Source organism: Cryptomeria japonica, chromosome 10, assembly GCF_030272615.1.
Source record: "Cryptomeria japonica chromosome 10, Sugi_1.0, whole genome shotgun sequence".
NCBI classification, from domain to species: domain Eukaryota; kingdom Viridiplantae; phylum Streptophyta; class Pinopsida; order Cupressales; family Cupressaceae; genus Cryptomeria; species Cryptomeria japonica.
The window spans coordinates 445654042-445726130 of record NC_081414.1 but is presented as its reverse complement, the minus strand read 5'-3'; the positions used below and the strand labels follow the sequence as shown (position 1 = coordinate 445726130).

At 37.3% G+C, this 72089-nt stretch overlaps 1 long non-coding RNA gene across 1 annotated transcript; it reads left to right on the top strand.

Moving 5' to 3' along the window:
* The first annotated feature begins 67357 nt into the window (after positions 1-67357).
* LOC131067490 (uncharacterized) lies at positions 67358-71060 on the top strand. Its single transcript, XR_009359192.1, has 3 exons — positions 67358-67531; positions 70189-70334; positions 70426-71060. It is a non-coding gene; the product is annotated as an uncharacterized LOC131067490 (long non-coding RNA).
* The last annotated feature ends 1029 nt before the right edge of the window (positions 71061-72089 follow it).

Genomic DNA, 72089 nt, shown 5'->3' with positions numbered 1-72089 from the left:
TAGTAAGTATTGTTTCAAGATATCAAAGTAATCCTAAAGAAAATCATGAATGTGCAGTAAAGAGGATATTTTGGTATTTGCAAGGAACAATAGAATATGGCTTATGGTATTCTAGAGATGATAACTTCACTTTATGTGCATATACAGATTCAAATTGGGTAGGAGATACCGATGACAGGAAGAACACTTCTGGTGGAGCTTTCTTTCTTGGAAAGAAATTAGTTTCATGGATCAGCAAAAAAAAGTCATGCATTTCTTTATCTACTACAGAAGCTGAATATGTTGCAGCAGCAACTAATTGCACTCAAGTCTTGTGGATGAAGCAAATTTTGAAGGATATCAAGGTAAATTACAGTGAACCAGTAGTTATCTATTGTGATAACTCTGCAGCTATTGACATATCTAAGAATCTGGTATTTCACTCTAAGACTAAACACATTTCAATAAAATATAACTTTCTAAAGGAAAAGGAAGTCAAATTAGTTTATGTGAACACTAAAGAGCAGATTGCAGATATATTTACTAAACCGTTGTCTAGGGAATCATTTGAATATTTGAGAGACAAGTTAGGGGTATCTACCCCTCTAGCAGAAACTTAACTGTGCATCAGTTTGGTATGCATCATCAGCTTTATCCTTTGCTCTGGGTTGATGTAGTGGTGCTACTACTAAGGGGGAGTAGTTAGCTTTGAGATTCACAGGATTTTGATATCTATGTCATATCTTTGGCATTGATGTCAAAGGGGGACAATTATATGTGAAAAATTCAGATCAGTTTCAGATTGGACTACACTCCTCAGGGGGAGTTGCTAGGATTTTTCAGTTTTTCATTGTTATATATTCTATGAGAAATGTTTGGCACTTCTTGGCACTTAGATGTTTTCTTTTTCACATCTAGTGTTGACATCAATGCCAAAGGGGGAGATTGTTGGAAATATGAAGGAATTGATTATGTGTTGCATTGATGTTTTGTCATTGATGTCAACACTAGCTGTTATGGTTGGTTACCAGCAGATAAGTTTTGGTTACCGGTAAAAGAACTAGTGTTACCGGTAAGGGTTTAAGGTTTTACCGACATAGCTTTTACTAAGAATCTTTGATAGGATGCATATGTGGTGTTGGTGTTGCTTCTAGATGGAATTCAGGATGCAGAAGGTGATCTTTGTTCATGCCTCGACTGATTGGAGACATCGCTTTGGTGTGGTAAATCTATTTGGGTCCAGGTTATGGACCGATATCATGTTAACGTGTTCTCTACACGTTACCGAGATGATTTATGGATTGGTTAATGTTGTTTTGGTCTTAAGCCGACATGGCATATCATTGTAATATGGATGTATGCAATGATCTTATTGTAATATCTTTTAGGTGGCTGACCTAATTGGTTTAGGCCTTAGGGTTTGTATAAATTGATGTAAGATCTTATTGTAGATCATGTCGTGGTCATGGAATGAAATATCATATGTGAAGGAGATTTGGTCGATCGTAGGTGATCGAATTGGGTTTATGTAAGAGGTCAAAGGCCTCCGGTATTGAGCTTAACCAGGACTGTAATCAGGCATGGTAGATGCTATCACTAGTAGTTCATTCTTCTAGATTGTTGTCCAATTATCTTGAGGTGGTTATAACCTCTCTGTAGTCAGTGAGATTCCTTTGTAATGAGAAGTACGCTCTAGGAAGTGTGCCTTCCTACATGTGCAGGCCCCTCATTGTAACACATACTTTCTGCAGAAGTATCATTTGATTGTGGGTAGGCTTCCCACCATGGTTTTTCCCTTTATTGGGTTTTCCACGTACAAATCATGGTGTTATGTGGTATGGTTGCATAGTGTTAATTCTCTACTTCACTCTTAAGTTTTATTGCTTAGCGGTATCTGTTTTTGCTATTCTGGTATTTAATGTTTCATTAATATAATCTGTTGACAACTAATTCACCCCCCCTCTCAACTGTCCACCGGTTATTATAACAATTGGTATCAAAGCTTTGGTCATCTTTTGTAGAAGCTTAACTACTTTAGGTAGATCCTATGTCAACTAATACTTCAAATCCACCGACAACTATTTTAAGATGAGAAATCCCTAAGCTTGATGGAACAAACTATGAGATATGGAAAATCCGAATGGAGACTCATCTTAGATGCCTTGGCAAGGATATTTGGGAGATCACTAAGAAAGTATATACACCTTATGATCTGGCATCTAGAAATACTGCTCCTACAAACTTGGACAATAATATTGAAAATGATTGCAAAGCAAGAGAAGCCCTCTTGTGTGCACTCACTAATCAGCAAATCATGGCATTGACTAATAAATCATCTGCAAGGGTTATGCCGTATAAATTGCAAACTCTGAATGAAGGTGATCCTACTGTCAAAATTGCTAAACTTGATAGTTACCGGGTAAGATATGAGAACTTGAAGATGAAAGATAATGAAAGAATTGCTAGAAATATGGAAAGAGTAAATGAGATTGTAATGGGAATTCAATGTTGTGGAGGATCTCTGAGTGAAGATGAAATAGTTTCCAAAGTCTTGAGAGCCCTTCCATTGCCTTACAAGATGAAGGCTACTGCAATTAATGAATTGAGAACAATGGCAAACACTTCAGCTAATAGAGACATTCTGATTGGTAAATTATCTACTTTTGAGCTTGAAGAATTTGGACCCTCTGGAGATGCAAAGTTTGAATCTGCTTTTCATGCATCATCATCTACTACAAAAAATGATTGGAAAGCCCTATATAAAAAAGAACTAGAAGATATGAGGAAAGCGGATGAATAATTTAAGCAACTTGAAGCCCTATTTGCTAGAAGTGTACCTAAAGGATCGACATGAAGTAAGTATGAAGGAAAAACACCTTTTAAATGTTTTGCATGTAATAAGATTGGTCATTTTCCATCTAGATGTCCTAAAAGGAATGCAAGATTTGAAGAAAGAGTTAAGAAATCATTTAAGCCTAATTAGAACAAATATAGATTCAAGAAAAACAAACTATGCTACATAGTGGATGAGGAAGGAGTAAGTGATGACTCAAAGAATGAACCAGTAGTAGACTCTGCTAGTAGATCCGGCAATGGAAAGGAATGGGTGTTCTATGCTTTAAAGGAAGATGAATCGGAACTACCTATCAAGAATGAAGAAAAGGCCCTGATAGCAAAAGTTGAAGACAAGGATGAATGCGTAATTGATAGTGGATGCTCAAATCATATAACTGGAGATAAAAAAAATGAACTACCAGTGATAGCATCTACCATGCTTGATTACAGTCCCAGTTAAGCTCAATACTAGAGGCATTTGACCTCTTAAATAAACCCAATTCAGTCATCTATGATCGACCAACTCTCCTTCCCATATGATATTTCATTCCACGACCACAACATGATCTACAATGAGATCTTACATCAATTTATACAAACCCTAAGGCCTAAACCAATTAGGTCAGCCACCTAAAAGATATTACAATAAGATCATTACATACATCCATATTACAATGATATGCCATGTCGGCTTAAGACCAAAACAACATTAACCAATCCATAAATCATCTCGGTAACGTGTAGAGAACACGTTAACATGATACCGGTCCATAACCTAGACCCAAATAGATTCACCACACCAAAGCAATGTCTCCAAACAGTCGAGGTGTGAGGCCTCACCTCGACTCAGTCTGACATTTCAGTGGATTTTATATTTAGACTATTATGGATACTTTATTTTGATGCATTTTGAAACTTAGAACTTATATGATTTGAGGATTTGGATAACATTGCTATATTTTGATGATTTACTTATATGCTTTATGAGATAGAACACTACACGATTGTTAGATAAGATGATATTGCGATGATAGATGTCGTTATTGAATTTGCAGGACTTTACTATGATAATAGAACTATGATGTATGGTTTAGTTTATGTGAATTAGGATGAAATTGCTTATGAGAAATTGCTTGATAAAAGATGTATTTAATTTGTTCAGATGTAAATTGTATGCAAGTGATGATGTGTATTGTTATTCCTTTGAATTATATTATATGTCGATATTTGAAAGTACTAATGTGTAAATTGAGATGCGCAGGAAATTAACCATGTGACCATGGAAAATTTACGGAGAACCAAACCTAGACTTATGTATGTTCGTAAGCCAGGGGTTGTCTGTTTGGAGAGACAACACCCCATTTGTGTTGTATTTTATTCGTAATAGTATATGCTGCATGTGTGTTAAGTGTTATTTAAATTTATTGTGTAAAATCCACAAGAGATGATTTCATGTTTTAAATTGTAAAAGTGTTTCATTTGTGTCACTTGACACGTGTGGATTTAAGTTTAAATGTTTTATTTATGTCTCTTGGTGGGAAAGTGTTCAACTATAGTTTTTTTTTATTAATATAACGTGATGTCATAAATACCTTGGGAAAAGAATCTTTGGAGAGGTCAACATATGTTTGACCCGAAAATAAACTTCAGAGGGGTTTAAAATGGGTTAAATGAACACCTAGGGATAGTTTAATAGGGTTTTCTAAAGCCCATAAGGTATACCTAAGGGTTAGGGGTAATTTTAGGCAAGTTTCTACTCCTAAGTGACCTTTTAGACACTCTAAAATTTGGCTTTTCTGAGTTGTGCGAAAATTGAAATTAGAAGTTTGAACCTAGTTGTAAACTTTCCTATTCGAATGAGAGTTCTCTTTCCCATTCTGTCTTACCTTCCTTTTTAGTTTTTAAAAACTTGTGAGAACTAAGAGAGTGAGCTTCTTAAGCAAGAATTTGAAATTTTGAGGGTAATCACCCACTCTCCATTTTTGGAGACAAGAGAATTTTTTTTGAAAAAGAATAGAATAGATTTGAATAGTAAAAATTTGGCTAAGGGTAGAAGAAAAAGATCCGTGGAATTGGGCAGCTCTTCCTCAAATACTATCCTACCTTTGGCCAGATTAAGGTTGGTTTCATTATTCTTAAAATGACTTCTTTTTCTGCACGTGTTCGAAAGTATGCTAGTGTAAGAAATCTATATTCTTGTATGCCCTTTTTGGAAATTTCACTTAATATTTTTTGTATATTGTTTTGTATGTGTTTTTGGGAGTTTTCAAGACCTCTAACTCTTGGGAAAGAGGAGGATCTTGTGGGTGGTAGCAGTGACAACCCTCGAGTGAGAGACTCTGGTTTTGAGAGTGATCACAAGGAATTTTTTTTGTGACCCTTGCTGCATGGCCTATTTGTGCAATGGGGGTCATAAGGAGGGATATAAGGCTAGAATGCCTTGGGGGGCATAAGGAATAAGGGGTTGAAATTCTTGATGTATTTGTTGTGCCATGAGGTGGCTACATGTTTCCATACTTGCAGTTATCCTCAGGGTATTGGTCCACTACCACCTTTGAAAAGGTCATCACCAAAGTGTGGTGCAGTGTAGCCAAGTTGGGAGTGTGTTTGAAATCTGTGTGTTTTTGTCTTCTATGTGTTTGCATGTTTGTTACCCGTCTAGGGCTTGGTTCTCCGAGCTCGGGGGTGGCTACCAGTTAGCCTAGGCTGGGAGGTGAGCACTCCATGGTCATATTTGTGATTTATTATGCAGGATTGTCGAGAGAAAAGTATAGGACAAGTGAAAAGTTGCAGGAGATTATTGTGCAGAAATTTAATTTGCAGGTGTATTTATTAGTTTAAATATATATATATATATATATATATATATATATATATATATATATATATATATACCCTCATTCGTTGAAATGAGAGGCAAATTGTAAATTTGAAATATAGACATGAGATTAGTTATTGTATTTTAATAAAGAAACATCTTGTAAACTTTGCAGAATATCTTTAATATTGTAAAAATTTAGATTTATTCCTATTTTCTGTTTGAAAAGAATTACTTTTGAATTGCATGCAATAGTCATTGAAATATGAAAAAAATCAGTTTTATTTAATTCTGTGTTTTTCTTTTATCTGTGAATTTGTATTCATTTTAATTACAAAAAGTTGAGTTGAAGTTGTTAGATTTTAAATAAAAATATCTTTTCAGTTGCAGTAGAAATTGTAGAATCAGTAAATGTATTTATTGCAGAAAAGAATAATGTATTCCTAAATTAGTATTCCCTAAGTTAAAAAAATATATATATATCCGATATGTTAAGATAAATACTTTAGCAGGAAATTTATTCTATTCTTAGGCATTTAAAATGAAATTAAATAGGAAAGGCAATAAATAGATTTGCATACATATTGTAGATTAAAAATAAATTTTATAATTCTGTTTTCTGTAAAAAAATAAAGTACATTATAGCTCTGGAAAATATCCTTCCATTGAACAGACTTATTACTATACTTCCTTTCCTACAACTGTAAATCAGAATCTTCCATGATTTCGGTGTTATTTTAGAAAAGAAATAATAATATAAGTTATAAATAAATATATATATTTATATACATGTAGAATTCATGTATATATTTATATATACTTATATATAAAACATATTATAAAATTACCCTACAAAACAAATGAAGATGTAAACCTAAATATATATATACCATTATATATATATATGTATATGAATATACACATATGCATTTGTATATATAAATATATATATATATATATTTAACTTAATGAACCACCTTTGTTTTTTTTTAAGGAAAAAAAAAATGCATGTAAAATATATTTGAAAATATATATATATATTATAAAAAAAAAAATATAAAAAAAAAAAAAAAGAGAAAGGCTTTTTGGGAAGGGTCGTGCAAGGCACGCGGACCCTGTGCGGGCCGCGACCAACACAGAGGTCGCAGCCTCTGTGTGGGCCGCGGAATGCACAGAGGTCGCAGCCTCTGTGTGGGCCGCAGAACGCACAGGGCCTGCGCTCCCTATGTGGGCCGCGGAACGCACCAGTGGCCGCAGCCACTGTGCGGGCCGTGACACACACAACAGCCAAGGCCGCTATGTGGGCCGCGACCCTCACAGTGGGTCATCCCATTGGCAGCGCCGCTCCCAATCCCCCGCCTCCACCATTTCGGTCGCTCTTCCCCAATCTGCCGAACTCAAAAAATGGTCGCCGCTCCACCATGGTAATTCGGCCCTTGCATAACAGTCAAAAACAATAACAATAAAATATAAAACCCTAGCCCGGGTAGGGTTAGGGTAGAAAAGAGAAGAGTGATTATTAAAAAAAAAAGGGATTAAATTTATAGATTAATAAAAGGGTTAGGGTTTGCATGGGTAAACCCATTTATGTTTTTTTTAAAATATATTAATATTTTATTTATGTAATATTATTTATATTTATATATATGTATGGTGGGATTTTTTTTATTTTAACTTTCCAAAGGAGATTTGAAATCCTATGAATCCAATTAAAACAAATTAATATTAGACTTTAAATTTAAATGAGTTGGCTTGTTTTATTTTACATTTAAATTAATTGAGAAGATTATGAACTGTATATTAATGAAATTAGTATTTATTTTTAATTTAAATAGATTTAGTTATTCATGAAATATTTATTAATAAAGTTATGATTTATTTTAAATTTGTATAGCTGGAATACTTAAGAGCTGTATATTATGAAGTTGATATTTAATTATAAAATTAAATAGATTAAGCGACAATAAGCTAGTCTATTTGGATCCGTAGTTAATCTTAAATTTATTACCTGTTATTTAAGTTAGTAGATGAAGGTTATTTTAAACATAGTTAAAACAAAAACCGCTTAGTGCATTCGTGTCAGTGAACTTAATGTTAACTAATTAGTATTTAAAATAAAAATAAAAAATTATCCCGTTCTTGCCCTAAATTTTGGGCATGACATTTTGGTATCAGAGCAAGGTTTCCACACTAGGAACCTTACTGCACTTACGTTTCGCCTTAGATTATTTAAATTATTTTGTTAAATTGATTTTATCAGACTTTTAAATTTAATTGAATTAATATTATTCTAAAAGAAATTAATTAATTATTTTGCCTTATTTTCCTCTTAGGATGCCTCCGACAACGCGACAGGCTCACAAGCACGGATGGGGTCCTAGACCTGTGCGCATAGCACGCGAAGAGGTAGTGAGGGAGGCATCGGTTCCAGAAGAGAACCCAGGAGCACCTCTCGAACAGCCAAATGAACCTAACCGAGACCTCTTAGCAGCAATACAGAATCTTATTGGCATAGTTCAGGAAAGGATCCTAGTAGAGAACCCTCAGGTTAGAAGTCATGACTCTGGGAGTCATAGATCTGTTGATAGGGAACGAAGCAGGAGCCCAACTCCTATTCCTGTAGAGAGTCAAGGTGGAAATGAGCCAGAGTTTGTGCATATGCCAGGACCACCTCCAGCGGTGGATCCAGTTTATTTTGAGAGAGCTCGTCGGGATCCAGGGGATCTTATTAGGGAGGTCATGCACCTCCAGCCACCGTCCTTCGGAGGTTCTACCGACGGGGTAGAGGTTGAGGCATGGCTTTTGAGTCTTGAGAGGTGCTTTGCGTTGCGTTCTTACAAGAGCAACCTAAAAGCATGTGTCACAGTTCATCTGTTGAGAGGGTTGGCCTCCACTTGGTCGAGACAGGAAGAGTACAAATGCCGATTAGTTCCTGATACTCTCACTTGGGAGATATTCACAGAGAGGTTCCGTGAGAGGTACCTATCAAAACACTTCAGACAGCATCGCATAGATGAATTTCACGATCTCCAACAAAAAGGCTTGTCAGTAACTCAATATGAAAGCAAATTCTTTGAGTTGTTGCCTTATGTAGATTATCTAAAGGATGAGAAACTTCTTGTAAACTGCTTCATCAGAGGGTTAAATGTTGGTATAGCCGGGCCTGTTAGGATGTCCGCTCCAGAGAGCTTTCGGGTTGCTGTGGAGAAGGCACTGATTGCCGAGGAAATTCAGGTCAGACCACAGGACAATAGGGATCAGTTTCAGAACCGAAATCCCACACCTCAGACTTATGGATTCCAGAAACCACATTGGAAAGGAAACAACCGAAACTCTCAGGGGTTCTCCAAACCCCCTCCTCCGCAACAGACACCACAGAACCAGAGGCAGAAGCCTCCACAGTATCAGCAGGGCTCCAAGCCCAAACAGTGGCAGACTCAGGGACATAGACGTGATCAGAGAGCACAGGGGCAGTACACACAGCCGGCGAGGACTCAGCAGTCCTCCAAGGGTGGGTATAGCGGATCCAGTAGGATAGGAGGTCAGGCTTTCTCTAGGCCTCAAGGCACCCAGTTCCAGGCACGGGGTGCTTGCTTTACGTGTGGAGCCATGGGGCATATGGCAAGGGATTGCCCTAAGGGTCAGGTGGCAGGGAATCAGCGGATGGCCGCTTCAGAGTCGACAGTTGGTGATATGGGCAGGTCCCATAGAGTATTCACAGCAGTTGACAACCACCAGGCTGAGCATTAGGCCACGGTTATCGAATCTACAGGTATGATCAAAAGTAACAATGTATCTATTTTGTTTGATTCAGGAGCTACTGACTCCTTTATATCTCCATTGGTTGTGGAGCGTTGTGGGCTAGTGGCAACTAGATAGGGTGTCAGTTGGGAAGTGGAATTAGCTTCAGGGGCTAGAGTGTCAGTGGAATCAGAGGTTAGGGCATGTCAGCTACAGATTGGCAAGACCACCACTTTAGTAGACCTTAGAGTGACGCCACTTGGATCTTACGGAATCGTACTTGGCATGGATTGGCTTTATGCCCACAGAGCCAAGATGGATTGCCGCCTGAAAAAGATCGAGTGTGAGGATGATCATGGTTCACCCATAGTTATTATCGGGATTCAAAGGCCCGTGTCTCTTCGTATGATCTCCGCAATGCAGCTTAAGCGGAGCATGTGAAAGGGATGTCAGCTTTTTGCTATCACTATCAGTGACAGAGGAGAAAAGGAAGAAAAAAAACCATCACTTGACGACCATCCTATCCTTAAGGGATATTCAAATGTATTTCCTTCAGAGTTACCGGGAATGCCGCCCCGTAGAGAGATTGATTTTCATATAGACCTAGTACCAAGAGCCGAGCCAATTTCCAGAGCACCTTATAGGATGACCACAAATGAGCTAAATGAACTCAAAATACTCCTTGAGAAGGGTCATATTCGTCCTAGTGTATCCCCTTGGGGTGCACTAGTCATCTTCGTTAAGAAGAAGGACGGATCTCTCCGATTATGTATGGATTATCGGCAGCTAAATAAAGTAACCATCAAGAACCGATATCCTTTGCCCAGAATTGATGATTTATTCGAGCAGGGTGCCAAAGTCTTATCCAAAATAGATCTGAAGTCAAGATACCATTAGCTGGGAATAGTGGAGAGTGATATCCACAAGACCGCATTTTGCACTAGATATGGTCATTATGAGTTCACCGTAGTCCCATTCGGACTTATGAATGCCCCAGCAGTTTTTATGAACCTCGTGAATGGGGTGTTCCGTACATTTCTGGACCGTTTTGTTATTGTGTTTTTCGATGATATACTGATATATTCTCATAATGAGAAGGAGCATGAGGAGTACCTGAAACAGGTATTGTAGTGTTTGCGGGATAACCAGTTGTTTGGCAGTTTGTCGAAGTGTGCTTTCTTTCGGTCAGAGGTCAAGTACCTTGAGCATGTTATTTCTGGTGATGGGATCTCGATTGACCCGTCAAAGATTAGGGCTATTATGGATTGGCTAGCACCAACCAGTGTGACAGAGGTCAGGAGTTTCATGGGCTTAGCAGGGTATTACCGACATTTTGTCGAGGGATTCTTCAGAGTCGCACACCCTATTACTTCTCTTCAGCGTAAAGGGAAGAAATTTGAGTGGACAGAGAAGTGTGACAAGGCCTTTCAGGAACTCAAGAAGGCACTTACTAGCGCTCCTATCCTTGTTGTACCAAATCCCATAGCTGATTTCATGGTTTGTACAGATGCTTCACTAGAGGGTTTAGGAGCAGTTCTTATGCAGGATGGTAGGGCCATAGCTTTTGAGTCTAGGAAACTTAAGACTCATGAACTTAATTATCCCACTCACGACCTTGAGCTCGCAATAGTAGTGCATGCACTTGCGAGGTGGAGACACTTCCTTTTAGGGCATCACTTTGAGTTGCATTCAAATCATCAGAGTCTTCTCTTCACTCAGCCGAACCTTATTGTACATCAGAGGAGATGGATGGAGTTCTTGTGCGAATATGATTTTGACGTTCACTACATCAAAGGAAAGGAAAATGTAGTTGCAGATGCCTTGAGTAGGAGACGTCATGAGGTTTACACCATATATATGGACATGGATTTGAGAGACCGTATACTACAGCACTTGCCAAAGGATGGATGGTATGCTGAGGTTGGTCAGGTAATACGATCTCAGGTTACTTTAGAAGGGAAATATGTGGATTATTCCTTGGAGTCCGATGGACTGTTATGCCATAGAGGGCGCATTTATGTACCTTCCTCTGGAGGGTTGCGAGAGTTCATTGTCACGGAGGCTCATAGAGCTCCTTATGCAGCGCATCTCGGAGTTAAAAAGTTGCATGCTGACTTGAGGCAGTTATATCATTGGCCAGGAATGTGGCAGCTCATTGCTGAGATAGTAGCTCGATGCCTCGAGTGTTAGAGAGTAAAGGCGGAGCACCGCCATCCAAGTGGGTTGCTCCAGTCTCATGCTATACCAGAGTGGAAGTGGGATACTATATCCATGGATTTCATCATTGGTCTTCCTATGTCTTCTCGTCGCCATGATGCTATCTTGGTGACAGTTGACAAGTTGACCAAAGTAGCTCACTTTTCACCAGTCCGTACTACATTCACAGCTCCAGCAGTAGCACAGGTGTTCTTGCGAGACATTGTTAGACTTCATGGCGTGCCCCGCAAGATTATTTCTAATAGGGATTCTCTTTTCACTTCTTCCTTTTGGAAGTCATTACAGGCAGCTATGGGCACTAAGCTCAATTTCAATACAGCCTATCACCCAGAAACAGATGGTCAGACAGAGAGGGTCAATCAGGTGTTAGAGGATATGCTTCGCATGTACGTCATGGATCATCAGACCTGGTGGGAAGAGTATCTTCCCTCAGTGGAGTTTGCCTATAACAATGGGCATCACACTTCTTTGGGGATGCCACCCTATCAGGCATTATACGGCAGGCCTTGCAGGACGCCCTTGAGTTGGGATCGCATAGAGGACAGAGTTGCTATTGGTCCTGAGATAGTTCGGGATATGGAATAGCAGGTGGATTTGATTAGGCAGCGTCTCAGAAAGGCTCAGGATAGACAGAAGAAATATGCTGATGCAAAGAGGATAGATCGTAGCTACTTGGTTGGAGACAGAGTTTTCTTGAGAGTGCGACCGCATAAGAGTCCAATCCGTTACGGAAAGGGTTCTAAGCTCGCACCTCACTTTGTAGGACCTTTTGAGATTCTTGAGAGGATAGGCCCAGTTGCCTACCGTTTAGCATTGCCACCTAGCCTGTCAAGCATCCACGATGTGTTTCATGTATCAGTTTTGAGAAAATATATCTATGATGAGTCTCACATTTTAGATTGGGATTCCTTGCAGGTGGAGTCAGACGGGCAGCTAGCTTTGGATCCCATTCGCATTTTGGCACGCCGGATGCTAGCCCTTCGAGATCGAGAGCTGGACTAGGTTAGGGTCCAGTGGGATTGTTATGATGAGGTTACGGGTTCATGGGAGGACGCAGCACGTATAAGATCAGAGTACCCCCACCTCTTTGATGAACTCCAGGAGGAAGTTCATGCCTAGAGGGGGAGGGTGTGAGGCCTCACCTCGACTCAGTCTGACATTTCAGTGGATTTTATATTTAGACTATTATGGATATTTTATTTTGATGCATTTTGAAACTTAGAACTTATATGATTTCAGGATTTGGATAACATTGCTCTATTTTGATGATTTACTTATATGCTTTATGAGATAGAACACTACACGATTGTTAGATAAGATGATATTGTGATGATAGATGTCGTTATTGAATTTGCAGGACTTTACTATGATAATAGAACTATGATGTATGGTTTAGTTTATGTGAATTAGGATGAAATTGCTTGATAAAAGATGTATTTAATTTGTTCAGATGTAAATTGTATGCAAGTGATGATGTGTATTGTTATTCTTTTGAATTATATTATATGTCGATATTTGAAAGTACTAATGTGTAAATTGAGATGCGCAGGAAATTAACCATGTGACCATGAAAAATTTACGGAGAACCAAACGTAGACTTATGTATGTTCGTAAGTCAAGGGTTGTCTATTTGGAGAGACAACACCCCGTTTGTGTTGTATTTTATTCATAACAGTATATGTTGCATGTGTGTTAAGTGTTATTTAAACTTATTGTGTAAAATCCACAAGAGACGATTTCATGTTTTAAATTGTAAAAGTGTTTTATTTGTGTCACTTGACACATGTGTGGATTTAAGTTTAAATGTTTTATTTATGTCTCTTGGTGGGAAAGTGTTCAACTATAGTTTTTTTTTATTAATATAATGTGATGTCATAAATACCTTGGGAAAAAAATCTTTGGAGAGGTCAACATATGTTTGACCCGAAAATAAACTTCAGAGGGGTTTAAAATGGGTTAAATGAACACCTAGGGGTAGTTTAATAGGGTTTCCTAAAGCCCATAAGGTATACCTAAGGGTTAGGGGTAATTATAGGCAAGTTTCTAGTCCTAAGTGACCTTTTAGACACTCTAAAATTTGGCTTTTCTGAGTTGTGCGAAAATTGAAATTAGAAGTTTGAACCTAGTTGTAAACTTTCCTATTCAAATGAGAGTTTTCTTTCCCATTCTATCTTACCTTCCTCTTTAGTTTTTAGAAACTTGTGAGAACTGAGAGAGTGAGCTTCTTAAGCAAGAATTTGAAAATTCGAGGGTAATCACCCACTCTCCATTTTTGGAGACGAGAATTTTTTTTGAAAAAGAATAGAATAGATTTGAATAGTAAAAATTTGGCTAAGGGTAGAAGAAAAAGATCCGTGGAATTGGGCAGCTCTTCCTCAAATACTATCCTACCTTTGGCCAGATTAAGGTTGGTTTCATTATTCTTAAAATGACTTCTTTTTCTGCACGTGTTCGAAAGTATGCTAGTGTAAGAAATCTGTATTCTTGTATACCCTTTTTGGAAATTTCACTTGATATTTTTTGTATATTGTTTTGTATGTGTTTTTGGGAGTTTTCAAGACCTCTGACTCTTGGGAGAGAGGAGGATCTTGTGGGTGATAGTAGTAACAACCCTCGAGTGAGAGACTCTCATTTTGAGAGCGATCACAAGGGATTTTTTTTGTGACCCTTGCTGCATGGCCTATTTGTGCAATGGGGGTCATAAGGAGGGATATAAGGCTAGAATGCCTTGGGGGGCATAAGGAATAAGGGGTTGAAATTCTTGATGTATTTGTTGTGCCATGAGGTGGCTAAATGTTTCCATACTTGCAGTTATCCTCAGGGTACTGGTCCACTACCACCCTTGAAAAGGTCATCACCAAAGTGTGGTGCAGTGTAGCCAAGTTGGGAGTGTGTTTGAAATCTATGTGTTTTTGTCTTCTATGTGTTTGCATGTTTGTTACCCGTCTAGGGCTTGGTTCTCTGAGCTCGGGGGTGGCTACCAGTTAACCTAGGCTGGGAGGTGAGCACTCCATGGTCATATTTGTGATTTATTATGCAAGATTGTCGGGAGAAAAGTATAGGACAAGTGAAAAGTTGCAGGAGATTATTGTGCAGAAATTTAATTTGCAGTTGTATTTATTAGTTTAAATATATATATATATATACCCTCATTCGTTGAAATGAGAGGCAAATTGTAAATTTGAAATATAGACATGAGATTAGTTATTGTATTTTAATAAAGAAACATCTTGTAAACTTTGCAGAATATCTTTAATATTGTTAAAAGCTAGATTTATTCCTATTTTCTGTTTGAAAAGAATTACTTTTGAATTGCATGCAATAGTCATTGAAATATGAAAAAAATTAGTTTTATTTAATTCTGTGTTTTTCTTTTATCTATGAATTTGTATTCATTTTAATTGTAGAAAGTTGAGTTGAAGTTGTTGTTAGATTTTAAATAAAAATATCTTTTCAGTTGCAGTAGAAATTGCAGAATCAGTAAATGTATTTATTGCAGAAAAGAATAATGTATTCCTAAATTAGTATTCCCTAAGTTATATATATATATATATATATATATATATATATATATATATATATATATATATATATATATATATATATATATATATCCGATGTGTTAAGATAAATACTTTAGCAGGAAATTTATTCTATTCTTAGGCATTTAAAATGAAATTAAATAAATAGATTTGCATGCATATTGTAGATTAAAAATAAATTTTATAATTCTATTTTCTGTAAAAAAATAAAGTACATTATAGTTCTGGAAAATATCCTTCCATTGAACAGACTTATTACTATACTTCCTTTCCTACAACTGTAAATCAGAATCTTCCATGATTTCGGTGTTATTTTAGAAAAGAAATAATAATATAAGTTATAAATAAATATATATATTTATATACATGTAGAATTCATTTATATATTTATATATACTTATATATAAAACATATTATAAAATTACCCTGCAAAACAAATGAAGATGTAAACCTAAATATATATATACCATTATATATATGTATATGAATATATACATATGCATTTGTATATATATATATATAGATTTATTTAACTTAATGAACTACCTTTGATTTTTTTAAGGAAAAAAAAAATGCATGTAAAATATATTTGAATATATATATATATATATATATATATATATATATATATATATATATATATATATATATATATATATCAAAAAAAAGAGAAAGGCTTTTTGGGAAGGGCCGCACAGGGTGCGGGCTGCGACCAACACAGAGGTCGCAGCCTCTGTGCAGGCCACGGAATGCATAGGGCCTGCGCTCCCTGTGTGGGCCGCGGAACACACCAATGGCCGCAGCCACTGTGCGGGCCGCGACACACACAGCGGCCAAGGCCGCTGTGTGGGCTGCGACCCTCATAGTGGGTCATCCCACTGGCGGCGCCACTCCCAATCCCCCGCCTCCACCATTTCGGCCACTCTTCCCCAATCTGTCGAACTCAAAAAATGGCCACCACTCCACCATGGTAATTCGGCCCCTACATAACAGTCAAAAACAATAACAATAAAATATAAAACCCTAGCCTGGGTAGGGTTAGGGTAGAAAAGAGAAGAGTGATTATTAAAAAAAAAAAAGGGATTAAATTTATAGATTAATAAAAGGGTTAGGGTTTGCATGGGTAAACCCATTTATGTTTTTTTTTAAATATATTAATATTTTATTTATATAATATTATTTATATTTATATATATGTATGGTGGGATTTTTTTTATTTTAACTTTCCAAAGGAAATTTGAAATGCTATGAATCCAATTAAAACAAATTAATATTAGACTTTAAATTTAAATGAGTTGGCTTGTTTTATTTTACATTTAAATTAATTGAGAAGATTATGAACTGTATACTAATGAAATTAGTATTTATTTTTAATTTAAATAGATTTAGTTATTCATGAAATATTTATTAATAAAGTTATGATTTATTTTAAATTTGTATAGCTAGAATACTTAAGCGTTGTATATTATGAAGTTGATATTTAATTATAAAATTAAATAGATTAAGCGACAATAAGCTAGTCTATTTGGATCCGTAGTGAATCTTAAATTTATTACCTGTTATTTAAGTTAGTAGATGAAGGTTATTTTAAACATAGTTAAAACCAAAACTGCTTAGTGCATTCGTGTCAGCGAACTTAATGTTAACTAATTAGTATTTAAAATAAAAATAAAAAATTATCCCGTTATTGCCCTAAATTTTGGGCATGACACAAGGCACAAACAAATATCACCTTCTACATCCCGAATTCCATCTAGAAGCCGCACTAACACCACTTATGCATCCTGTCAAAGATTCTCAGTAAAATCTCTCCTGGTAAAACCTTAAACCCTTACCGATAACACTAGTTCTTTTACCGGTAACCAAAACATGTCTGTCGATAACCAACCATAATAGCTAGTGTTGACATCAATGAAAAAACATCAATGCAACACATAATCAATTCCTTCATATTGTCAACAAAGATAACTCCACATGACAACTCCAGAGGACTTACAAATTGCAACACAAGAGTAGGACACTAGTGCACACAAGGGGAGTGTCATCACATAGCTTGATATGGGTTGTCTTGGTAGGCTCCATAAGACCCCGTCCCCCATCTTGGGTTGTCTTGGCAATCTCTCCCGACCCCCACCCCCTAGACAAGATTAGTGTGGAACCAACATAACTTTCGTGAAGACGAGGCAGTTGATCTTGTCATTCCAAGCCTTCCCAATCTCATCTTGAGCCTAAACAGGCACTCCACGCCATGAGTGGGGCATCACCATTATCTTGTTTAATATGTAATACTACCCAAATCCCCTATGATCATTAATTAAGGTTATCACTTATTAGAACAACTATCCCAATAGGTTATCCTGGCAATCACTTAGGATCCCGACCCCCATGGAGAGCCACTCTCCCTTATGACACTATGCCTACTTAATCCCAAATCAAAGCATAAGATGAAACATGAATTGTAATCAAATGTACAACATAATATTATTCCATTAAGTCTCGCAGCTGAGATCTAAAATATTATCACATCCATAAAGCATCAAATATAATATCTTCCATCAAAGAGAACAGTAGGACTCAATCCCATAAGGAAATAAAGGAGATAATAAAAAAAAACTAGAAGATATGAGGAAAGAGGATGAAGAATTTGAGCAACTTGAAGCCCTATTTCCTAGAAGTGTACCTAAAGGACTAACAGGAAGTAAGTATGAAGGAAAAACACCTTTTAAATATTTTTCATGTAATAAGATTGGTCATTTTCCATCTAGATGTCCTGAAAGGAATGCAAGATTTGAAGAAAGAGTTAAGAAATATTTTAAGCCTAATCAAAACAAATATAGATTCAAGAAAAACAAACAATGCTACATAGCGGATGAGGAAGGAGTAAGTGATGACTCAAAGGATGAACCGGCAACAAACTCTGCTAGTGGATCCAGCAATGGAAAGGAATGGGTGTTCTATGCTTTAAAGGAAGATGAACCGGAACTACCTATCAAGAATGAAGAAAAGGCCCTGACAGAAAAAGTTGAAGACAAGGATGAATGGGTAATTGATAGTGGATGCTCACATAATATGACTTGAGATAAAAGAATGAACTGCCAGTGATAGCATCTACCATGCCCGATTACAATCCCGATGAAGCTCAATACCAGAGGCATTTGACCTCTTACATAAACCCAATTCGGCCACCTATGATCGACTAAATATCCTTCGCATATGATATTTCATTCCATGACCACGACATGATCTACAATGAGATCTTACATCAATTTATACAAACCCTAAGGCCTAAACCAATTAGGTCGGCCACCTAAAAGATATTACAATAAGATCATTACATACATCCATATTACAATGATATGCCATGTCGGCTTAAGACCAAAACAACATTAACCAATCCATAAATCATCCCAGTAACGTGTAGAGAACACGTTAACATGATAATGGTCCATAACCTAGACCCAAATAGATTCACCACGCCAAAGCAACGTCTCCAAACAGTCGAGGCACAAACAAATATCGCCTTTTGCATCCCGAATTCCATCTAGAAGCCGCACTAACACCACATATGCATCTTGTCAAAGATTCTCCGTAAAAGATCTCCTGGTAAAACCTTAAACCCTTACCAATAACATTAGTTCTTTTACCGATAACCAAAACATGTATGTCGGTAACCAACCATAACAGCTAGTAATGACATCAATGACAAAACATCAATGCAACACATAATCAATTCCTTCATATTGCCAACATAGATAACTCCACATGACAACTCCAGAGGACTTACAAATTGCAACACAAGAGTAGGACACTAGTGCACATAAGGGGAGTGTCATCACATAAATTGATATGGGTTGTCTTGGTAGGCTCCATAAGACCCCATCCCCCATCTTGGGTTGTCCTGGCAATCTCTCCTGACCCCCACCCCACAGACAAGATTCGTGTAGAACCAACATAACTTTCATGAAGATGAGGCAGTTGATCTTGTCATTCCAAGCCATCCCAATCTCATCTTGAGCCTAAATAGGCACTCCACGCCATGAGTGGGGCATCACCATTATCTTGTTTACTATGTAATACTACCCAAATCCCCTATGCTCATTAATGAAGGTTATCACTTATTAGAACAACTATCCCAATGGGTTATCCTGGCAATCACTTAGGATCCCGACCCCCATGGAGAGCCACTCTCCCTTATGACACTATGCCTACTTAATCCCAAATCAAAGCATAAGATGAAACATGAATTGTAATCAAATGAACAACTTAATATTATTCCATTAAGTCTCGTACCTGAGATCTGACATATTATCACATCCATAAAGCATCAAATACAATATCTTCCATCAAAGAGAACAGTAGGACTCAATCCCATAAGGATATAAAGGAGATAATAAAAAAGAACTAGAAGATATAAGGAAAGAGGATGAAGAATTTCAGCAACTTGAAGCCCTATTTGCTAGAAGTGTACCTAAAGGACCGACAGGAAGTAAGTATGAAGGAAAAACACCTTTTAAATATTTTGCATGTAATAAGATTGGTCATTTGCCATCTAGATGTCCTGAAAGGAATGCAAGATTTGAAGAGAGAGTTAATAAATCATTTAAGCCTAATCAGAACAAATATAGATTCAAGAAAAATAAACTATGCTACATAGTGTATGAGGAAGGAGTAAGTGATGACTCAAAGGATGAACTGGCAGCAGACTCTGCTAGTGGATCCGACAATGGAAAGGAATGGGTGTTCTATGCTTTAAAGGAAGATGAACCGGAACTACCTATCAAGAATGAAGAAAAGGCCTTGACAGCAAAAGTTGAAGACAAGGATGAATGGGTAATTGATAGTGGATGCTCACATAATATGACTTGAGATAAAAGAATGAACTGCCAGTGATAGCATCTACCATGCCTAATTACAATCCCAGTTAAGCTCGATACTAGAGGCATTTGACCTCTTACATAAACCCAATTCGGTCACCTATGATTGACTAAATCTCCTTCACATATGATATTTCATTCCACGACCACGACATGATCTACAATGAGATCTTACATCAATTTATATAAACCCTAAGGCCTAAACCAATTAGGTCGGCCACCTAAAAGATATTACAATAAGATCATTACATACATCCATATTACAATGATATGCCATGTCGGCTTAAGACCAAAACAACATTAACCAATCCATAAATCATCCCGGTAATGTGTAGAGAACATGTTAACATGATACTGGTCCATAACCTAGACCCAAATAGATTCACCACACCAAAGCAATGTCTCCAAACAGTCGAGGCACAAAAAAATATCACCTTCTGCATCCTGAATTCCATCTAGAAGCCGCACTAACACCACTTATGCATCTTGTCAAAGATTCTCAGTAAAAGCTCTCCTTGTAAAACCTTAAACCCTTATCAGTAACACTAGTTCTTTTACCGATAACCAAAACATGTCTATTGGTAACCAACCATAACAGCTAGTGTTGACATCAATGACAAAACATCAATGCAACACATAATCAATTCCTTCATATTGCCAACAAAGATAACTCCACATGACAACTCCAGAGGACTTACAAATTGCAACACAAGAGTAGGACACTAGTGCACACAAGGGGAGTGTCATCACATAGATTGATATGGGTTGTCTTGGTAGGCTCCATAAGACCTCGTCCCCCATCTTGGGTTGTCCTGACAATCTCTTCTGACCCCCACCCCCCAGACAAGATTCGTGTAGAACCAACATAACTTTCGTGAAGAAAAGACAATTGATCTTGTCATTCCAAGCCTTCCCAATCTCATCTTGAGCCTAAACAGTCACTCCACGCCATGAGTGGGGCATCACCATTATCTTGTTTAATATGTAATACTACCCAAATCCCCTATGCTCATTAATGAAGGTTATCACTTATTAGAACAACTATCCCAATGGGTTATCCTGGCAATCACTTAAGATCCCGACCCCCATGGAGAGCCACTCTCCCTTATGACACTATGCCTACTTAATCCCAAATCAAAGCATAAGATGAGACATGAATTGTAATCAAATGAACAACATAATATTATTCCATTAAGTCTCGCAGCTGAGATCTGAAATATTATCACATCCATAAAGCATCAAATACAATATCTTCCATCAAAGAGAACAGTAGGACTCAATCCCATAAGGAAATAAAGGAGATAATACCAAGAAACAGATAAGTCAACATAGACATCCATAATTCAAGCCCATATAGAAAGTTTGAACATGATAACACTGAAAAACAAGACCTAAGATCAAAACTCAACTTTTGGAGTCCACGTAAGGAACTCGGACTAAAGCATCTGAAAAGAGCAAAACCCTAACACCTATTGGTTCAAATTACTATTAACATTATTGGTCAAAAGTTTATTTTTAATTATTAAAAATAAAGACACAATTTCAATAACACCCACATTGACCTTAAAAAATCAAGGACATGCTTTAATAACAATGATAAGGAACAATTAAAATAATAATCACTTTCAAATTATAAAAGATTAAAATTACATAAATACATTTAATTTCTATTCTTCAACGTTTTTTAAATTATATCAAAACAACCTATATTAATAATATACATTAGCATTATTATTTACATAATAATAATAATAATAAATTTTATTTCATTAAATTTCCATTCCACATAACTATATATATAATTACACAAATAAATTATTTTATATAAAAATTTCTACTTCAAACCTAACAAAACTATACAAAATAATAAATATTTTAGTAAACTTATATCCATTTTCATTCTCGCCAAAACATAATATAGAGGTTTGTTAGGTAAATCTACAATAAATTACTTATTCAAAGTATGATATGTTTCCAAAATTCAAAAAGAAACATAAAACATGATAAATATTAAACAACTCCAAACATTACTATATATATACTCCAATATCAAATTGATCCCTTCCAGAGACATTATGATATATTCACAAATACACAAGGGCCCTAAATATCAAAGCATCCAAAACTTAATAAATATCAACTTGTTGCACAGAAAAATCTCAATGAAAATAATACATAATAAATTAAACCCTATTATTTTTTATGCACAACCAAAACAATATATCACAATGAAATAATAACCAAAAAGACTTAGGTGCAGATAGGTATATTCTGGGGATGGAAACCAGTAGGGATATGAAAATTAGAAAGCTTTGGCTCACTCAAAGCAAGTACATTAATATTGTCCTGGAGAGATTTAACATGTCAGAATGCAAGCAGTTAGTTGTTCCAGTGTTGCAGGGAACAAAGATTTCTATTGAAGATTGTCCAAAATCTCCTTCTGATATGGAGGACATGGCCAAGGTGCCCTATGCAAGTGCATTTGACAGCCTGATGTATGCAATGGTTTGGACTAGGCTAGATATTGCCCAAGCATTGGGAGTACTAAGTCGGTTTATGGCAAATCCAAGAAGGCCGCATTGGGATGTTGTGAAGAGGGTGTTTAGATATCTAAGAGGTAATTCTCATAATGCTCTATGTTACCATGGTAACTGCTACAAGGTGTGCGCCCTTGGTCTCATTGTGTTGTGCAGCGCAATGCTCGGGTTCGTGACATGGCTTAACTACCTCCTGTGGATTCTATAAGTCTAGTGGTTGTATCGGGCACTAACAGGTAATGACAACCACACTTGTAACAAGTGGTATCAAAGCTTGGTCACAAGTTCAAACTCCTCACTTGCGCTGGGGGGGGTTGTTGCAAGGTGTGCGCCCTTGGTCTTCTTGTGTTGTGCAGCACATCACTTGGGTTTGTGACATGGCTTAACCGCCTCCTGTGGATTCTATAAGTCTAGTGGTTGTATCGACAATTAACAGGTTGATCTTTTGGTGCAATGACAACCACACTTGTAACAGTAACTTGGTTGGATCAAATAGGACTATTAGCATTTAGGGATATGTGGATTTTGATTGGGTAGGGGACATTAACAACAAAAGATCCACTAGTGGATATGTTTTCACATTGAATGGTGGTGCAATAATTTGGATGAGCAAGAGACAAGATATAGTCACTTTGTCCACTACAGAGGCATAGTACATGGTAGCCACTCGTGCTTGTCAAGAGGTTGTTTGGCTTAAGCGGTTGTTTTATGATGTTGGGTTTAATGTAGGGTATATTTATATCTATTGTGACACCCAAAGTGCCATTTGTTTAGCCAAAACTTAATAAATATCAACTTGTTGCAAAGAAAAATCTCAATGAAAATAACACATAATAAATTAAACCGTATTATTAAATATGCACAACCAAAACAACATATCACAATGAAATAATAACCAAAAAGACTTAGGTGCAGCTAGGTATATTCTGGGGATGGAAACTAATAGGGATATGAAAAATAAAAATCTTTGGCTCACTCAAAGCAAGTACATTAGTATTATCCTGGAGAGATTTAACATGTTAGAATGCAAGTAGTTAGTTGTTCCAGTGTTGCAGGGAACAAAAATTTCTATTGAAGATTGTCCAAAATCTCCTTCTGATATGGAGGACATGGCCAAGGTGCCCTATGCAAGTGCAGTTGGTAGCCTAATGTATGCAATGGTCTGGACTAGGCTAGATATTGCCCAAGTATTGGGAGTACTAAGTCAGTTTATGACAAATCTAGGAAGGCCGCATTGGGATGTTTTGAAGAGGGTGTTTAGATATCTAAGAGGTAATTCTCATAATGCTTTGTGTTACCATGGTAACTGCTGCAAGGTGTGCGCCCTTGGTCTCATTGTGTTGTGCAACGCGACGCTCAGATTTGTGACATGACTTAATCGTCTCCTGTGGATTCTATAAGTCTAGTGGTTGTATCAGGCACTAACAGGTAACGACAACCACACTTGTAACAAGTAGTATCAGAGATTGGTCACAAGTTCAAACCCCTCACTTGCGCTGGGGGGGGATTGTTGCAAGGTGTGCGCCCTTGGTCTCCTTGTGTTGTGCAGCACATCGCTTGGGTTTGTGACATGGCTTAACCGCCTCCTGTGGATTCTATAAGTCTAGTGGTTGTATCGAGAATTAATAGGTCGATCTTTTGGTGCAACGATAACCATACTTGTAACAGTAACTTGGTTGGATCAAAGAGGACTGTTAGCATTCAGGGATATGTGGATTTTGATTGGGTAGGGGAAATTAACAACAGAAGATCCACTAGTGGATATGTTTTCACATTGAATGGTGGTGAAATAAGCTAGATGAGAAAGAGACAAGCTATAGTCACTTTGTCCACTACAGAGGCATAGTACATGGTAGCCACTCGTGCTTGTCGAGAGGTTGTTTGGCTTAAGCGGTTGTGTTCTAATGTTGGGTTTAATGTAGGGTATATTTCTATCTGTTGTGACACCCAGAGTGCCATTTATTTAGAAAAAAATCCCACTTTCCATGCCAAGATGAAACATATTGATGTCCAGTATCATTTTTTTGTGACATGATGGAAGATGGAAAGGTTAATCTGAAAAAGGTGGATACTCTAAATAATGTTGCAGATGTGTTGACAAAACTTGTGAGCACAACTAAGTTAAAATGGTGTGCTAACTCTATGGGCCTTGGAGCCCATTATTCTATTTAGTCTCATATTTTATGGAGATACCAGTAAGTTCTTTATCAAGTGGGATAATGTTGAGAATGGGTGTCTCAAACTTACTGGTTGAAATCTTGATTAGATGGCATTTGGTTTCTGCAATGAGCAGTTCGGTATGGGAAACATTCATGTTATTGATCAACTCCAATGGTGACTGAATAAATTTTCGTGTTATATGTTAGCCGAAGTTATGGTCATGTGGGATGGCGAGAAAGAAAGGAATTACCTCATTTTGTACCCCACACAAACTAAAGACTAAGGTGACTGAGGTCACGAGATAGCGGAAGGAAAGAAGACTCAGTCCTCCCCGCTAGCCTATGAAGCACTGAGAACCACAAATGAAGTGGCATGTAATAGTGGGAGATATGAGACTTTGTCTTTCTCACCAACCCATGACTTTGAGAAGCGCATGGGAAGAGTGTCGCGGTCTAGTAGGGTATTGGGCTTCCCCACCACCCCACGTGGTAAACAATGACCTAACGATGGTGTTGCGGGATAGAGAGAGAGAGAGAGAAGCAAGGAGGCTTTTTCTCCCTACTACCCCACAAGGTATCTGAGGGTTCTAAACAAGTCTTGCGCGCTAATGTGGAGAAAAGGAGACTTTCTCTCCACACCACCTTGCAACTTAAAGAAGATCATATAGGAAGTCCTGTGGGGTAGTAGGGAAGTGATAAGTTGAGACTTTGTCATGTTTTTATCATCAAAACTCTTAGGTTTTTGACATCTTTTGGTTTTCATAGTAGTAGTGAAGTATTGTAAATTGACTATATGTATTCCATGTGTTAAACCTGAACTTATGAAATCATGTTTGAACTTTGCCGGTCTATTCCTGCAGCCAAGTGATTTGTTCCTATTGCTATGTGGATTATTTAGGGTAATATCATATGTGAATTAATGAATGTATTAATTAAATAAAACACGTATGCATGTCCTTGTATGTTGTTTTTGTTGTAGTGCAGATAATAAATGATGTCACAGTGGATATTCTCCTTTCTCGCCTGAAGAAGGAAGAATCACATAAGAAATAACTGGAGATCAAACTAAAGAGGAGCCGAGCAAGCGCAAGACATGACATGAGCAGAGCAGCCAAATAGCACTACGTAAGTTTAACTCTAGTGGGAATTGAATTCGCAAAATATCGCTACGGCATGCAAAGACTATGGTTCAGTCTAGATCCACATTTCCTGCAGCCAAGCTCTAGTTATCTTCATCAGTCAATCATCCACCTCTTCTTCTAGGTGTGATTTGAGTTGTCCATTGTAGTTGATCTTTTCTTTTTAATAAGCTCTTCTTTTTTCTTAGAGGTTAGACAAAATAGAAAGGAATAGAGCAGAGAATTTTAATAAGCATTATGGAGTTTTTCTTTTAAAGCATGTAATCATTTTTAGGAAGCGATGAATAAAAGATATGTTGTTCTGATCTGCTAAAAGTATTTTTCTGAAAGCTTAATATCACTCATCCAAGGGGGCCCACTTGGTGAGTGATCCTGTGTTTATGCTCATTGAAATTATTTCTTATTTAGTTGTAGTAGAAGTTTGTGCCTTGACTATTCCTGCGACCACTAGAAATAGATCCACTAACTGTTCCTGCAGCCAAGCCAGAACAAAGTGATTTCTGTTATTTATATTAGATCATTCCAGCATTGTTTTTATAATTTTTCCTGTAGCCTTCTATAATTTCCATGCTTGCCTTTCCTTTCTGCATAATGTTATTTACTACAACAATGCAAAATAGCCATTGAAGGAGCTTAGTGCATACATAGTGCAGACCCATTTCAAGTTTTACGTCCCTGGGTTGATAACTAAATGAACACTAGCCATGGAAATAGTAACTTTACCAGATGAATGTCCAAACTTCGAGTTGAGATTTCAAGTAGAGTTATTATTATTATAGTTGGAGTAGACATTTTTGGCATCGTTGCCGGGGATGGTGTCAAACTAAGAACCTTTCATGGTTATTAATGTTTCCAGTTAATTATTTTTGAGATTCTTTATTGTTTGAAAATTTCATGAATCTGCATGCATAGAAGAAGAAGAGACCCCAGAGGTAGATTTATGCCCACTCATCCTAATCATACAGAAGATAATTTCCCAGATATAAATCCTTTTGTTGAACTTTACCAAGCCCCACAGAATTTGAATCACCCTGAATCTGAATTTCTGGAAGGTAGTCTTCAGTTCCTTTTTGGTCTTCAAGAAGAAGAATTTCCTATAGTAACAACCCCCACAAGTCTAATGCAAGGGAACCCTCCTCCTAGTGGGAATAATCCACCACCACCACCAGGTCCAACGTTTGAGTTTCCCATCTCTGATCAGCATGATAATGCTAATCTCAAGAACATTCCAGCATCTTCACTCCCTAAATTCTATGGATTGGTGACAGAGGGTCCAGACACATTTCTGTTTGAGTTTGATGTTCTCTATAGGAGTTTTGACTATACTACAGATGCCCATAGACTCAAAATTTTTCCTACCACTTTGAAGGAGTCATCCTTGAGATGGTTTATGAGCTTGGGTAGTAGCACAATCAATACATGGGATGAAATGAAACGGTTGTTTCTTGCAAAATACAAAGATTATTGTAGAGGTATTGATCATCATGGGGATGATATCTTTAGAATGACACAAACTGAAGATGAGAGTCTTGAAGATTACTTGGAAAGGTTTCTGTTTAGTGTCAAAAAGTCCAAGCATAACACTCTCAATGAAGATTCCCTCAAATTGATATTTTTGAGGGGAATCAGTGATGAATGCATTGATTCCTTGGATCTTATGGGAGGAGGTGACATTACACAATCCACTTGGGCTGAAATAGGGCAAATTTGCAAGAAGTATTCCAGATCTACTTCTAAGAAGAATAGGAGATTTAAACCAAGGGCACCATTATCAACATCTGGAACTGGAGTTTCTAGAATGGAACTTAGTCATCTGTTAAATGATTTCAAGGAGGACATTATAAACAATATGGCTACCTAGTTGGATACACTGGCAGCTAAGAAGAAGCATGAGGAAGCTAATGCATTCCTTGCAGAATTTTGTCCTCATTGTAAATAGCGAAAGAAAGATTGCAGATGTAAGATGGTTGCAAATGTGGAGGTACCTGACTTCAAGCCAATTCAAGGTGAGGATGAGCAATTCTTCTATGTTGCTCAAAGAAGACCAAATTTTCAAAGATAAGGTATGCCACCCAATCCACTTTCTTTTTCTGGTTATAGTGGAAATTCTTATGCACCAAATAACCAATGGCAACCACAATATTCTCAAAATCTTGGTAACTATCAAAATTAGTATGGTTCACAAGGCCAAGGGCAGCATTTTGCTAGTCAAATGCCACAGTGGCAGCAGCCACAAGGGAACTGGTACCCACCTCAGGGCCAAGGAAACCAGTTTCAAGGGAATTGGCAACCTACTTCTCAATGGAGGGGAAACCAACCATGGCCAACTCAATCTTCTAGTTATCAGCCGCCTATTCAGCAGCCACAACCTCCTGCTTTAATGCCTCCTCTCGCAGCTACTGCTGCATCGCCTAAACCAACACAATTGCCTACTCAACTATTACCAAATCCAAATATCAAGTCTCAGCAACAACAACAAGCTTATTCAGCTAATGTTAATTAGTACCCATCCTATTCTTTATCACTAGATGACATTCACCTCCGATCTGGAACAACTTTACCTAATCCCTCTCATCCAGTTATCACTGAGGTACAGGAGGAGCAAGAAATCTCTAATCCAATAGATAGAACACCCCAGAATCAAATATTGCCACCATTTCCCCATAGATTGCAAGAAAGAGAAGTCCCCACTGAACAACATCAAAGCTTTGATATTATTGATCAATTGAAGCACATTTGTGTTAAAATTCCATTGTTGCAAGTAATAAAGGATGTTCCCATATATGGTAAGGCATTGGGAGAAGCATGTCTAAAAAAACCTGGCAGGAAGAAAAAGGATCCACAAACAGTGCATGTTAAGGGTCAACTGGCTGATATTATGCTAGGTAAGATTGTCATTCCAAAATATTCTGATCCAGGTAGTCCTGTTGTGAGTATAGTCATTAATGGCAGTCCAATAAAAAATGTTTTGATTGATTTAGGGGCAGCCATTAATGTAATGACAAGGGAAGTAATGAAACATCTTGAGATAAATAGTTTAAGGCCTACACCCACAGTTCTACAGCTTGTTGATGGCTCTACAATGAGACCTGATGATATCATAGAGGATGTAGTGATTATTCTAGATTCCTGGGAATATCCTGCAGACTTTATGATTTTATCTCCAAAGGCAACATTGGGAGGATATCCGGTCATTTTGGGTAGACCTTGGCTTGCTATAGCTGATGCATATATTGGGTGTAGATTAGGGGATATGACTATTTCAGATGGGAGTTCTACAAAAACATTAGCCTTGTATTCTCCAGCACAACCCAGCTTGAATAGCAACAAGCCGTTTGACCTATCTTGGGAGAAGAATCTGGAGAAATTGACTCTATTAATCACCTTATGATGATTAATTGAGGACCACTCATGCAGTTATATGATGAGGAATCAATTCTTTATAAAATCCTGATAAATGAATTTATAGAAGAGCAAAAATTGCAGGAATTGGTTCCGAATATTGCAGGTTTGGACTTTCCTGTAGCCACTGATATATTGCATACTCTGTTGCCGCAGGAATTATCTTCTCATTTTTCTGATATAAACTAGATTGATCTTACTATTAAGATAGAGGTGGAATGGAATAAATATTTGAATATCAATAGAGATCTATTAGATACTCAAAAAGAGGGCCTTATGGACTTGCTGAAACTTCATAAAAATGTTTTTGCATGGGATTACAAGGATATGAATGGGATTGATCCAGCAGTTTGTACCCACCGTATTTATATAAAGGATGAGTGTTTCCCACTCAGACAACCTCAAAGAAGAGTTAATCCTGCTTTGAAGGAGATAGTTAAAGAAGAATTACAGAAATTGTTAAAAGCTGGGTTTATCTATCCTATCTCTGATAGTTAATGGGTATCACCTCTGGTGATAGTCCCTAAAAAAGGAGGAAAATGGAGGGTATGTGTTGATTATAGAGCTCTAAACTTAGCAAACAGAAAAGATCATTTTCTATTGCCATTTGTGGATCAGGTATTGGATTCTCTAGCTGGTAAGAGATATTTTTCATTCCTTGATGGATTTAGTGGCTACAATCAGATCCAAATAGCCCCCGAGGATCAAGAGAAGACAATATTTACTTGCCCATGGGGCACATATGCATATTTTGTTCTTCCTTTTGGGTTGCTTAATGCTCCAGCCACTTTTCAAAGAGAAGTGATCAGTATCTTTTCTGATATTTCTCAAGATATTATGGAAATTTACATGGATGACTTTACAACTTATGGTTCTGAATTTGATCAAGCATTGGGTAATCTGAAGAAAGTTTTGCAGCGATGTGAAGACTACAATTTGTCTTTAAATAGTGAGAAGTGTTTCATCATGATGGAAGAAGGAATAGTCCTTGGTCGTTATATATATCTGTACAAGGCATCCAGGTGGGTCCAACAAAGATTGAGGTCATTCAACATATTAATGACCCTGTGAAGCAAAAAGATGTAAGAAGTTTTCTTGGTCATGTTGGATACTACAGACAGTTTATCAAAGATTTCAGTAAAATTGCAAGTCCCTTATATTCACTGCTTACTAAAGATGCAGAATTTAAATGGACCCAACATGCAATGAAGCTTTCTTAAAGCTTAAGCATGCTTTGACTCAAGCACCAGTTCTTAAAGGGCCAAATTGGTCTCTACCATTCCAAATCCATACAGATGCATCTAATTATGCAATAGGAGCAATGCTAGGATAGAGAATTGATAAATTGGAAAATGCAATATATTATATTAGCAAGAATTTGCAGGGACCTAAATTAAATTACACAATTACTAAAAAGGAAATGCTAGCTATCATATATGCACTTAACAAATTTAGACACTATATCACAAGATATCTCATATTTGTGCATACAGATCATACTGCAATTAGATATCTCATGAATAAGCCATCAATCACTGGTAGATTAGCTCGCTGGTTATTGTTGATGCAGGAATTTGATATCACAGTTGTTGATAAACTAGGGAAGTCTAATGTGGTTACAGATTATCTTTCACATCTTCAATTGCAAGAAGATTCTACAATAATAGATGACACTTTTCTAGATGAACATTTGTTTCTCATTCAAGTTCACACTCCTTGGTATGCTGATATTGTCAACTATTTAGCTGCAGCTAAGATGCCAATTTATTTCTCTCCTAAGGAAAGAAGGTTGCTAGTTGAAAGAAGTTTTAACTTCTCATGGATTGTTGACTGTCTATTTTATACTGGACCTGACCAATTCATGCGAAGATGTGTCAGAGAAAATGAAACATATGACATCCTGCATGCATGTCATGATGAGCCATGTGGAGGTCATTTTGCTGCCAAAAGAACAACACTGAAAATACTCAATACAGGATACTATTGGCCCACATTACATAAGGATGTAGGTCAGTACACACAAAAATGTGACAATGTCAGCAAATGGGAAGACCTACAAAATTTGATGAGATGCCACTATATCCTCAAATATCAGTTGCACCATTTGACAAGTGGGGATTAGATTTTGTTGGCCCAATTGATCCACCTTCTAATGGCAGATCTTATATCTTGGTATGTACAGACTATGTAACAAAATGGGTAGAAACTCATGCCATGACACATGCAAGAGATAATAAGGTAGCTGAGTTTCTTTATGAAGAGATATTTACAAGATATGGAGTACCAAGGGAAATTGTCTCAGATCAGGGACCTCAATTTACTTCAACATTGATAAAAGCTTTGGTCAATGAATACAATATAAGGCACAAAAAATCTACTCCATATCATCTACAGGCTAATGGACAAGTAGAAGTTACAAATAGAGAGATTGAGGCTATTCTTACAAAAACAGTGTCTGTTCACAAGAAAGATTGGTCTCACCGGCTTTCAGAAGCAATTTGGGCATATAGAACAACTTGGAAAACACCAATTGGTTTCACACCTTTTGAGATGGTTTATGGAAAAACAACAATGATGCCTATTGAATTTGAGCATAAAACCCTGAACTAAATATGACATTGTCTGAAGCACAGAAAGAACGCATTCAGCAATTAAATGCTCTAGATGAATGGAGAAAGATAGTTGTTCAACAGACAGAGTTGATTCAAAATCAAAGAGCAAAATGGCATGATAAATATATCAGGGAAAATAAATTCAAAGTTGGTGACTGGGCATTACTGTATGATTCTAGATATAAAGATGCTATGGGAAAGCTTCAAACCAGGTGGTTAGGTCTGTATGAGATAGAAGAAGTTTTCCAGAATGGAGCTATTCGTTTGTCCACAATTGATCCTGTTCGATTTAAACTCTTAGTAAATGGTCACCGACTACGTCTATATCATAAACCAGCTACTAAATAAGAGTTCCTGCAGCAGTTTACTCCACAAAGTGACATAGAGGTTCCTGCAGCAACTGACAAGGTTCCTACAACAACTGACAATGAGCCTGCAACAACTCATGAGCTTTCTGTTGCAATTGAGAAAGGTAATAAAGGTAAAGTTCTTGCAGCCTCTGCAGTGAACATATTTGCCGCTTAATAATAAAATATTTCCATATTATATGGGAATATTCTTCTTCGTACATAAAATCCCATCCACGACATTCCATCCCATGTTCTTACCTGTCATTTCATTTCATTTTGCCATCATTTTCGTACAATTGCAGGTACGTGTATATTGTGTTTTATTTTAATTATGCATTTATTAGCTCATTATGATTATATCCTATTTAAATCCGCTCCACTACCCAAAATCTTGTCAGCTTGTGTGAACACGTGCTAGGTTAAGTTGGGGGGGGGTGCTTTATGGTTCGGTTTCCAAAGTGATTAATTATCAGTCCTTTTTGGTACTCCGAATTGATTTTTTCCCTGTCATTACTTATTATGTTATTATTTCACTCAAGTGAATAATAAATTATGCCACCAGAATTGAGATATGTAAGGGAATTTCAATTTAGCAAGACTATCAGATATTTTGGTTCAACTACAGAGAGAGAAAAATAGCAGAGTAAGAGATGGGTGGTGATCCAATTTGTCATGAGCCAATGGTTCATGAAGTGTTGTTGCAGGATGCTCTTTGTGAGAATTATTTCAAACACGATGACTAGTTGGATTACTTCTTAAAAATCAAGGATTATAACGAAGAAATTGCTACAGAATTTATGCATTCCTTTAATGAAGGAGAAGCTACAGTTAAAGGTTTGAGGGTTATTGCTACGGAGCAGCGAATAGCAGAAGTAACGGGGTTGCCGCAGGAAGGAGAACTCTTTCCAAAATCAAAAGATGCAAGGAGTGCCAGGGCAGAGTTCACAATTCCCACGGATGAACCCTTAATGGTGGACAAACAAGGAACTAGAAGGGTTTCTCTACTAGCACATTGGCCTCAAGTAGCTTTGTATGTTATGAAATACATTACATGTGAAGGGTGATATTCAAATCTACATTCACCTCATTTTAAATTCTTAGTCATCTGCGGCATGGCCGGCAAGTGAATGTTCCTAATTTCTTATACCACCTCATTTCTACAAGTGCTAAGGAGACGCGGAAAAATGGAAATTGCTCCGTTAGCCATCATGGATTGGTTAAGCTACTTGTACAACGGTCCCTGAGAGATGTTTCACAAATGGAATGGGGTGTATTTGAGGATATACAACAATTTAGGGTTGAAGATGCCCCTATTGCAGATAACCCACTGGTTGAAGAAGAAAATGTTGCAGAACCCTCTTCCCTCATAGTTGCTACAGATGAGGATTTGCTTGTTGTTGAAGGAGTCGTAGTTATTATGGAAGAAAAGACAGCGGAATCAAGTGAAGAACAACCCTCTACTTCTCTTTGAAGAGATCACCAGTTCTGCGAAGGAAAAGAAAATAGTTGGAAAGGGATGAAACAGATGAAGAACTTATGACCCAGTCACAGGTAACTTAGATTCCTCCTGTAGCCAAGAGGCATAGGCCAAAAATAAAAAATCCTGCAGCAACTGAAGCAACTCCTGCAACCATTCCAAAAGTTTATGTAAGAAGAACACGTAGCAAGACACAGAAGACTTATCTTGTGGGTAATCCAGCAAAGGTTATTATAGTGGAAACTTCAGAAGAAGGAAGCCCTGCAGAGGATGAAATCCAAGAAAATATTGCTGAGAATAAACTAGCAAATCTTGCTTTTGTGGCACAGCAATTTGAAGAAACTGTTGAAGATATTCTACAACACCCTGATGAAAATATTGGAGAGATGCCAGCTCATATTGAGGAGTTTATTGAGGAAATCTCGCGGTCTAAGGTAGTACCTATTAGACCTCCTTCATCCCTAAGTAGTTTATCTATTGCTTTAACATTTTATAGACAATGGAAAATAGAGAAGGCTAGGTTGCAGGGGATTATTGATAAACAACAAAAATAAATTGAAAAAGAGAGATAACAGAATTGAGGAATTAGAGGCTAAGGTAGAAATAATTTCTAGCATGGTTGATGCAGTGTAGGGCACCTCCAAGAGTTTATGCAGTACATTTGAAAGAGCGGTATCTGAACTTCAAACTAAACCACATTGTTAGGGACCTTAACCCCTCTTTAGAAACACCTGAAGAATTATTTTATGCTTACCAAACCTCTCCACCTACTGTGAAGAATTTTCTATGTGAATTATACTTACATAACGATGTTGTACCCTCAGACAGGGAGTGGAACCCTTTATTATATATTGGGGATATCCATATCAAAACTTTAATGTCATGGATCCAAAATGAGATTATCATGGGGGCACAAGCCAAGGAGTATGAAAAATTAGAGCTTGACTGTCCATTACCATTAAGAAGGGAATCAAAAGCACCAAGAGTTCTTTATTATGATTGGCAGAAGTTACTGGTAAGAGATGATGTTAGAAAATTAGTGCTTCCAATGAGAGAAGAAGTCTATCAAGCATATGAGCATTTGATTCAGACTAACAAGATAGCTGCAATAAAAGGGTTAACTCAGCGCTGGAATAATCTACCAGAACAGTTAAAACAGGGAGAACCTTATTCACTACAAAATTTTCATGCAGCCATGCAAAGAGCCCCCAGATACATACAGTTAGGCAGGGAGAAATCCAACAGCTGGCTACCATTGATCTTTCAACCCCCAATCCTTATGTGGCCGCTTTTGGCATGTCAGCCTACAGAGCAGAACTATGATGCAGTCACAGAAGAAACAACTAGATGGTCCAGGATGGAAAAAATGAAAGGATTTTATTGGAACTTGGCTTCAGGGGGGACAGGTCAGGGCACCGTTGGTTATTTAAGAGTTACAGCAAGAGTCAGAAATTTTCCTTTTGCTGTAGGATCAACAAACTCTTAAAGTTGGGGGGCATGATAAGTTGAGACTTTGTCATGTTTTTATCATCAAAACTCTTAGGTTTTTGACATCTTTTGGTTTGCATAGTAGTAGTGAAGTATTGTAAATTGACTATATGTATTCCATGTGTTAAACTTGAACTTGTGAAATCATGTTTGAACTTTGCCGGTCTATTCCTGCAGCCAAGTGATTTGTTCCTGTTGCTATTCGGATTATTTAGGGTAATATCATATGTGAATTAATGAATGTATTAATTAAATAAAATACGTATGCATGTCCTTGTATGTTGTTTTTGTTGTAGTGTAGATAATAAATGATGTCGCAGTGGATATTCTCCTTTCTCACCTGAAGAAGGAAGAATCACGTAATAAATAACTGGAGATCAAACTGAAGAGGAGTCGAGCGAGCGCAAGGCACGGCATGAGCAGAGCAGCCAAGTAGCACTATGGAAGTTTAACTCTAGTGGGCATTGAATTCGCAAAATATCGCTATGGCATGCAAAGACTATGGTTCGGTCTAGATCCACGTTTCCTACAGCTAAGCTCTAGTTATCTTCTTCATCAGTCAATCATTTGCCTCTTCTTTTGGGCGTGATTTGAGTTGTCCATTGTAGTTGATCTTTTCTTTTTAATAAGCTCTTCTTTTTTCTTAGAGGTTAGACAGAATAGAAAGGAATAGAGAAGAGAATTTTGATAAGCATTCTGGAGTTTTTCTTTTAAAGCATGTAATCATTTTCAGGAAGCAATGAATAAAAGATATGTTGTTCTGATCTGCTAAAAGTATTTTTCTGGAAGCTTGATATCACTCATCCAAGGGGGCCCACTTGGTGAGTGATCCTGTGTTTATGCTCATTAAAATTAGTTCTTCTTTAGTTGCAGTAGAAGTTCGTGCCTTGACTGTTCCTGCAGCCACTGGAAATAAATCCAGTGACTGTTCCTGCAGCCAAGCCAGAACATAGTGATTTCTGTTATTTATATTAGATCATTCCAGCATTGTTTTTATAAGTTTTCCTGTAGCTTTCTATAATTTCCATTCTTGCCTTTCCTTTCCGCATAATGTTAGTTACTGCAGTAATGCAAAATAGCCATTGAAGGAGCTTAGTGCAGACCCATTTCAAGTTTTACGTCCTTGGGTTGATAACTAAATGAACACTAGCTATGAAAATAGTAACTTTACCAGATGAATGTCCAAACTTCAGGTTGAGATTTCAATTAGAGTTATTATTATTATAGTTGGAGTAGACAGGAAGAAAGGAGACTTACTCTCCCTGCCATCCCGCGAGGTATCAAAGTGACTATTGTCGATAAGTTAAGAGAGATAGATGTGGAGACCATGGTCAAATATGAAACAACTTACAGAGTTGTATGTCGATGATTGGTCCAAACTGGAATGACTCAAAGGATGTGATGTAGAAAACACATGTTATCGATAGCCTGAAGAATTTTGACAGTTAGAGCTATGAAAACTGAAATGAACCATTTTTTGAGAAGAGATATAAAACGTCAGAAGAAACAGTTGCAAAATGGTTGGAAGGAGTTCAATTAGTTGTTGAAGAAGATCAATTGGATATTCAGTCGAATTCTAAGTTGCATAACTATTGTAACTGTGAGTTATGTAGATTGATTTCAATCTCATGATTGTAATGCTACCTGAACAGAGACCAGATTAGAGAAATTAATTATGTATCTTGTATGTAATTTGTTTTACTATAATTTAAGAAGACATTGCTTTGGTGTGTGGGTGTTTTACCCATAAGGGTTTTCCCATGTGAATTGTGGCGTACTTCTTTGTGATTGTGAATTTTCATGTTACTTTGTCTTTCTTGCATTGTGTATCTTAATGACTGTAATTGAAATTGAAATACATCCCTGCTTCTCTCCTCTAATAAATTGACATTTAGGAAGGTCTTTCCACACTCTTCTTTCCTTACAATAAGATTAATAATAATGATGTTCATGTGGAAGAGTTATTTTATAGAGAGGTGGTGAGGCTACATGGTCTACCAAAGAGTATAGTTTCAAATCAAGACACCAAGTTTGTTTGGTAATTTTGGAGGATATTGTGGGAAAAGTTGAAGAAATATTTGAATCTTAGTTCAACAAACCATCCATAGACCGATGAGTAGACTAAAGTGGTGATTAGGAGTTTGGATAACCTATTGAGATGCTTGGTAGGAGATAAAACCAATAGATGGGATTTGATTTTACCACAAGCAAAATTTGGATACAATAATTTTGGTAATAGGAGGACTAGCAAATCACCATTCTAGATTGTATATGGAAGTAGTCCTCGAAATGCTTTTGAGTTAAGGTAGATGAATAGAGGAGAAAAGAGTAGTGTCAAAGTTGATGACTTTGTAGAGCACCTAAAGAACTTGCATGAAGAAGTATGAAAACATATTAATAAGATGAGCATTCAATACAAAGCTAACGTAAAGTAGAAAATGAGATATAAGGAATTTTAGATTAGAGATGAAGTCACGGTTCATTTGAGAAAAGAGAGGTTTCCAATAGGAACATATGATAAGTTGAAGATGAAGAAATTTGGGCTATGCATAATCCTAATTAAGGATGATTCAGGAAATTCTTATGAGGTAGAGTTGCCAAGTGGACTTAATATTTCACCGGTGTTTAATATTTTAGATTAGACAGAGTATCGTGAAGGAAGTATTGAAAATAAAGTGGTGGAAGCAAAATGGAATATTTTAGAACCTACTTTAGATAAAGAAGAGATAGAAGACATATTGGATAGTCATGTGGGTAGAAGCACAAGAAACACACAATATGAAGAGTACTTGGTTGAATGGAAAAGAGGACCCATTGAAGATTCATCATGGCTATCTAAAGTAGAGGTCGACCATCTTGGTTTTCCTCGAGACACATAAGATGTGATAAGGTCACTTCTGAAATTACCTTGAGTGTTTAATGCATGAGCATCCAAGGCGTGAGTTAAATCTTGCATCACCCAAAAATATTGTTTAATTTGTAATAAGGGCTAATAATGACACAATTACTATTTTTGGCAGGGTTACTATTTTTAGTAAGTTGTTGTTTTTTCATGAAATCTTACACAGACCTCCTTAATGGTGAAATTGAGCCAGTGGTGAAGGAATTATCCCAATATTTTGTGGCATTTGAGAGATATTCAACTTTTCTAGAAAATTTCTCTAATAAAATTGCAAATACATTTTTTAGGGTCTTAGAGACTTCAAATTGGTTTGAACGTCAACTATTGACTATTGTAGGTCTCCTCACAAGCTTTCCAATGATTTATGATGATTGAAGATCCAACAACCAATTTGAAAGTTATGGCCCTTAGAGCTTCACATACCAGAAATTTAATAAAATATTTTCTTAAGTTGAAAGTTGGTTAGTTAGGGTTTTGACACACAAAAATAGAATATTCCACTTTCCAAAACATTCTATGCTGATTATACATTCTAGATTAAGAAGGTGAACAAAGGTGACAAAAAAAGACAATTCCAATAATGTAGATTATACCTTTGGCTTGCTGATTATTGTAATTAGAATGCCCATGTGGTTGTAGCATGTTACTTTCTGAACGTTTTAATTCCAATTCATTGAGATAATAGAAAGCAAGTGTTTACGTTCCTCCATTTTCTATTTATTTCTCTATTCTTGTTGTGTATTTGATTTTGTAAGCAGAATACCCTTCATCACATCTAACACTTTTTTGCATACGAATCATCATAATTTATAATTATTGTACATACCTCAACCAAGAATAGTCCTATCTTGGGATGGATGAGATAATTTTTTGCCTATAATGTGTTTGTCTATGCAAAGTGATATCGTCTTCATATTGGTCTTTTCATACCTTAATGTATATCTATCTATTTGCAAAAATCCAAATGCCCTATGATGATAATAAACACTTTTATAAAGAAATCACACAATCATCATCTTCCATATCTATTTGTATCTATCATTTCTCACTTTCTTCTAGCCATTCTACTTATCCCCTTGATCTATCCATTTCCCCAACCAAACTATTTTTATTCTCTTACCAATTTTTTTCTATCTTTCTTCTCTTCTCATCATATCCCATAACCAGTCTAATTTTCTTCTCTTCTTACTAACTTTTCTTTTATGTTTCTTCTCTTCTCATCACATCACATAGCCAGTGTAACTTTCATCTCATACTACTAACTTTTCTTCTATCCCATCTCTTCATTATTTTGGGGATTAACTTCAAATTTTAATTTTCAACCAATCTCTCGAGGGGGCATCATACCTCCATCTTCCCTCCTTAACTTGGTCCTTTGAGGCATAGTAGGGTATATTGCACTGAATTTTCTCGCTTTAATTGAAACACACTCAAAATTGCATTGTCTTAGAGGGATAAAATGTAGACATAAAAAATTGGCCCTTCTTCTATCCATCTCCTTTCATCATCATATTCTCCATGATAAATTAAATAATTTTTAACTATTTAATTACCTTACTTACCATTCCCTCTCCTCTAATATTTGATAGGCCAACACTGGGGCAAATAATAAGAAATATTTAATACTTTATAATGAATTCGGTATGGTCTATACGTGTCAATCCGGGGGCGTAAGCTTGTGAAAGGTGTCCGGACAATATGCCATCAAGGGGTGCTAGTTGTGAGTTGAGTGATTATGAATGCAACTAGAACACACGAAAATAAACCCAGAGCAAACCAAAGCAATTCTCGCGACAGGAACTGTCACTTCCTGGTAACAAAAATAACGTAAATAGAAACATCAATCCATAATAACAACAACAATAACAATTAACAGATATAAACTACTTGCAAACCACACTTGCAAACAACATTTAAAAATAAAGTTAAACAAACTATTATACTAACAAAGTCATTATTCTATAATTCAACTAATTCAAATAATACAAAAACAAAATTCAAATAAAACACACATCTAAGCTATAGACATCACCAGACGTTTTGAGAAGCGGACCCTGTCTTCCCAGCACATCCAGTGATGGAACACAACCGCCTTTCTACACTACTATAATTAGAAGAGCACTATTTTATTTATCATAGAAAGAACATGTTCCAATAAATCTTCTTGTAGAAACCTGTGTTCGACCCTCTCGGTATGTTATTCTTTATATGATATCACCCTCCATTGAGATGATATTACATATTTATAGCTCACAATTTGTAATCAACGTGATTCTAAATTAATACAAAATAGTTCATCGTGGTTTGTGGACATTACACAACGTGATGGTCAACACAGAAAATCATTCACGGCCACATATGAAAAATAGTCTCTGTTACAACAACACACGAAAATGGAAAATGGAAGGTTTACAGTTCTCCTTCAACAATTGGAAGCAGGTTTGTTATAACAGTGATAACAACTAAAAATATAATGATTTTTGTCCCACCACGAGATTCCTTTCATTTCAATGTCCACGATGGAAATGAAGAGACATAAGCTAGCAATCATATGATTAGAGAATACGTGTCCAAAGAAGGAATTGATGACGCCCATGATGGGTTCTCCTCCACACAGTAAACATGCATGCTCATGGTTGAAAGAAGTCATAGCAATAATTGAAGATCTGGTTGGTAAATGTAGAGAGACATAATCCAGTCCTTGAAATCCTTTCTGACGTGGCAATGGAAAAATAGTTGAGAGAAATATCTACTAGTCAACCAATCATGCACAATAGTTTCTGTCCAAAATGCAACAAGAAGTTCCTGTAAAATAGGCGACAGGAAGATCTGCACCCATATATTAAAATGCAGAAATATATATGTTCCATGGCGTAATATTATAATGTTGATTAGTAAAAACAATCAATATTTATTTCCATATTCTACCTCAAAACCAAATTAAATATCACTTATTAATATTTAATCATATACAACGTAAAATAGTAAAATGGTATAATACAGAATAGAAATGGCTTATGGAAATGGGCAAAAAGGTATAAGGAATTAGCTAAAATAGGGTATAAAATGGGATGTGATTGGCTCTCATCAATATTTTTTACATAATTTTTGTTATTTAATTGATTGATCATTTTCCTTGTTAATTAAATAATTTTAATTATTTATTTAATTCATCTTCTTCTTATCCTTTGCGATTGAATATTTTTTACAGTTATTTAATCACTTGATTCTTCTATATTTTAGCAAATTATTGAATTTATTAGGCTATTCACTTTCCCCTTTTCAACCAAATAAATAAATGAAATATCCATTTACCCATGTCTTGCTAGTGAAATTATATAATTGTATTTTTTAATTTCATCTTTTCCCAATTACCTCTCCACTTTCATACAGTCTTTGTCATTTGTCCTATAATTCCTTCCAACATCTTCCCACTCTCTCCCTATCTTGGGTAAACCTTCTCCAATGCTATCTCAACCATCCATCCCTTCTAAGATGAATTCAAACTCAACCATCAATCTATCTCCCTCCAAATCTATAAATTTAACCTTCTCCCTCCATTTTCTTTTAAACCACTATTAGAACCACCAAATCTGATCTTTTTTTTAATCTAATTGTTGTGCTTGTAGATATATGAGGGTATCATTATCACAATTTGGAAAGAGACTCAAGGACTGTGTAGAAATTAGGGGAGTGTTTGCTTCATTATGCTTTATGTTGATTGATTTTATATTCATTTTAGTTTATGCACTCCCATTTGATGTTCTTCATAGGATAGTTTGATTTTGGCATAGATTATAGGAATAGGCAGCTTTCCTTTAATGATTTATGCATTCTAAATTTAAAGCTATAGAGATTTCATTGTTGTGTTGAAGAGTTTTTTGTACTGACCTTTATTTCAATGGGATTTTTGATGAATTTTTTTCTAACCTTGCTATAGGCAAAGGATGACAAAGGCTTCTAGAGAGATCGAGATGGAAAAGTTTAATGGTGGCAATTTTGAGCTATATAATCTTCAAATGGAAGATATGCTCATATATTGTTATCTATGGGCTGCAATATTTGGTTCTAAACTTGCCAGCATGACTCAAGAAGATCTGGATTCAATGGATTAAAAAGCCAAGAATTTGATCAAATTGTTTGCCAAATTCCATGTTGAATATTCATGAAGAGAAAACAAAAAAAATATATACGAAAAATATTGAAGAGATTTATTAGGCTAAATCCCTTGTAAATAAGTTTATTTTTGTGAAAGAAGTTATTTTATCTATGTTGGCATAACTGATGGAGATGATGATGGGATGAGAAGATGATCAGATTGTTGGCATAACTGATGGAGATGATGATGAGATGAGAAGATGACCGAAAAAGTTGATATGAGGAGATTATTGGCTTGATGATGATGATATATTTGTAATAGGATGTTTGATGACTTTATTTGTGTTGTCATTGATGGCAACCATGTTTGTTTAGTCATCTAGGTCATCTAGACCTACTGATATAGCCTAACCGATAGTGGAACCGATTGACAACAAGGTAAATAGGAACATAGCGATGATCAAGTGACTAGTATGGATGATTGGAGAAGATTCAGGTATTGCGGTTCAGAATGTATGTTCATAACATTGGCACGAGTTTGTGATTGAAATCGCATCAAGTTTGGTGAACCGGAAAGCACATTTATAATTGACTGTTATGAACTCTATGAAGAAGAATGAATACCGGTATCAGATCTTTAATCGGTAATGATTAAAGGTTTGGTGGTGGATCTTATCATGATCATAACTTAGTGATGACGTGTCAGAAAGGGTATGTAATGATAAGATTGTATTTGAGTGTGTACAAGGATCGAATTTCCTGGGAAACAACAAAGTGCTTAGAAGAATGAAACAAGGGTTTGATTGCTTATCAAATTGATGTGCGGTGATCATTCAACGGCGAAAATCATCTAGAAATGTGTTGTAATGATATGTAATGTAAATTCAATGTATCTTGTTGATGTAGTTAGGGTTTTGTAGCCGCCCTAATTGAAAAGTGTATTTAGGGCTAGTTGGAGAAGAAATTTTGTTTCGGTGATTTTAGAAGAAGGTGTTGCCGAACCAGATTGAGGTGTCTGCCTGTGTGTAGCAGAGTTGTACTGAAATGGATTTGTACTAGCAAGCAAGGAAGTGATGTAATTAGATCATTTTCCCTGTTGTTCCCTAACAGTTACAACAATTTGAAATCCCTTAACCGGGTAGATCCTAACAGGTCTTATATTGTAAATCCCTTCACCGGGTGGCTCATTAACTTGAGTTTGAAATCCTGTAACAAGGTTATTCCTAACAGGGTAGAGCTCCTAACAGGGCTGAGGAAAAATCCCTTGGCCGAGTGATTCCTAACAGGGTCTTCTCTTAACCAGGCATATTGTAAGCTCTTAACCGGGCTATGCCTTTAACTGGGTGTATTCCAAAAGAGTGCAAACATTTTGTGGGTGCTAATTCCCACCGTGGTTTTTCTTAGTTGGGTTTCCACGTGAAAAATCTTTGTGTTCATATGGTGGATGCATTGTTGATTTGTGCATTTGATATCTTTACATTGTTTGCATAATGATGAGCACTTGAGTGAATGGTTTGGTAAATCAATTTAGCATAATGTTTGAGTAGTTACCGGTATAGTTTTGTGAAGTATTGCAGAATTGTTTTACTACTGATTCACCCCCCCCCCCCTCTCAGTTATAACCAGATCCTCATAATAATAATCTATGAATGGAAGGAGGATTATTGGCAAATCATTTAAATTCCTTTAACATGCTCGTTTCTTCGTTGAGTTTTATTGGTGTAAATACGGGGGGAAAGATTATTGTATGACTTTGTTATAATTTTTTTAGACTTGTGAGATTACCTTGTGATGACCATTGGGAAGTGTTGGCATCATTTCTTTTTGAAGATATGTAAATAATTTTTTTTTAAGATGGCTAAGGAATTCCTTGTTCACAAAAAATTTGAAGAGAAAGCTAGGAAAAAGGATAAGAAGTCAAAATCCGAGCACTTGGGGACATCTAAGTCTATTGGTAAGTCTAAGGAAAAGTGCTGGAATTGCAACAAAAAATGATCATATTTGTAAATAATGCAAAGAGGTGAAAAAAAGAAAAGTAAAAAGAATGCCTCCGGTCCTACTTTAGATAAATCCTTTCAAGATGATGTTTATGCATTGTCACAACCTTGACAACACACGCATCTGAAGATGTGTGGTTGATAGACTTAGGTGCATCTTTTCAAATTACCTTGTATAGTTATTGGTTCATGAAATGTGAAGAATATAATGGTGGAAAGGTGTATCTAGGTAAGGACTTTCATCTAAAGATTGTTGGTTGTGGAAGATTCAAGATTTGATTCCTTTATGGTAGAGTGAAGGGGATTGATGGTGTGCTATTTATGTTGAGTTTGACATGAAATCTCCTTGCACTAAGTTAAAGTGTTTAGATTGGCACTTTGCACAAGCTAGATGCATGCATAATTTAGTGTTATAGTTATTTTGGCAAGCTGGTGAAAAGAACCTTAGATTCTTCAATCTCATCATTGTATCATGTAATAAAAAAAATTATTGCATCTAATTCTAATGGTCATGTATTTTGGGTACCTAAGGGTGCTTATTCTTTGAAGATGAAGCTTCCAATTGAGAAGACAATGATAATTGACTTATTGATGGAGCTCTCTACTGATACCACTACAATACACCATTGCTAGAATATTCATCCACAAAGACATTGTTGTAGTGCACAACCCTATGAGGATGGATTAGGATTCAATTTTATACACCCCTACTATTTATAGGAAAATGTCTCCTATGGGACGATAGGGCAAGGGTCTTGTTACATCTTATAATTTTGTCATAATGAGGGATTTGATCTACTGAGCATAAATCCCTCCTTTCTCGATGGCCTATACATATATGGGCCCTAGGGTTGGATATATAGAACAATGCGATTGAGATTGATTCTCCATAAGCACAACCCTTACTCTCCTGCCATATACAACAAGTCACCATCCATCAAGCCCACCGAACCCTAAGAAATCAAGGCCGATCTGGAGAGGCTGAGGAAAGCAAGTAGGAGCTAACCTATTGACCCGCTAGAACGCTCTGACCTGGTCCCCATCAGATGAGCCGAGCCAAGCATGGGATGGGAAGAGAGCCAAACCTAACTAGCCACTAGAGAATTAGACATATTAGTGAGATTGGTATTAAATCCCTAAAGAATAAAAGCCTTGTAGAAAGGATTAAGTATTTTAATCTTTAATTTGACTTTTTTGAGAACTGTATATATGAAAAACAAAACCATGTTCAATTTTATTCAAGTTCTCAATAGTATTCTAGGGTCTTTAACTGTATTCATTATGATGTGTTTGGTCTTGTTAATGTTTCTTTATTATCAAAGTTTGTATATTTTGTTTCATTCATTGAGGACTACAATAGAAGAACATTTATATATTTCCTCAGGAGTAAATATGAAGTCTTTAGTCAACTTATGGATTTTAAAGTATTGGTCTAAAATAAAACCGATAAAAAGATTAAGTGTTTGAGGGCTAACAATGGTGTTGAGTTTTGTTTGGCAAAATTTGAATTTTTTTTATGAAGAGAACGAGATTGAAAGACATAAGACAACTCCATACACCCCTTATAAAAATGGAGATGCAAGGAGAATGAATAAGTCACCAATGAAGAGGGCTAGGAGTATTCCTAGTGATGAACAACCTTGAACGGAAGTTTCGTGTTGAAGCTATAGCAACCCCTACTACCTGTAAAAAGATTTTCTACAACTCTTGTTGAAAAGACACCCATAAAGATATGGTCTAGTAATTTAAGACTTTGATGAGATATCTCAAACTGTTTGGTTGTGATACATATGTGCATAAGCTGAGTGAGAGATGGTCTAAGTTGAAGAACAAGGAAGTAAAATGCATCTTCATTGGTTATGGTGTTGATGTGAAGGGGTACAAGCTTTGAGATCCAATGGATGAGAAGGTTCTCCATAACAAAAAATTATTTTTTTAGAGACGTGAAATATTCTCTATTGAACTACAACCAGAGAAAGAAGATATGAAAAATGAGGTAGTTTAGATATCAACTACTCTCATTAAGGATGAACTATGTGCTCCTATTGGGCCTAATGTTGAGTAGAGCTCTAACACATGGCCACTGTAGAAGACTGATATTAATTGGATGGTTTGCTGCCTAACACATGGCCACTGTAGAAGATCAATATTAATTAGGACGTGATTCATATGGATCGAGGATAGGTTAACAACAACGATTAAGGTGTGATGATAAGCGATTAGATTAAAGAAGATAGATTGGCAATAATAAAGGAACGAATATGATTAACAAAGAAGATACATGATTTTCTTAATGAACACGTAATGATGAAAAGGCACGAAATAACAAACATTAATAATTCCTGACACCAAAGGGTATGGTGGAAGATTGCAAATTAAGGGATGCATCTACTTGAAAGGTACTTAGGGAGAGGAGGTCATGCTAAATTAAGAAATAAAGGAATCATAGAGGTTTTAGATTAAATGTTGAAGAGATCCAAAGAATCAAGTTCATTGTCAAAACGATCTATATTAAAGTCCAAACTATATCTAAGGGCGTAAGAAGTTAAGGGTAAATTCAGAATCGATAATACATTGAGTGGAGCAGGAATCACATCACTGTCACAGTCCAACCAGTGGGTATGTTAGTGAAAGTCTGAAACAAAAATCAGAACAGTATTGCTTTGGAGGTTCGACATATGTATTGTGCATTTAAATGGTATATAAAGAACATTCATTCTTAAATTTCATAAAACTGAATTATAAGAATCTTTATAACTGACTTACATTGGAACTATCATCTTCAATTTACCTTTCATCAATCAGCTAAGAAAAAAGGATTCCTTTAGGGAACATCACAGTGGTATCAGAGCAATAAAATCCTGCCATTTTGTGGGAACCCAGTTAATGCAAACTTATTAACGTAGAAGGGGCCAATCAGCCATGGCAGAACAAGTCGAAAATGAACTAAGAACATTCATGGAGCAGGCTAATGAAAAATTTGAGAGGACAAACCAACTGATCCTCCAAGCTATCCAAAGCAAGAACAACAACAATGCAATAGATAATCAGAATCAAGGAAGAGATACCCATTCTAATCATTCTGAAAATGAACACTCAACTAAAGCTTCTATTCTTAGACCCACCATGCCATCATTCTTTCCTAGAGAAGAACCTATCATTCTTTCCTAGAGAAGAACCTATGCCTGATGGAGAAGAACCAATGACTAAAAGTGTAGAAGAATTAGCAAAAATCTATGCAAGATTGGATCCCGAAGTACAAGTGTGTATTCCCTTTAAGGAGTACTAAATGGAAGGATACGACACATTGACAAAGATCTAAATGGAAGGATAAGTAAAATGTCCTTTCCCTACTTTGATGGTTCACAAAAATTTACCACCCATTCATGGGTCCAAAAACTGGATACATATCTATCACTAAGTCCTATGATGGAGGAAAACACCATCAAGTTTGCTACTCCTCATCTAGCTAGGACAACACACAATTGGTGGCATCATGGCCTTATCACTCAAGGTTATCAAAACATCACTACCTATAGTGAATTCACTCAAAGTCTCATCAAAAGATTCGATCAAAGGCACTCAGAATGTTACTTCAAATAATTAACTCTACTCACTCAACCAAGAATTGTAGAATATTATGCCAATGAATTTCAAAAATTAGCAGTCATGGTTCTTGATCTCTCTCAAGGAAGGCCTACCTATCTATTTGTGGAAGGACTCAAGGAGGAAATTAAAAATATAGTAAACCCCTTGGATGCCCAAAGTTTGGGTGAAGCAATATAAAGGGCCATTAAGGTTGAAGCAAACTACTCCAAAGAAAAACCAAAATATATGGTATCCAAAGAATCCTTGTAGAGATGAAGACTATAAAGAGAAAGGGGCACCATGCTATTTCTGCAAAGAGTTATGGAAACCTGAACATAGATGCCAAACAAAAGATGGCCAAGGCCAAAGAGAAGACTTAAGAAGGAAGAATCTATGTTTCAAATGCAAAGAACCATGGAGGCTTGACCATCAATGTAAAAGAGGTCAAATGCATCAAATGGAGGAAATCAAAGATGAAGGAACTAAAAGGAGCTTATACAAAAGGGAAAGGTTCGAAGAGGAAGGGCATGGAACATTAGCAATTATTTCACATGAACATGAGCATAGATCTTTAAGACTTAAAGAGACTCTAAAAGGGAAAAAAATAATTGTCTTGATGGATAGTGGGGCCTCCCACAATTTCATAAATTAGAATTTAGTGGCAAAACGGAAGCTGAAAACCAAAGAATTTAAAGGGTTCAAGGTGGCCTTAGCAAATGGAGCCATAACACATTGTACCACAATGATTCCCCAACTAGAAATTAAGGTGGGGGATCATACAATGCAAGGAAATTTCTATGTAGTAATATTGGGAAATGATGTAATGCTCAAGATACCTTGGATCCACTCATTGAGGCATTTCACCATGGATCTTCCAAATCTAGAGATATGCTTCCAGCATGATGGATGGGAGGTAACATTGAAGGCACTATTGAATGGAGCTCCAATAATAGTTTCGTGCAAAGGCATGGAAAAAATCATTCGACATAGATAAGGGAAATGGATTGCACGATGTGTGGTCCTTGACACATCTTCTCCCCACAAACTAATGATCTATATAGACATTCAACCCATTTTGAGGAAGCATAAGAAGATCTTTGAAGATATCCCATTAGGTATTCCACCAAGGAGAGGTTTTGAAAACTCAATAGAACTCGAAGAAGGATCCAAGCCAGTGATTACCACTCCCTATAGGCATCCTCAAAGATTCAAGGAAGAGATTGATAAAATGATTAAAGAGCTACTAGAAATGGGACACTTTCAACCAAGTTGCAACCCTTTTGCATCTTCAGTTGTTCTAGTCAAGAAGAAGGATGTCACTATGAGAATGTACATAGATTACCAAGCCCTGTACAAAAAAACAATTAAGAATAGGTACCCTATACCAAGGATAGATGAATCGATCAATGAGCTTCATGGAGCACTGTATTTCTCAAAAAATGATTTTACGATTAGGTTACCATCAAATAAGGATGAGGAAGGAAGATGTACCCAAGATAGCCTTCAGGTGCCATTATGGGCATTTTGAACTTTTAGTTATGCCCTTTGGCCTTAAAAATACACCAACCACCTTCCAATCTTGTATGAACCTATGTGGCGGAAAAAGCGAGACTAGGTTAATCATGCCCTAATCCTACCTTTTGACACACATTACGGAATATGAAAGAGCCTAGAGATATCGCACGATTGGCTATTTCTTTTGGTGAAAGAGAGAGCCATGGGATATCTATTAGGATTTCTATTCCCTTGTTGAAATTGTAAGATCAAGTAATGCAAGTTCAAACCCTAATCCCAAAATGCAAGTATAAACTAATAACAAGATTGCAGAATTGAGATTAAACAATGAACAGCTGTAAATACAAGGATGAAATAAGAATGCAGATGTGTACCCGGAGTTAAAATCAGACTGAAAATGTTCGGGACGGGGGCGCGGGCGCCACTGTCCTGAAAACTGCACCGGAAACTTTTGTTCTACACTCTGAAACACTGTCGGGAAGCTGTCTGAAAGCTGTCTGTCCGGAGGACCAGGGCGCCCAGCGCCTCTGTCCCAAGGACCAGGGCGCCCAGTGCCCCTGTCCTGGTAGGACCAGGGCACCCAGCGCCCCTGTCCCAGTCTTCTGCTCTGCAACTTCACACAGAGTGCTGTCTCGACCTTCTCTCTCCGGATCTGTATCCCGCGGCGTCGTTCGAATCCCGAAACCTGCAATAATATCTGAAAAGGGGGAGGGGCGGCTATATAGGGTTTTGCCTTAGTCAAACCCCCACTTCGGTGATTTCCACCTCCACGAATAGCCAAGTTGTTTTGTAAAATGTATTGTGTGTGCAGACCTAGTGTGTGTGCAAGGTCCAAAAATGCAAGAAAGCAAACTAGAGCAACCTAGAAAGTAAACCCTAATTGCTTGTAAATGATAGTGTAAATGCTCTAAATCAAGATGCAATGTGATCTAAAGCATGAATAAATGATGTATTAAAGCTTATGTAAAGACATGAAAACAACATGAAATCATACCCAACCCTCAAGGGAGGAGTACAAGCCAATCTTCAGTCGGTAATCTCCTATTGTTCTTCAATGTCTTCCAAGGCCTAAGTGGATGAATGAATTTGATAGATTCTTGATAGAATGATGTTGAATGTTATTGAAGTCCTCAAAGATCTGCTCTTTCGCTGCATATGAAGTTCCTGGAAACAAAAATCGGATCCCTTCAAATGAGGAAAGAGAGCTTTTATGTACGAAACCCTAGGTCATAAATTCGTATTTTGGCCGACCTAGAGATTGAATATCCCGCCAATTTCTTGGGGTTAAGCTTTATTTTATGATTGGATTGCGCTCCTAAAATTTCAGGAAAAATGTCCGGGACCATGTTGCACTCTAGGCGCCACGGTCCCGACAACTTTTCACCAAATTTTCAGGGCCGTCGGATATGATGATTTTGGAGAGAATCCCGAAGTTACAGGTGATTTCGAGATGTTTTGACCCCGAAACCAAGCCCCCAAGTTCGAAATAGGACTTAATTAGGGTTTTTGATTAAGTGGTGTATTGGAGGAATAAAATGCGAAGGGCGCGCTTTAGTGAAAAGGGCCCAATTTTATGATGTAGAGAATGATGAAATAGGACCTTAGACCTAATTAATTTGATTAATTAAGTGCTTAAGGAGAAATGCAATGCAGAATGTAAAATGCACTAAGGCGGGTGCTAAACTAGGTGTGAAATTGTACCACCCTAGCAAGTGCGTACAATTTACGACGCTACATTTAGCCCCCACTTTAGCGGTCATATGAGTACTACGTGCATATGCAAGCTAAAGTACAGAAAAGTAAACATTATTTGAAAAAGGATATATCCATAAGTTGTCGGACGAAGCCCCCAGCGGTATCTGCAGTACACAGTTAGGAACCACACCCTACAAAACACATGTTAGATCACAAAATCACCTAATGCTTACTAGGGAAAGTGATGAAATCTGTGAGTAGCTATATGCCCCCCCCTGTTTCGACTTGCTTATTAGGGAGGTGAAACAGGGTAGCATGTTTACTTGCGACAAATTGTGTAAGAGAGTATTGATGAGGGGTGTTCACTAAATAGGCTTCATCAGAGCACTTTTTGGAACATCCCGAGAGTAGGGGAAGGAAAATACGATTCCAACGCAACAAACGGTTCGAAAATCACATCTCCCAAACTCAAGTTATGATAAAATGAATGACAGAGGAGAATTAGGGTTTCAAAAAGTAAGAATAAGCAAACGAGAGTATATACCTCGACAGTGACACTTGTATTCGTCACTTTGTTGATTTCAAAATACTATTCAGTGCAGCGGAGCCCACATAGCCATCATCATGCCTTCACGACGACCGGAGCATCCCACGAGGATCGAGATCCTGCGCCAGGCCGTGGTCGACGACGAGCCACTGGATGAGGTGAGTTGACTGAATGTTTGACTTTTGATTTTTTGCATGTTTGACTTTTTTTGTGATCGTATGCGGGCCTTGAAGGCCGACCGGGGCCCACCCAGGGCGCCATGGTCCTTGTGGGGCGCCCTGGTCCCCCCAGGGCGCCATGGTCCCTGACAGGGGCGCCATGGTCCGTTTAGGGCGCCATGGTCCCTGACAGGGTGCCATGGTCCCCTCAGGGCGCCATGGTCCCTGACAGGGTGCCATGGTCCCCAATCAGGGCCTGGCGAGGGGTTACAAGGCTAGCATACAATGTACGACAGTTTGCATTAGCGATTTTGATGATCGAGTACTGATTACAGTCATGTTTTGATGTTGCAGGGTCTCCCGTACATGAGAGAGCATACAGCGGGACATATTCTTCGCACTTTGCGAGATCAGATTCCGCGGCTGACTCAGTCAGAGAGAGACACACTATCGATTGTGGGATTGTGGTCTGTGATTCTCATGCCGGCCATTCGATTTCATCCTGCGATGCTGATGGCCTTGATGGAGCGATGGGATCCTGACACATGCACTTTTCACCTTCCAGTAGGAGAGCTGACGGTCACACTCGAGGATGTATACCGTATACTTCGTCTTCCTATCAGAGGAGCGATAGTTACATACGTGATCGATCGATCAGCGGAGGATCATCAGAGAGAGCAGGTGTATTGCATAGGGAGAGTCATGCCGAGCGAGACGAGAGGTCGCATCATGGTCAGCTGGCTCTTACATCCTACAGGGGAGGTACCCCTTCTGAGACACCTTATGATAGCCATCATAGCACTAGCCATCTGCCCTAATGGGCGAGGGACGCATATGCATGGGGGTCTCACATGGTGTATCGGAGCGATGGAGAGACACAAGAGAGTGTACGCTTGGGGTCGGAGTATGCTTGCACATCTCTATCACGACCTTGAGGAGTATGTATTCGGACAGGGGTTCAGTTTGATGACATGCACACTTCTGCAGGTGTGGATTTTAGAGCACTTCACATGCACCAGGCCTGTCGGCTTTCCGCTGAGTACAGCGAGCGAGCGACCTAGGGTGTTCGCTTATCCACTTACCAGCGAGTGGAGATTTGGAGATTTGTTATATTGGAGAGTGATTTTTGACAGACTGATAGCCGAGGTGATAGTGTGGAGACCTTACCTACAGATGCACAGATGGGATGGTATGGAGAGACAGTTAGCATGCCTACAGAGGAACCGCCTACTGCGAGGATGATATGCACACATCATAGTCCCTTTCTACTTCGACCGAGTACGGAGGCAGTTCGGGCTAGAGCAGTGTGTTCCAGCCGATGTGCCCATCTATACTCGACACTCGCGGGTCCTTCCTAGACCTAGAGCAGTAGCGAGACCGACGGTAGATGACATTGAGACTACAGACTTAGAGGGATCTGATCAGGATGTAGTCACTGACTACTCTACAGAGCCTGGAGCATAGCGCAGGTACGTCTCATGGTTTATGAGATCATATCCAGGTCCTATCTTTTCACCAGATCATCCGACAGGCTATCCAGGCCCATGGAGACATGGAGACCAAGACGAGGACCAGGGATCCAGGTTAGAGGAGCCAGAGGAGGGAGAGGATCATGAGGAGTCGGGAGATCCTGATCCACCTACAGGCGATCAATCCAGTGCCGAGGAGGAGGATACAGATAGAGAGGAGGATGAGGGAGATGCAGGTGATGATGCAGATGAGGATGAGGATGACGAGGAGGAGGATAGAGATGATGAGGAGGAATCGGATGCAGCTCCCCACCATTCAGGAGACGATACCATAGCTCTGGATCCACCTCTTATTCCCCAACAGGGGGAACATGAGGCGATACGGAGACCTGTTCCTAGTACCGTCCAGCCTACACCCATCATGCACAGATTATTCGAGCGAGGGGAGCCTAGCGGTGCCCAGGCACAGATAGTACCATATCATGATCCCTACTGGCATGAGGGAGATCCAGGTATAGTAGTTTTATATTGATTGATTAATGTTTTGATGATATAGAATGGTACTAACAAAAATCTATTCTACTACCACAGCTAATGTGCAGGAATGGCGTTCCCTGATTCAGCAGGCAATGACAGATATTTCCATGATAGCACAGATCCCCAGTTCCTCACAGATTGCCTATAGGCCTCAGGGGAATGCGGGTCGGCATGAGGACTTGTTTTCCCCATTCCGAGTACAGGTAGATATATGGAGGGAGAGAGAGAGAGTCCTATCAGAGGACCTCCAGCAGGCGCGGCAGAGAGAGAGAGTCCTATTAGAGGACCTCCAGCAGGCGCGGCGAGATCTAGCAGCGGCTCAGACCGAGGCTACCACCTATCGCGCGATCCTTATGGATAGGGATCGTAGGAGTTCCTCTCGGAGTCACTCACGGTCTGTATCGCGCTACACACCCATGGGTCCACCTTCACGGCCAGATCAGGAGGGAGCGTCCAGTCGACACTCTCCAGCCACTAGCCCTAGGGATAGGAGATGATTTTATGATGTAAAAGAGAGGTCACATTTTGGATATACAGTGACCTGTTTTTGTATACGATCCACATATATATATGTATATATACATGCTTCTCTTTGTCTCAAATGTGTTATCTTTAATGCTTAAAACAATGTATATTTTGTTTTGATTAAATCTAATTCATTTGGTAAATGTACATGTATGTTCAGAATTTAATTTCCATGTGATTGATTTCTCAATGCCCCATGATTAAATTGATACATGTGTGACTTAATTAAATATTTAATCAAGTACTACATTGATGATAAGGAAGACATATGCATTAAGTCTAAGAATCATATAACTAATGTGATTTAATTCTGAATTTAAACACAACATGATACGATTCTACTTAACACATAAAGACACTGTATAATATGCTAGCATAATAGGAATGTAAATCTTTTACAATTTACATGAATGAATTCAAGACAAACTATAAGGTAAGAAGACACGCTTGTCAGGAACGAAGCAATATAGATCAAACAACATAACATTTAATTCTATTTTGCTTTAATTAAGAGATACTAACATATTATCCAATGTTGAAGAATTGAAAAAGAAGCTAGATGAAGAATGAAGAATTAAGCATAATATCTACGCAAGTGCATAGCATTAATAGGTTCTTTAAGAGGTGTACCGTCTACATCCGCTATTTTGTAAGCACCTGATCCATAATCCTCAATAATGATATATGGTCCAAGCCAATTAGGACTAAATTTTCCCTTTTCTGCAGGTAAGGCATTCACATTGCGTTGATTCTCATAAAGGACTAAGTCGCCTACTAAGAAGGAACGTTGAATGACCTTATCATTATAGCTTCGTTGTAGAGTTTTGTGATACGCTTGAATATGCTCAAGAGCGTTTATGCGCTGTTCATCAAGCATCTCAAGCTGTTGAAGTCGTTGTTCTCTATAAGAGTCATCATCTACTATACCTTTGAGAGAAACCCTAAGTGATGGAATCTCTAATTCTAAGGGCATAATAGCATTAGCACCATAAACAAGATTATAAGGAGTAGTTCCCGTAGCAATTCGTACACTCGTTCGGTAAGCCCAAAGAGCATAGATCAGCTGGTTACTCCAATCCTTACCATGCTTGTTCACGGTTTTGCGAAGAATTTGTTCAATTATCTTATTGGATGATTTGGCTTGGCCATTTGATTGAGGATAGTATGGTGTAGAAAATCGATGTTTGATATGATACTTCTCGAGGAATTTCTTCACGTCCTTGTTCTTAAATGATGTCCCATTATCTGAGATTATAGTAGAAGGTATCCCGAACCGAGAAATGATGTTTTCTAGAAGAAATTGACAAATCACTTCAGCAGTGGTAGAGCGAAGGGGAATAGCTTCTACCCACTTCGTAAAGTAATCTGTTGCGGTTATAATGAAGGTGTGTCCTTGAGATGAAGGAGGAGAGATTTTACCAATAAGATCCAAACCCCATGCGGAAAAAGGCCAAGAAGCTACTTGAGAATGGAGTTCTTGGGCAGGAGCATGAATCAGATTATTGTGTTGTTGACATTGATGACATTTTTTAACAAATGAAAAGGAATCCTTCTGCATAGTTTGCCAATAGTATCCCATACGAAGCAATCTATGAACCAAGGATTTGCCCCCAAAATGCCCCCCATAGGCACCTGAATGTGCCTCTTCAAGAGCAACAGGGATTTCCGACTTGTTAAGACAACGAAGGAGAAGACCATCATAACCCCTTCGGTATAGGACATTAGAAAGAATGATATACCTAGCAGACAGCTTGCGGATTCTAGCCCTAGTGTTCCTATTAGCGGAATCAGGAAAGGTACCATCAGTCAAATATCTTACGATATGCGAGTACCATTCGTCTGAGTCTACAAAGTCACAACATGTTACCAGGCTAGAATCATCTACAATAGCTGGAGAAATAAGGTTGTGAATAACGAATTTAAGATCGACCACAGGGTCCTCTAAAGATACCAGAGAAGCCACACATGCCATTACATCCGCATGTCGATTATCTTTTCGAGGAACGGGTTCCATAGTATAAGAATCGAAATTTTGTAATAAAGAGACAGCAAGGTCTTTATATTGTGATAATTTGTCTTGTTTTGCTTGATATATTCCGGTTACTTGTCTTATAATCAATTGCAAATCTCCATAGATATGTATGTGTTTTATATTCAAAGCTAAGGCTGCTTTTATTCCCGCTATAAGAGCCTCATACTCAGCAATGTTATTGGTACACAGGAAATTTAGATGATATGATAAAGGAATGGACTTCTTTGTAGGAGAAATCAGAACAACCCCTGCCCCCGATCCCGTATGACACTTAGAGCCATCAAAGTATAACTCCCAAGTTTCATCTTTCTCTATAGAAAGAATGAAGTCATCAGGAAAGAACTCAGGGTTAGGGAAGGAGAAAGGTGAAGGGGCCTCAACTAAGTGATCGGTCAACGCTTGTCCTTTAATTGCTCTTTGTGAAACAAATTTAAGGTCAAATTCAGTTAACATCATAACCCACTTAGCTAGACGTCCTGATAAATCAGTTTTAGAGAAAAGATGCTTCAAAGGATCAAACTTTACCATGACATGGACTTCTGAATTTAAAAGATAATGTCTCAATTTCTGAGTCGCAAATACCAAGGCCAAGCATTGTCTTTCTATCGCAAAATATCGGGTCTCATAATCGAGTAAGGTACGACCTATGTAATAAACCGGACATTCCTTACCATCTTTATCATGTTGTGCCAACAATGCTGCGAGAGCATGAGAGGAAGTAGCTATATACAGAAGGAAGGGTTTAGAAGGTTCGGCAGGTTGAAGAATAGGAGGACTAGCCAAATACACTTTCAAATCTTCAAATGCTTGCTAACAATCCTCATTCCATTGAAAAGTGATATCCTTTTTAAGAAGTTGAGTAAAAGGAAAGGTACGATCCGCAAGCTGAGACACAAACCTATGAATAGCTTGAATCTTTCCTTGTAAGCTTTTAAGTTGAGACACATTTCTAGGAGGTGGCATGTTGACAATAGCATCTATTTTCTTAGTATCCACCTCAATCCCACGATGCGAAACTATGAACCCTGATAGTTTTCCACTATCCACACCAAAAACACATTTTCGGGGATTCAAGCGCATGTGATATTTACGAATTCTTTCAAAGATTTGACGAAGGACTTTAACATGATCCATGCGAAGAAAGGATTTGGCCAAAATATCATCAACATAATCCTCTAAAATCTTATGCATATAATCATGAAAGATAAGGGTCAACGCTCGTTGATAAGTTGCACCGGCATTTTTAAGTCCAAAAGGCATCATTATCCAACAAAACGTACCCCAAGGAGTGGTGAAAGCAGTTTTGAATTGATCTTGAGGGTTAATAAAAATTTGATTGTAACCTGAAAAACCATCCATGAAGGATAACAAGGCATGTCCTGCCGTAGAATCAACTATCATGTCAATGTTTGGAAGAGGGAAATCATCTTTCAAGGAAGCTTTATTCAAATCTCGAAAGTCAGTACACATTCTTATTTTGTTATCTGGTTTAGCCACAGCGACAATATTTGAAATCCATGGGGAATAGTCAATAGGGCGGATAAATCCAGCCTCCAATAATTTTTCAATCTCAGCCTTAACAAGCAGAGCCACCTTAGGATTCATTTTTCGAATCTTTTGTTTCACGGGCTTAGCATCAAGAACTAAGACAATATTATGAGTAACAATCTTAGGATCTATACCAGGCATGTCAGAATATGTCCAAGCAAAGATCTCAGGGAATTCATGCAATAGTTCTTCATATTGTTTCTGTTCCTCTTCATTCAAACATTTTCCAATTTTAATAACTTTCTCTTTATTGCAAAGGTCCATCTTAACATCAATGGTGTCACTTATGAGAAGATTACTTTGTTGAGGAGTATCCTTTAACTAAGGGAATTCTTTCACAATCTCGTCATTATCAATCTCTTTTCCAAAATAGGCTTCAGTGTTCAAACAATAAAGGAGCCCCTATTGTGATGATAACGAGGGAGAGTGTCATAGGCTCCCAAGAACTCAGCTAAAGCATCATCGGTAGGGAAGATATCCAAAGCACAGTCACCCGAAGGATCCCCATCAATATACTCAGGGTGCTGTATTGATAGAGATGTAGAAATAGCATTAACACTAATGCATGGTCTTTTAAAAGCTTTAGTACGTCTGCAGGGATTATAGCCAAGTCCAAAGGCATAATTGTGAAAATTAGTCTCTAGAGGAACTCTTATCCCTTGTTCATGAGCACCACAACCTTTTCCATGATACCCATGCTTAGCAAAAATGCAAAAACCACGACCATAACGATCAGCCATTTCAAGAAGAGAAGGTGGTTTTTCATAAGACAAAGAATCAAACTCTTCATAATTATAGATGTGAGGAGAAGAAGTTTGAGAGGCGGCCACAAAATTATTACTCATAGATTCAGGTAAGGTTGATTGATTTTTAACTTCTTCTTTCTTTTCAACTTTATGATTTTCAGCTTCTTCCTTCTTTTCAATTTTAATTTCTCTAGAAGGAACCTTATATTCACCTACAAAGGTAGGGTTAAAATCAAGAGATCCCCAATCATCCTCTGCGAGAACCTTCTCAGGATCAAAATCCTTTTTATGTGTAGTTTCAAGTAGAGAAGGATCCTCTTCAGGAGCTCCAGACTCATCCAAAGAATTCCGATCATCGGAGAGCGAGGATTCATCGATAGGTTTCTTGTTTAAAGAGTCATCACTAGATGAGGATGGCTTAGAAGAACTCCCTTTGGAAGTAGATGTTTGTAGAAAAGCTTGAAAATTAGTATCACCCATCAAAGTGTATGTCTTATTGTTATAAACGAATTTAACTTGTCTATGCAATGTAGAGGGGACAGCTTGCATGCTGTGAATCCAAGGCCTCCCTAATAACAAGTTATATGTTAAATTTCCTGGCATAACATGGATAGGAGTAGGCAAAGTAACAGGTCCTACTGTGAGAGGTAAGGTGATGATACCTAATGAAGTCTTAGCCACATTGTCAAAGCCACGAATGGGACGAGAGTCAGGCTCCATAAGAGACGTATCCACATTCATCTTATGCAATAAATTAATGCTACACACATTAAGGCTAGAGCCATTATCTACTAGTGTTCGTCTTATAGCAGTGTCTTTCATGATAACCACAATCATCAAGGGATCATATTGTTGTTGAATTTCACTAGTAGGCAACTCATCTTGGGTAAACACAATTTGAGCTTTAGGATTCATCACAGAGTTAACAAAAGATGCTATATTACTAGATGTATTCGGTGGAGGAACATTCAAATCTTTCAAGGCATCTTGTAACATTCCATGATAAGCGGAAGAAGTTTGAATCAAATCCCAAAGGGATATCTTAGCAGCGGTAGCTTTAAGTTGTTCTATGAGATCATATTCCTTACCCATAACTTGCGAAATACGGGGAGCTTGAGGAAGAATTGGTTGAGGATTAGGAAGGGAAACTGGAATAATAGGAGGGGGATTAGGTTGCCTATTATTTCTAGTATGATAAGTATGGGCAACCGCATGATAACTCTCTCTAGTTATTTGTTTAGCATAACTGTAAGGACTTACAGGTTTTCTTCCCTGCACGGTGATGATTGGTTTATTTGGGGTACGAAAGGAATCATGATCATACCTTCCTTGGACAGTAAGGAGAGCTGATTTAAGAACTTGAAAGGTGGGAGAAGGATAAGCACCTTGGACTTCAAAGAGAGGCTTATTATGTTCATTCAAGTTTATCATGTTAACCAATTTAGAGGCCTTGTTCTTGTTTAAAGATTTCGATAAAGCCACAAAGTCATCAAGAGCATCATCCAACAAAGCATGATCATATCGGTTAAAAGGTTTGTCATTTGACTCAAAACGAGACATCTCCTCATAGAGGGGATTATTGAAAACAACCATGTTACTAGATTCAGGGGAAGAGTTGATAGGAAAGTATCCTTGAGAGGAATCATTCGACTTATCTTTCTCATCACACCTAAATGGCATAGTAACAAGGTTTATGAGTTTTTGGTAAAATGAAGGTTTGGCATCTTTAGGGTTTAAAAACTCATCTAAAGCTTCATCTAATTCATCTTGGCTATACTCATAATAATCATCAAAAGCATGAACATTTTGCAAATAAAAATCTGACATTTTGAAAAGATTGCATAAAATTTAAACACACAATGCAAAGAAACACACTTTTTTTTTTTTTCTTTTTTTTTAAAAATGAAATGAAAACACACTAAATCTAGATCTAGATCTAACAAAAGTAATGCAAGAGGAAGCAATGATAGATTCACGTCGGGTTCACCAAAATGTGTGGCGGAAAAAGCGAGACTAGGTTAATCATGCCCTAATCCTACCTTTTGACACACATTATGGAATACGAAAGAGCCTAGAGATATCGCACGATTGGCTACTTCTTTTGGTGAAAGAGAGAGCCACGGGATATCTATTAGGATTTCTATTCCCTTGTTGAAATTGTAAGATCAAGTAATGCAAGTTCAAACCCTAATCCCAAAATGCAAGTATAAACTAATAACAAAATTGCAGAATTGAGATTAAACAATGAACAGCTGTAAATACAAGGATGAAATAAGAATGCAGATGTGTACCCGGAGTTAAAATCGGACTGAAAATGTTCGGGATGGGGGCACGGGCACCACTGTTCTGAAAACTGCACCGGAAACTGCTGTTCTGCACTCTGAAACACTGTCGGGAAGCTGTCTGAAAGCTATCTGTCCGGAGGACCAGGGCGCCCAGCGCCTCTGTCCCAGGGACCAGGGCACCCAGCGCCCCTGTCCTGGCAGGACCAGGGCGCCCAGCGCCCCTGTCCCAGTCTTCTGCTCTGCAACTTCACACAGAGTGCTGTCTCGACCTTCTCTCTCCGGATCTGTATCCCACGGCGTCGTCCGAATCCCGAAACCTGCAATAATATCTGAAAAGGGGGAGGGGCGGCTATATAGGGTTTTGCCTTAGTCAAACCCCCGCTTTGGTGATTTCCACCTCCACGAATAGCCAAGTTGTTTTGTAAAATGTATTGTGTGTGCAGACCTAGTGTGTGCAAGGTCCAAAAATGCAAGAAAGCAAACTAGAGCAACCTAGAAAGTAAACCCTAATTGCTTGTAAATGATAGTGTAAATGCTCTAAATCAAGATGCAATGTGATCTAAAGCATGAATAAATGATGTATTAAAGCTTATGTAAAGACATGAAAACAACATGAAATCATACCCAACCCTCAAGGGAGGAGTACAAGCCAATCTTCAGTCGGTAATCTCCTATTGTTCTTCAATGTCTTCCAAGGCCTAAGTGGATGAATGAATTTGATAGATGCTTGATAGAATGATGTTGAATGTTGTTGAAGTCCTCAAAGATCTGCTCTTTCGCTGCATATGAAGTTCCTGGAAACAAAAATCGGATCCCTTCAAATGAGGAAAGAGAGCTTTTATGTACGAAACCCTAGGTCGTAAATTCATATTTTGGCCGACCTAGAGATTGAATATCCCGCCAATTTCTTGGGGTTAAGCTTTATTTTATGATTGGATCGTGCTCCTAAAATTTCGGGAAAAATGTCTGGGACCATGTTGCACTCTGGGCGCCACGGTCCCGACAACTTTTCACCAAATTTTCAGGGCCGTCGGATATGATGATTTTAGAGAGAATCCTGAAGTTACAGGTGATTTCGAGATGTTTTGACCCCGAAACCAAGCCCCCAAGTTCGAAATAGGACTTAATTAGGGTTTTTGATTAAGTGGTGTATTGGAGGAATAAAATGCGAAGGGCACGCTTTAGTGAAAAGGGCCCAATTTTATGATGTAGAGAATGATGAAATAGGACCTTAGACCTAATTAATTTGATTAATTAAGTGCTTAAGGAGAAATGCAATGCAGAATGTAAAATGCACTAAGGCGGGTGCTAAACTAGGTGTGAAATTGTACCACCCTAGCAAGTGCGTACAATTTACGACGCTACAAAACCATATTTTACATCAACAATTGAGGAAATCATTGTATTTTTTGATGACATTCTCATTTACATCAAAACTTGGGAGGAACATCTCCAACACATTGAAGAAGTCCTAAACATATTAGAGAGAAAATCCCTATACGTTAAGGTTTCAAATGTAAATTTGGTATAAAGGAAATACTCTACTTAGGCCATAATATTAATGAAGTTGGTGTGAGCGTTGATGAGGAGAAGATCAAAGCCATTAAGAAGTGGTCCATACCCAAGACCTTGACCCAGCTTAGTGGGTTTGTGGGATTATGCAGCTATTATAGACACTTTGTAAAGGGATTCTCCAAAATTGCAACCCCTCTCATGGACCTGACCAAGAAACGAGCCTTCATGTGGGATGACAAAGCAAAACATGCATTTGAGCAATTGAAAGAAACCATGAGTTCATGTCTATTTCTAGTTATTCCTGATTTCACCCAACCATTTGAATTGCAATGTGATGCTTCAGGAGAAGGAATCAAAGCAGTCCTTATGTAAAGGAAACATCCTATAGCATTTGAAGGTAGGAAGTTGACAGAAGTTGAAAGACACTATTTTATTTATGATAAATAGAAGCTAGCCATCATACATGCTTTGGCTAAGTTTAGGCAATATCTAGTTTGTGGGAAATTCCATGTTAAGGCTGACCACAATAGTCTGTGCTAGTTTATAAATCAAAAGGACTTATATGATCACCAATAGAAAAGGGTAAGTAAGGTCCAAGCTTATGATTTTGATATTGAATATGTCAAAGGATCCAATAATGTGGTAACAGATGCACTGTCCAGGTGTCCTTGCCTAAACACCATTACTAGCATTTTGGAAGGATGGAGAAATGACATCATCATAGAATATGCCAAAGATCCCCAAGCAAATGAAATATTAGAAGGAAATATGCCAATGAAGAATATAGTGCATGTGAAGGCATTATCCTATACTATAGTAGCAAAAATAATTTGGGGAAAAAATCAACAAACCAAAAGAATAAGATTTTTTGAAAAAAAGGGGAAAAATCGTGAAAAAAAATTGGATTTTGAAAAAAAAAAACATAAAAAATTGTAGAAAAAGAGACAAAACTATTTTTTTAAATAACTTAAGGGCATTTCCATAACATAGAGATATACAGAGCAAATAAAATAGAGATTAGCCCATAAATTGTAGAAAATATTTTTTTGTTGTTTATATTGATATTATTGATTACATAGGAAAATATTCAGTTAAATTTCTAAGAGGGCAGTCACCAAATACACCAAATAGTTTTCTAAGTCTAAGATCAAATATTAACTAAGTCTATGAAGTAACTGAGATCAAAAGTTAACATACATAGTAAAAGTGGAAGCTATTTTGAAGTGATCCAAGAATTTCATTGTGATTGAGGCAAGGAGTTTTGTAGGGTTAATTCAATATTTTAGAAAGATTATCAAATCATATTCCACAATTGCAATGCTTTATATCATAGTAACAAAAAATCATTTGGGGGAAAAATCTGCAAACCAAAAGTATAATATTTTTTGAAAAAATGGGTAAAAAAATGGATTTCGTAAAAATTTGTAGAAAAATAGACACAAAATACTTTTTTTTCTAAAACTTAAGGGAGTTTCCATAACATAAAGATATAGAGAGTAAATATAATAGAGTTTAACCCATGAATTGTAGAAAATATACTTTTGTTGTTTATATTCATATTGCTGATTATATAGGCAAATTTTCATTTAACTTTTTAAAAGGGTAGTCACCAAATAAACCTATTAGTTGTTTAAGTCTAAGACCAAAGATTAGCTAAGTCTATGAAGTAACAGAGATCAAAATTTATCAGACATAGATCAAGCTATTGTTATAAATTTAGTAAAAATGGAAGCCCTTATTAAGTGATCTAGGACTTTCACTATAATTGAGGCAAGGAGTTTTCTAGGGGTATTTTAATATTTGAAATATCTTATCAAATCATATTCAAGAGTTGCAATGCTTTAAATGTTCCTGATGACAATTGGTAAGTCTTTTATATAGGGTAGAATTCAACAAAATGTGTTTGTTTAGTTGAAGTAAAAGATTAGCAAGCCACTGGTTTTGGCAATACCTAGCTTGCAACTACTATTTTAGGTAGAGACAAATTTTAATGATTGTGTGTTGGAGGCTCTTTTATTACAACTATGTAAGCTTGTTTTTTGTCATCATATTTATTTCATGGAGCACTTTAGATACATTGCTCACATAATGAATTGTATATATATACATATATACATATATATATATATTAAATATGTCTTTGGATGTTTAGTGTTGTGGTAGAAACATTCCATTGGTGAGGAAGCCACCAAGGTTCAAACCCCTGCTACACCATTGAGCTCGAGGGCTTTCTGCCTTTGTTGGATCGTTGAGCTCATGGGTTTGAACAAGTGAAGTGTGGGGGAATGATGAACCCCTTGAAAATGGACAAAATAACACTTTTTCAACATTGATTCCACATTGAATCTGATTTTGTCTCAAATCAACTCTATTTTCTAAGTAATTCAATAATTTCATGCATTTTCCTAAGGCTTTGCAAGTTTTTACAATGATTTTTTTTCACTTTTTTGTCATTTTTGAGGTTTTTAACATGATTTTCATGTGATTTAAATGCAAAAAATCATTGAAAATTGGGTCAACGATTTTTTCAGGGAATAAATTGGTTAGTTCTAGGATTCAAGATTAATCGAGTATAATTGAGATTTTTTGTAGACTTTGCTTCTATGTCCTATACAAAAGTAGAGTATTACTTCCATCACATTCAAGGATGAAGAGTGAGGTCTTGAAGGAGTACCATGACAATCCCTTAGCGGGGCACCAGGGCTACTACAATACATACAAATAGATTAGGGAAAGATATTCATGGAAAGGAATAAAGAAGGATGTCCTTAAGAATGTGCAAGAATGTATGACATGCCAATGAAACAAGACAAAACAAGGCCACCTAGCAGGTATATTACACCCACTACCCATTCCAAACAAGAAGTGGGAAAGCATTTCCATGGATTTTATAACAGGTTTACCCAAGGCGCATGGTAAGGATTGCATTTATGTAGTAGTCAATAGACTTACAAAGTATGCTCATTTCTTTGCAATATCTATAGATTGCAAAGTAGTTCAAATAGCATAAGTATTTTTTAAATGCATTTTTTTGGCTCCATGGGTTCCCCAAGAACATAGTTAGCAATAGGGACAATCATTTTCTTAGTCAATTCTGGCGAGAACTCTTTCGATTAGAAAGAACAAAATTCACCCCTAACACTAGATACCATCCACAAATGGATGGGAAAATAGAGATTGTCAATAAATGGATAGAGGGATATCTAAGGAAATATGTTACATGACAACAAAAATTGTGGATTAAAATGATACACCTTGGAGATTATTGTTACAACACCACTCATCACATGTCTATAGGGACGAGTCCATTCAAAGCGTTATATGGGTATGAAGTCACATTATTTGGGGACCTTACCCAAGACAACAGAGTACTTGGAGCTAAATATTTTATCCAGCAAAATATTGACATCATGAATTCCCCTCAAGGAGAACCTCCGTCATGCCCAAAATCAACAAAAAATATACGTTGATAGGAACCATCTGGAGAGAATATTTGAAGAAGGAGACTTGGTGTTCTTGCGACTACAACCTTATAAATAGTCATCAATCAAAGTAAGCGGGGTAGAAAACTCAAACCCTAGTTCTATTGACCATAAAAGGTCTTGAGAAGAGTTGGTAAGGTAGCTTATGAATTAGAGCTCCCTGAAGATAACAAAATCCATAATATATTCTATGTATCTGTTTTCATGGGGATTTGCACTCGATGCAAGCATGAAAAACCTGCAATCCCATGAAACATGGGACTACTCTCAGGCTGCGGGTATCCTATTAGGAGAGTAGACCTTCGGATTATAGGTCAGCTTCCTATTCGATCACCTAAAACTAACTGCAAAAAGACTGGAAAGGGGATAGGAGGATATGTAGAAAATTGAAAATTCAACTACTAGGTGATCCACCAAAAGGTAAATATGATTCAAAATGCTCACGAACTCACAAAAAATGCTCAAGTATTGAAGCTATGCAATCTCACAACTCTTTTACTTATGCCTACAAAAATGAATCTTATGAAAGGCTCTGACTTTCTAATGTATGCAAAAAGGAGAACAATGAGGTTCTCATAGTTTGGATCCAAAAGAATGAAAACACTAACACAGACTTGCACTATGACATAACATTCTCAGCATTCAACATTGAAGGAATCTGATAAAATAAAGGATAACACAATATTTCACCATAAAACTCACAAACAACACTTGAAAACCAAGAAATGATAAGAAGGAGAACAAACTTCTTTATTCATAAATAGGAGCTATCTGCATTCCAAATCTATAAAATTGCTTACAAAAACTGAATATTACTCATGAGAAATGAGTTACAAAAGTCTGAAATAAACTGCTGCCACCGCAGGTCTCAAAAATCAGAACTAGAGAATAATGAGTGAGAAAAGAAGACTTATACAAAATGCCTCCCAAAATTCAAATTTGAATTTTGGCTCTCAAAAATAATGAGTTGTCAACTCTCCACTAAATCAAGACTCTAACTGAAAGAAAAACTCCTCCAAAACTGCATAAGGAGTAGCCAAATTGAAAACAATCTCCTTGGGTGGATACAACTGAAAATCCCTCAAAATTAGGGATGAAATTGAGTGAAACAATGAGTTAAGAGCTTGAAAATCCTCTTTGACTCAACCTCTATCCATGTGGACTCTTTGATTGAAAGTGAACTACCCATTAGGTGCCCAGTCGCCTATTTTAACTCCCACATGTTTTGACAAATCACCTAAGTGACTCCTATATGCAAGTTGGAACTCCGATGATAACTAACTCTTTTTGCATTTTCAAAAAAAATATCTATTACTCAAAGTGATTTATGAATATCACTTTAAATAAAGATTTACAAGGGTAAATGCAAAAATACAAAAGAGTTTTATCAAAAGCCCCCAAAAAAATTAAGTTGACTATTTCTATAAAAGTGTTTAACAAACACTTTAAAGAATTACAAAAGAACAATCCACAATATAGGTATGAAAATAAAGCTTTTCTAGAAATGCAAAAATAAAAAGCTTATTCCTATCGGGCCTTTAGGGTTGAAACCCTAACTCAAAGGTAAACAAAAGATGAAAACATTGTCTCCTTTCATTTTTTATTGTTTGTCTTGCAAGCGGCCGCCATGGGTAAGGTTAGGGTTCGAGTTGGGAAGGCGTATTTCATTGCCATATGATGCTATTTTGATAGCTTGTTGAAGATTTTTGTAGGGAAGGTGAGGTAAGTTCATCTCCTATCACAAATGTGCTCTTTTTGTTGTTGTTGTTTTGCTCAAGGCCTGAATTTGGAAACACATGTGGGTTCTTTGATTTTTTTTAAAAGGGTTTCTTTCCTCTGCGTGACATTCTCTTTTGCACTGTCTTTTGGAGCCGAGATGGTTTGTTTTTTACCCTAGGTCTGATATTTCTCAAAGGGCATTAGCCATTCGAAATCCTTTATGTTGTGAGTTCTCTTCTTTTCCTGAAATGATGACTTAATGGCTGTTGCAGGAAGGATTTGTATTAGCTTAAAAAATATGAAGGTTTGAGATCTATTATATTCACTGTCATTTATTAACTGCAAACACAATCTACCATTTTCCTATATCTTTTGAAGTGACCTTTGTGGCTACAACGGGCTTTGTTCTTTGTCATTTGGTAATATTTTCCCTTGGCAGCTCCTTATCAAACTGATTGTCAATACATTAGAATGTCGTTCTTTGTGTCATTGGTTTTGACAGTCATAAGACTGAGATTGCTTTTTTTGATCCTTGAACTGTAACTTTGGTATATGCATATTTACCTTGTAGCCCGTTGTGACTACTCCTTGATGCTCTTGAAACCTCTATTCACTGCGATCTTCTATTTGGACTGTAATTTTTGTTTTATGGAAGATTCTTGAGTTTCCTTGAAGATTTGATACCATACATTCTACTTTGATTGCGTACATTATCTTTGATTGTTGGCACTATTCTTGTGACTATACTCATTGTTTCTTTGGCAATTAATGGTTCACTTCTTTTTATGTCTTTGATTCACTATCTTATAATACCTTAAGACTGTCATAGCTTATTACTGTTCTCTCTTCATTGGAAGCATCAATGACTGTAGCTTATGCTATCACTGTCAAATCTGAGACTGTGACAAATATTATTGTCACTGTGCCTGAGTGTTCACTTAATTTAGGTGCGATCACTGAACAAGTTGTCAATTGCTACAATAAATACCATTCCTTATGAGTTCAATTTGTGCTAAGAGGATCATCACTCTATATACAATGGATCCTTTAATGGCTGCAACATCATTGCTATCTGCCCTTACTGTAGCAATGATACTAACTGCCTCTCAAGATAGTGATCTGCTTTTGGACCTTGTTAGGCTGCTCATAGACACCATGATTATGATATCATTTTGTGACAATACTGCCTGTAACCTTTTGTCTTTGATAATTTTGTGACTGTTGTAACTTCACAACTTGATGATTGTTCTCACACCACTGTACCACTGTGTTCTTGTATCAAGGGTTATCTATGATGCAAATATTGCTATTGAAGTTTGTACTAGAAAGTGAACCTCCTGCTTTGTCTCAGGCTCTTGAGTTGCTCTTTAATGATGGAACCTCCATTGAAACCCTTAATTTCTCTAAGAAACGTCATTATTTTTGACCCTGTAACATTGTCCTCTTTCTTCCTTTATTTGATTTGTAATCCATGACTACAACACTATAAGTGACTGTGACTTCTTACATGGTGTTAGGAACCTGACAATCTTGTTGACACTTGTCCCGTATGATGGAAGGGTTATCACATGATGGCTCTATGATCACCCTTAAAACCTCATCTTCCATTTATATCTCTTCCCTATGATCCCTTCATATTATTTTACTACTTCTTGATAGAGTTGCTTTTCTATGCATCAACAATGATTTTATTATAGTGACATCACTGCTTCTATATGTTGATTTATAATTCAAATGAGTTGTGACTATATCATTTTGTTTGTTGTCTTGAAGGTCTAATCATGCTAGCAACAACCTTGTGATTGGCTCCTTGATGAGGGTTTTTGTTCTTTTCCATGTGTTCACAAGAACTATACCTACAACTTGCTTTAACGGACTTGTAATATTTGCATTAATGATATTGTCATTCTTTACTACATACCATTGCTTCTTGACTCCATGGCTCTAATTGTCATCATTTTGAAGGCTAGGGAGACACATGTGTATTGAGGATAATGAGAGTGATGCTAAAGGTAGTTTGTTTTCTCATTCTTGTGTTAACTGATGCACTAATCACTATCTTTAATGCCAACCATGATTGATATGTTGTTTTAAAGATGGTGATCAGTTGTCATGGCCCTTCAATAGTTCACCATGGCTAAAACTAAAGCTTTGTGAGACTTGTATTGATGTTGCTCTATCCTTATGCATTATGGACCATTGACTGTGATCTTTAAGACTATAACCTTGGACCAATATCTTGCTTCTAACTTCTGCAATGAGATTTGTGGCCTCACCTGCTTTTTCATGATGCCTTGCCAAAATCTTAAAGGTTGTGTAGCATGTGTTCTATATCTTCTTACATGACTGTCATCTCACTATTTTTTTGTTTTCTTCAAACCCGCCCCTTGATTTAGAGAGAGGCTTTGGAATCACTACCCACTCTCCTATTCTCATTCTGTGATTGCATTTTTTTACGATGATAACCTAATTGGTTATCTTGAAATTTGTCTTTAATCAATGCTTTGATGACAAAAAATGCTCTATCTTAGCGCATATTTCTTCATGTACCACTATTGTTTGAGTAATTGTTGGCATTATGGATGAATTGATTATGTGTTGCATTGATGTTTTTTCATTGATGTCAACACTAGTTGTTATGGTTGGTTACCGACATACAGGTTTTGGTTACTGGTAGAAGATCTAGTGTTACCAGCATAAGAGACTATCTGTTGGACACTTCCGACAAGTTTGGATCAATGGAGTATGTTTGATTTTATGTGCTACATATTCTTGGAGCATGTTTTGGTCAGTTGGTATTGACTTGGTAAGCAGATGCTATCATACATTCTTGTATACCCTTATCGGCACTGGTTTAAGGTTTAACCAACAAAGCTTTCACTGAGAAATATTGACAGGATGCATAAATGGTGTTGGTGCGGCTTCTAGATGGATTTCAGGATGCTGAAGATGTTCTTTGATTGTGCTTCAACTGCTTGAAGACATTGCTTTGGCATGGTGGACCCAGAATAGGTGCGGTGCTTATCTGGGCTATAAACCGGTATCATGTTAACGTGTTCTCTACACATTACCGAGATGTTTCGAGATGTTCTATGGATTGGTTATTGTTGTTTTGGTCTTAAGCCGACATGGCATATCATTGTAATATGGATTTATGTAATGATCTTATTGTAATATCTTTTAGGTGGCCGACCTAATTGGTTTAGGCATTAGGGTTGGTATAAAATGATGTAAGATCTCATTGTAGATCATGGGAATGGGGATTATGTGCCGTGGTTTTGGAATGCAATATCATATGCGAAGGAGATTTGGTCGATCATAGGTGATCGAATTGGGATTAAGGAAGAGGTGAAAGGCCTCCGGTATTGAGCTTAATCGAGATTGTAATCAAGCATGGTAGATGTTATCTCTGCCAGTTCATTATTCTGGATTGTTGTCCATTTATCTTGAGGTGGTTATAACCTCTCTGTAGTCAGTGAGACTCTTTTTTAATGAGCAGTATACTCTAAGCAGTGTGCCTTCCTACATGTACAGACCCTTCATTGTATCACATACTTTCTGCAGAAGTATCATCTGACTGTGGGTAGGTTTCCTACTGTGGTTTTTCCCTTTATGGGTTTTCCATGTACAAATCATGGTGTTATGTCGTATGGTTGCATTGTGTTGATTATCTGTTTCATTGTTAAGTTTTATTGCTTACCGGTATCTATTTCTGCTATTCTGGTACTTAATATTTATATGCTCCGATTTAAGGTTATTAAGTGGATTAATTGATATAATTTGTTAACAACTGATTCACCCCCCTTCTCAGTTGTTCACCGGTTATCCTAACAATTGGTATCAGAGCTTTGGTCCTCTTTTGCAAAAGATTAACCTCTTCATTCGAACAACCGTTGGTCGCATTCGTTTTAATCGAGAAATAGAAGAAGCTATAAAAGGCTTGTGGACAGGTAGATCCTTTGGCAGCTAACACTTCAAATCCACCGACAACTATTTTCAGAAGAGAAATCCCTAAGATTGATGGAATGAATTATGGGATATGGAAAATCCGAATGGAGACTTATCTTAGATGTCTTGGCAAGGATATTTGGGAGATCACTGAGAAAGGATACACACCTTATGATCCGACATCTAGCAATCCTGCTCCCGCAGACTTGGACAAGAATATTGAAAATGATTGCAGAGCTAGAGAATCCCTCTTGTGTGCACTTACTGGTCAACAAATCATGGGATTGACTGATAAATCATCGGCAAAGGTTATGTGGGATAAATTGTAAACTCTAGATGAAGGTGATCCTACTGTCAAAATTGCTAAACTTGATGGTTATCGGGTAAGATATGAAAACTTAAAGATGGAAGATAATGAAAGAATTGTCATGTTTATGGAAAGAGTAAATGAGATTGTTATGGGAATTCAATGTTGTGGAGGATTTATGAGAGAAGATGAAATAGTTTCCAAAGTCTTGAGAGCCCTTCCACCAGCTTACAAGATGAAGGCAACTGCAATTATGAGTTGAGAACAATGGCTAACTCTTCAGTTAACACATACATTTTGATTGGG